The sequence below is a fragment of the Lepisma saccharinum genome, chromosome 7, assembly GCF_977018435.1.
Source record: "Lepisma saccharinum chromosome 7, izLepSacc3.1, whole genome shotgun sequence".
Taxonomy (NCBI): domain Eukaryota; kingdom Metazoa; phylum Arthropoda; class Insecta; order Zygentoma; family Lepismatidae; genus Lepisma; species Lepisma saccharinum.
Genome location: NC_139235.1, coordinates 80,008,546 through 80,080,634, shown reverse-complemented (window position 1 = coordinate 80,080,634; position 72,089 = coordinate 80,008,546). Strand labels below are relative to the sequence as shown.

At 38.1% G+C, this 72,089-nt stretch overlaps 3 protein-coding genes across 3 annotated transcripts; 2 read left to right on the top strand and 1 right to left on the bottom strand.

Annotated features, from left to right (window-relative positions):
• Nucleotides 1-15,095: 15,095 nt before the first annotated feature.
• On the top strand, nt 15,096-38,238 carry LOC145990290 (protein yellow-like). Its single transcript, XM_083125977.1, has 3 exons — nt 15,096-15,167; nt 17,829-18,107; nt 37,159-38,238. Exons 2-3 carry the CDS (start codon nt 17,840-17,842, stop codon nt 38,052-38,054), a joined length of 1,164 nt encoding a protein of 387 aa, XP_082982103.1. The 5' UTR covers nt 15,096-15,167; nt 17,829-17,839; the 3' UTR covers nt 38,055-38,238.
• Nucleotides 38,239-39,561: 1,323 nt separating this feature from the next.
• LOC145990525 (protein yellow-like) lies at nt 39,562-57,732 on the top strand. Its single transcript, XM_083126218.1, has 2 exons — nt 39,562-39,748; nt 56,650-57,732. The coding sequence occupies exon 2, from the start codon at nt 56,650-56,652 to the stop codon at nt 57,730-57,732; it is 1,083 nt and encodes a 360-aa protein (XP_082982344.1). The 5' UTR covers nt 39,562-39,748.
• A 5,237-nt stretch (nt 57,733-62,969) lies between these two features.
• On the bottom strand, nt 62,970-64,127 carry LOC145990523 (protein yellow-like). The gene has a single exon (XM_083126217.1). The coding sequence runs from the start codon at nt 64,125-64,127 to the stop codon at nt 62,970-62,972; it is 1,158 nt and encodes a 385-aa protein (XP_082982343.1).
• Between the last annotated feature and the right edge of the window lie 7,962 nt (nt 64,128-72,089).

Here is a 72,089-nt window from a genome sequence, read left to right as displayed (position 1 = left end):
TAAACTGTAGAAATTAAACGCTGCTCGTCAGATTTCGTAACGTCAGCTGGCTTCATGCCTATCGTTCTGTGTACCGTATCATTATAGGTGTCGACGAGTTCCGGCAGGATGTCGACCCATTTGTAATTTCCCCGAAGCGTGAATCGTTTCCACATGTGTGTTTTCAAGGTTCGATTGAATCTTTCCACGATGCTGGCTTTGATGTGACTGAAGGTCGAATAATGTTGAATCTTGTGTTTTTGAATAAACTTTTGGAATACGGCGTTGTAAAATTCTTTACCGTTGTCCGTTTGCAGAAACCGTGGTTGTCTGCCGCCGCTTTTGCAAAAAATTAATTTGAATGCTTCCGTGACGCATGTTCCCGTTTTCGCCTTCAAAGGTAGAGCCCATGCGAATTTCGAAAATGTGTCTATGACGGTGAGGAGGTACTTGTTGCCCTTGTTCAATTTATGTACGTTTTTCAAATTGCCGCTACTCATCTCCACGAGGTCACTTTGCCAGAGGTCGTCGATGCCCTTGGTTACCACAGCCAAACGTTCGTAGTTACGGCGTGCAGGTTTATGCAATTCTTCGACGATGGCTTGCCTAGACATTTTTTTAGAGATTACGTTTCAAGAGAAGCACAAGCATGATGGGATTCAAAGAGGGTGGCACTTCGCTCGTGTTTTGAATGATCAGCTTATCGCCGGCACTCACGTCGAAAACGGTAAGATCTTCGTCTTCGTGTATTTCATATATGTTGCGCGTTTCGTTCCAACGTGCCAAAGGAATGTTTCCTGCTTTCTGGACACCACGATTCGATATCAAAGTCATGGTGGGAACGCTAGCTTTTCTACCGTGAGACCAGTACGAAAATTCGTTTATCTGAATCGTGCCATCGAGGAGAAACTTGTAGTACGGATGATAAGGATGTAACATGTACAGTTTGTTACCTTCGACGAACGTGGAGATTCTCTGTTGATTGGGTACGCTGTTGATTTCGATGGCTTGCAGAGAATGCAGTTTAGCGAATTTAGTGTCGACGCCGAGCAGATTGCTGTGAACGTGTCCGAGTTTATTTTCGATGTGCAGCAAATGCTCGACTATGGTATCCGTTACGGCAGACAACGACGGTTTGATTTTCACTTCCACGTTCAACTGCTTGTAGTTTTAGTTGAGTTCTTGCAACTTGGCACCGAAAGAGGCCAGCGTCGATTCCTGCGTGGATTCCAGCACTCCAACTTGATCTCTGATGTTGACGACAATGTTCTGAAGGTTCTCGACTTGATTCAATTTCGAGCTCTTCTCGGTAAGATCGTTCACGATCCTTCGCATCTCTGTAAACTGCGTGTGAAGGTCGGCGACGCTCTGCGAAGTGGGCAGCGTCGATACCAGCGAACTAATTTCGTCTCGAATCTGTTCCACGTTCGCCGTTTCCGTTTCTAGTCGTTTCAGCATTCGAGATATGTTTCTTTTCAAAGCGTGCAATTCTTTGGAGGTGGGGAGATTGGCCACCCTACTCTCGAGATCGCTCAATGAACTTTTGATGTCGTTCGAATCGGATAGTGCCGTCACCGCTGTTTTCAATTTTTCCAAATCTTCGCTCGAAGGCACGCTCGTCCGTAACGATTCCAAGGCACCCTGTATGTTGTCGAGTACGTGATGAAAATGAGCGAGATTCGTTTCGACGTTCAAATTTTCTAAATATTCGATCTTCTGCTGAATTGTACTTAACGTGTCTTGAATGCTCGTCAACGCTCTTGCTTCAGCGTGAATATTTTTAATTTCTTCGTTGATCAATTCCAAGGACGCCTGAAGCGTAGCGATGGTGGTTTGAATGTGTTCGAAATCTCGATACGCCTCCAATTGAATTTTTATGTTCGCGACGCTTTTACCGATGACCTGCAGTTCGTCCGACGATGGTAGGTTCGTCATTGTATCTTCCAAAGTCTGCAACTTGGATTTAATTTCTTCCAACGTGCTGGTGAATTCTTCTTGTAATTTGGAAACAACGACATGTAAGCGTTCTGCATCTATATCGTTCACGACGGTTTGAAGTTCAGAGAAATTCTTTTCTATTGCGGAAGTTCGTTCTTCGATTTCGAGTTTCAATTTTTCCAAATCTTCATTTTTCGATTGAAATTGCTGTAATTTGGCCAAATCATTTTGAAGCGAATCCACGCTCAACTGTATATTTTGAACGTTGTCGTAAGAAGGTACGTCGACATAATTTTTTATCAGCGTCTTCAGTTCGGAATCGATTTTCAGAATGGGGTCGAGACATTGCGTTTGGAGCGTAGCGATTTCCGACTCTAAACTTTTGTTTAAGGTCTCCTGCAAAGCAATCAAATCGGTCCTCAACTTCTTAACTCGAATGTCCAACATGAGAATCTCTTCTGCGTGGTCTACACGCTTGGTGTTGCCGAAAATGTCGTTAGGCATTTTTGGTTAACGGTTATTTATAATAGGATAAACGATTCGTAATTCTACAAAGAGAGGAATGAGTTTGTCGTAATCTCCGAGAAGTTCAATGTAAAGATAATCTCCTGCAGAAACATCGTACGTAATGTTAGAAAGCATCTTGTCGTGCTTGATTCGAAAAATATTCTTGCCGGTAGAAATTTTGATTTCGCCTGCGTTTTCCGGATTCACGGTGATTTGAAGTTTCCCGTCGATCGGAATTTCGTAGAAATGTAAATTGTTATTAAAAACATAAAACATCTTGCCCACATCGTCATTCAGTTTCGTCCAAATGCTGTTGAGATGAACAATCAGTAAACCATTGAGTTTAGATAACACGGAAGGTAAGAGGTTATTGAAATTTGGCGGTGCAGTCTCCATGTTGATCTGTTTGCGGAAGCCAAAAAGATTCATTGTCCTTGTTAGTTATTTAAGAATACGGTCAAAGTTTTTTTTTTTTGTAATGACAGGTAAAGTTTTTTTTTGTTTGCTTGCGTCACAATACAGGCGCGCGCGCGCGCGCGTGTGTGTGCGACACATCGTTCCCGAAAGAGGTTTACAAAGGTCACGATATATAAACATTTGGTCCCACAGTTGGAAAATTACGATAAGATGCATTCATCCTTCAAGAATGAGAGAGTGCATTCGTCACAATACACGCGCGCGTACACTCACACATACACAAAAAGCTAAAAAAATTATACACCGTGAAAGGCTACAACGAGTTGGAAACACTGCTAGTAGGAAACACTGCTAGTAAAATTAACATACACCGTGAAAGGTTTCAAAATATCATATAGTGGAATTTTTGTAGAGTGGGTTGGCAACACCGACGAGCCTCAAATGATGATTCGAGCCTCAAATAATAATAATTGCCTCGTCAGTGTTGCCAATTCCTATTTGTAGGTTAGCTTAGCCAGTGAAAAATCATATAGTGGAATTTTCTTCGGATGGGTTGGCAAAACCCAAGCCTCAAACAAAAAACATCCAATAGAGTTGCTAAATATAAAAAGAAGACAATAGGTCCCCCTCATAAAAAGCTACAGTAAAAACCCACAGTGTTGCCAACACTAGGCCCCCAACAGTGTTGCCAAACATAAAAAATACATGGGCCCCTCAGGCCCTTTCATGAAAGTTTACAGTGAAAAACCCAGTAGGTTAACAACACTGTCAAAAAATCTACGGCAGTGTTGCCAGATGTAAACAGAGGGCAATAGACCCCCCTCATAAAAAGCTACAGTAAAAACCCACAGTCTTGCCAACTCTGTGCCCCCAACAGTATTGCCAAACATAAAAAATACATGAACCTCTCAGGTCCTTTAATAAAAATTTACAGTGAAAAACCCAGTAGGTTAACAACACTGTCAAAAAATCTACGGCAGTGTTGCCAGATGTAAACAGAGGGCAATAGACCCCCCTCATAAAAGGCTACAGTAAGAGCCCACAGTGTTGCCAACTCTGCCCTCAAAATATACATCATAAAAGGCTACGACGAGCCCCACATGATGATTCGAGCCCCAAATGAGGGCTTAGAACTCTCTTATTGTGTCTACTGTTTAACATTAGAAATGAAAATTATGCATCGATAATGCATTATTCTACGATAATTGGTCTTCTTATTGATGTCAAACTTATTTTATGATGTAAGAGAGTTTCTAATGTTTAAATTTTGATGGACATTTGAATCATGGATTTTAATATGTAAAGAAAGGATATATTTTACTATTATTTTCGATATACATATGAAAGTCCTTTATCATGTATTAGTTGAGATCTAGTCCTGTTTTTCAACATGTACCAACTGTAACTGTTTTTTATAACTGTTTTCATCTTTAGCAATGTTTGCTGCTGTAGCAGTGTAACTTTTTTTTAAAATGTGAATTGAATTAGCATTGCTTTACTATTTATATGTAGCATAATCTTATAATTTTAGATACTTATTTATAAGAATGACCTGTTCAATATCATTGTACATTTTGTACACTAGATGATCAAACGAACGGAATAAATCAAATCAAATCCTGTTAGGAGAATTTGAAAAAAAAATCATAAAACGATCGGAACCGTTACCGAAGTTCCCCTAGCCTGATTCGGTTGTTCACTGCATACTAGAACTAGTTAATTCCACTTACAGTGAATATAAAACAATATCTGCAAATTCTACTCTTCCTTGTACACTAAGTACATTATATGGTAAAACTGTCAAAGCCAGAAATCGGATTTCTTCAAATTTACAGGAGAAATTACTTACGGAATTGAGTTTCTGTGTAATTTCGGAAGGTCGTAGAAGTGTTTTCTCGCAGTTTTCAATGTATTTGGCCGCTAATTCATGTATTTTTCTATAATAATGTCCGTCCGATGCACGAAAGCTGTTGCTTGCATTTCCATCCATGTACTTGAACCGGATGTTGCGAGCATCTGATGACGGTAAGTGTTTCCAAACACACAGTTTTTTCACTATATTACCCAACCTAAAGCAACCTAACAACCTTACCGTGATGGTGCGTGGGGCTATCGTGAATGGTTTTTGGGGCTATTCGTGGATGGTTATACGATCCAAAATGGTTTTTGGGGCTATGCGTGAATGGTTTTTGCAGGAATGGTTTTTGGGGCTATTCGTGGATGGTCATACTATCCCGAATGGTTTTGGGGCTATGTGTGAATGGTTTTTGGGGCTATGTTTGAATGGTTTTGGGGGCTATGCAGGAATGGTTTTCGGGGCTATGCGGGAATTTTTCTGTTAAGAAGGTTGAAACACTGCTTTGCCGTTTGAAACACAACGCTAGTCAAGATTTGCCCGCCATTTTGCGTGTTCAGGAAGCGAGAAAAGAACGAACAATAATTACTCGATATGTCGACAATAGATACTAATTTCGTTTAAAAAAAGCAAAATTCCTTGTTAAACAATCTTTCGCAATGCAGAATAAGTAAGTACGAATGTCAACAATTACAGAATAAACGAGTTACAGCCGATTCCCGGCTTTGACAGTTTTACCCATTATTGTAGCCCTTTTTAAAAATAAGAACTGGGAATATGATTCCACAATTCAGTACAAAAAATGCGTTATCTAACGACAGTTTAATAATTTACAAATAAACATTACATTCTTTTAAGATTATTCATAGGTTTCAAATATATTTAGATCCGTACATGCTCTCCTTTGCACTCGTAACTTTGATCGTGGAAAAAATTTAATTACTACGAAAGCAATTTGAACGAAGTTTTGTTGTTGAAATTTTATCAATATGCAGAAATTACTTCATATATCGTAAAAATATATAACTTTCATTCGTCCTTTGAGGCAAAGAATTATAAACATACCATTACTATCAATGGAAAAGACTTATGAAAATCTACTTCACTCGCTTCGGAAAATCATTACAGACACATCAAAATAAATTACACAACATTTTAAGTTATTATTCTCATAAAGCTACTGACTTTTCACGTTTTTCAGGAGTAATAAAGTGTCATGTTATTCCTTTCCTTTCAATTCAATCTAAATCAATACAAATTATCTTGCCGTGAAGATTTGCATCTATATTGTTTTGATCAAGGAAACAGGAACGGGCTCACTCATGATCTTACACCAGTAATTTTACAAAGTATAATCAAAGGACAATTTGTATCTCTTATGGCATGGAAAAAATGTAAATGCATTTTCCATTAATTTATATTTCTTAGTATTAACTTAAGTTTAATTTTCAAAATATAATTCCCAACGCAGTGCCGAAGGTGGCGCGAACTAGTAGCTGTAGTGAGCACTACACCCTCGGCATCATTCGATTCGGCCTACGTCATCCAGTAACCCTTCCATATTTCATGGTACTTAATTTCCAAGGTCTTCCAAGATACCAACCCGGATCCCTCAGCACGCGAGTCTGGAAGAAATCTGTCAACCATCAGACGAGGCGACCTTCCACGACATATTCCGAAAATAGGAACCTCGTTACGCAAGACGCTGTTTTGTTTTTCTCGTTTCGTGCCTGACGCTAGGGGACTCTGATTGTCGACAAACACGCAATCTGACAAGAAACGCCGACATTGCGGATTGCTACGGTGTGCTGACTCCTTAATTGTTTTCTTCCTAAGAAAGAACCAAAATTTCGTAACAATTATGGAATGTAATGGATTCATAATTGTAAGGAGAAACAACAAAACAACGTACCAAAATAACTATTTCTGTTATTATTGTAAGCAGGTTTGTTAAAGGTACATTAATTTCAAATTATTTCAATAAAGGTCCAGAAGAGAAAATCAGCAATTGCGTAAATGGATTCTGGACCATAAGAAACCGTTTTATGTTTAAAGTATTACAATTCAGTAGGATTTTTTTTTCAGGATCAATTTAAATACGGTACAGGAACCTTTTTATGCGGTAGCTCAGTCGTTAGGGCGTCTGACTACCATGCGAGAGACCCGGGTTCGATCCCCGGCGGGGGAGAACCGGGATTTTTTCCACCTGTTCAAGCAACTCCGGCGCCCACCCAGCGTCGTATAAAGTAGGTACACCCAACGGCGAAAGAAACAGTAGGCGAACTGTCCACCACCGTTTTCATTCGACCTGAATTACACAATGTGATGACAATGCATAGAAATAAAGACGTCAATAAGCAGAGAACAATGCCTGCTTCGAACCAACATAGTTTCATTCCTTAAAACAACACAGGATGTAGAATAAAGCAGGGGCGGCGCGTGCCTTTTCAGTCAGGCAGGGCACATTTTTCTTTTGGGTGGGGAGGGGGGCAGTTAGCCTCTATATTCCTCTTTAAGGTTTTTGAGGGGAGTTCCTTGATATGGAGTAAGTAAATTGTTCGAACAATTTGGAATAAAATTAACATTCTGATCAAGATATCTCTCCAAAGAGCATTACATACTCACTACGTAGGAATACGAAAAATCAGCAACATATGGAACAAAAATACATGAATAAAAAAAAAAACCTCTAATACTAACGTCGCTTGCAGTAACTAAACTTTGGGTAGATACTGGAATGATTAGAAAAATGTTACACTGCAGTTTCTCTTCCATTGTCAATGAATTGAAAGGCGTAGATATTAAAGTTTCTACATGATTCAATGTCATATTCACCATGTATCCACTAATATCAATGACTAAGTAGGAAGATGATGCAGCGTTAAGTTCAGTTACAACACTTTACATTAACCATGTACCCCCAAAAAGTTCGTTTATACTTAAGAAGATATTCTGCATGTCAAGTTGCTGGAACACAGACACAATTACCCAAATAAATAAACACGTACAGTAACTATAAAATCGCGAAAAACTAATTATTTCATAAGCGACCAATACGCACAGACGGAACGCAACGCAAACTCACACACTAACTCAAATCCAAATCCGTATTACAATGGGAAGAAAAGAGGAAAGGAGGATCTTTTTGAAAATACGAGGGACTAGTTTGTGCAATAAAAAGTGTTGTCAACTTTTCAGGTCGCCGGAACAAGCGCGAAGAAAAGCATTCGAGGGATTTTTTTCTATCTTATTGCTGCAGGCTGGAAGAACGAATGAACTGCATACCAAGCGTTGGAAACACTGAACGAGGCAAACATGAATGGGCAGGGCACCTCGTTTACTGGCCAGAGACGGCTACGAATTTTGCGCTTTTCCATTGTGAAGGGACCGTCCCTTGACTATGCTGTAAATGTTTGGATCAGTCAGTGACGTCACGTCTCCAGGGCAGAGCCGAAATTGGACTCTCTCCAACAGGACGGAGAAATATATTAACCTCGCACAGGGTGCATGCCCTGTAAGTCTGGTTGCAGCAACGTAGGGGTTGAGGGAAAAAACAAAAAAAATATTTACGCGTATATACCGATCGTCTCTTCAGATGAACTTTTTATGTTAAAATTGTTGTGGGGCAGTGCCCTAGTTGCCCTTTATGTAGCATCGCCACTGGAATAAAGAAGTAGTGAAAATAGCGGTGGACAATTTGCCTACCTTTGCCGTCGACCGTACCTGGAGGAAACTCTGGGGGTGTAAAGGCGGTCAGGGGCGTGGTGCTGATCACACCACCGCCATCTTCGGCCGTGATCAAGGAAGTGTGGGGCCCTAATCCCTCACCCCCTATACGCCTTCATGGCGTGGTGCATAGCACAGGGGAGCCCTATACTTTTACAGGAACCTCTGTTCCCGGATCAGTTTAAATACGGACCAAGTATTGAATTGGAACAACGAGCAACTTGGACCGAATTTAATTTGTGCGAGAGAAAAGGTTGCGGTGCTTTTACGGAAGCCAGTAGAACCTATTAGAATTTATAGGTACCAGGACCTTTAACAACGTTCATTGAAACAAGCTGGTAGACTAATTGTACAATGTACGAATCTATAGTTTTATTTGCGTCTCTCTTCTGTTACTTTTTCGGGTAGTCGTGATGGTGAAGTTGAGTGATGAATAGATGAACTTGAAGGAGAGACAAACATAATTTGGTGAGATTTCACATCGAAGCGGATTACAAGCTCACTGGAGTAATGACCAAATTTCAAAAATAAATATAAGCCAGGCGAAAGTAGGTGTACGCATTGTATCAAAGGGTATATGTTAACGATTAAGGTTAAACAAAGGTTTTACTGCGTATACCGAGGTTATCTGCTGAACCAGTAGATGCATTCGTTTGAAATAAACATTTTACACTCATGGTAGGTATTGGGTAGGGATGGGAAAACATCAATTAGCATTTGTATATCTCCCAGATATTATTAGAATAATTAAATCAAGAAGACTTAGCTGGGCAGGCCGAACGGGAGAGGAAAGAGGAGTTTGCAGGATTCTTGTTTGAAAACCTGATGGTAAGAGACCTGTAGGAAGGCCAAGACGAAGATGGAGGGATAACGTTGAAATGGACCTAAAGGAAATCGGTAAGGATGGAAAAGATTGGATTGATCTGGCCCAGGATATGGACAGATGGAAGACTTGTGTTTCTGCAGCCATAAACCTTCGGGTTGAAGAATGCTAGATAGTATGTAAGTATGCGAACATGTGCAACATGTGCAACCAGCAACATACACTCAGAATAAAGTTAAATCACATACTGGCATTCGTGTTGTCACAGTGGGTTTGGATTTTAAGGATCGTGGAAACGGAAAAGGTTAGTCACGTGCCTGTGACGATCTTCTGGGAGAGACAAAGAGAGGCTACTTACGTAATCTACAATCGAGCTTTTTTCACACAAAATTAAAAGAAAAAATTAGTCATTATAAAAGGGTGTGCAGATTTCTAAGAAGGGAAATATTCTGCATTGTCTCTTGCACTTACACGTGCGACCTTTCCGAACCACTGAATATATTAATTGCTAAAATGCGTCATAATTCTTAATTGCATGTAATTAACCTGTCAACCAAATCTTAAACCCCCATTATACTTTATTTCAGCGTATAATCGTCGCAAATTTTATGCCAAATTATTTTGCAAGAAAGGTACGACCATTATGAGAAGCTTTTTTTTTTGTAACAAAAATGTGCGTATATTACCGGTACTTAAAAATAACTTATTAATAAACTAATTTTGGTGCAAGATTAGGATGTGAACATTTTCAACGAACGTCTTTCCGGTCTGAAAAAAAGTTAATGTATTAGTTGATATTGATTTGTGCATTGCAGTCGAGATATTGCACTTGAGAGCATTTACCACAATGTTGCCAAATACGGACTTGAAAAATTTAATCTTGTGTGTCTGAAGATTCTGCGCCTCTATCATTGGCTTTGTTATCGGACGCGCAGGTGGGATGATTAAGCAATGGAAGGTTATAAACCAATTTTTGGACTGAGACTGGGTGTAATGATTATGGGGTGAAATGCGGTAGCTATAAATTGTAAAACTTTACTAGTTCACTACTCCTTACTTAAATTATAATCAGTAACTATTTCATGTGGAAATATTATTTTCTAGCTGATTACCCGACGTCGCCCGGGTATTTATTTATCCCAATCTTGTATTAGACAGGAAAATAATGAATTCTAACTATAGTGTAAAATGTAACTCATTTTAATGTGATCGTGAATGTCACCAATTAGCTTAGCGACTCCGAAAATTATGGATTCGACACTAATCTAGGTCATTTGTGGCATTTTATTTTTCACCCCTCTCACCCCCCATGCCGATAGGTGATGAACTTGGAGTTGAACCGCATTGGGAGTGTCACGAAAACTATGGATTCCATTCGGAACACAGCCTGAATGTTAGACAACCCGAGAAACATTATCGTTGTGCGGATTGCAGAGAGTCACGGATGTCTGTTTGTGCGGAATTTAATATCGGTGGTTCTCGATTATTTTTACATGTCACCCGTTCTCACCCCCAACCCTAGGGGTGCCAGGGGCGTCTTATCCCCATAGTATTTATTTCCAGATTGCAAGTGATACGCGTACCAAGTTTGGTTGAAATCGCTCTAGGCGTTCGAGAGTTATGCCGGAACAAACAAATACACACCCACACACACACCTACATCCATTTCCATATACCGTGCGTCCATTTCGATCTGCAGCCGAGAGATCGGGAGAAGCGTGGCGGGCGGCGCTGACGGAGAAGCCGACATTTGCGGCCTGTAATGCCCGCTTATTTTTATAGACATATGGAGACATTTATATAAATATTGCAAAACGATCACTAACCTGTGTTATAACACGCAAAAGTTCTTCTGTAATTCATCCAAGTTCTGCTCTTATATACACAAATAAATACGCTATAGAAACGATGTTAAGAGCCACAGATAAAAAAGCATTTTAATTATGGTTTTGATCAGTAACGTCCTGCTTAAGTTTATATCCTTGAAAGAGTTTTGTGGCGATGGGAATCGTTTGGAGGTTTCGAATGTGCAACACTGTATCAGGATTACACTGCAGACGAAACCGATAAAAGTGAATGGTTTTCGTGAGCTTCCTCGCAATCCGAAATATCCGAGCTCGAGTTTTTTGTTCCTTCGCGACTAGATGAAGACAGAGTTGTAAATATAGTGGCGAGCAATGTAAACCAAGAGCGTGTTAATTTCGTACTGTGCGCAAGAGTGTTATTCTTGGTTACTTGCAGTTACTTGTTTGTGTTATTGTAGTGTGTATGTGTGACGTGTCAGTGAGACGATTGGAATGCCAGCCGCAAGATTCACGTTAGAACAAATATTTTTTATGTATGACACGTACCTACGTGAAAACAAACTCGTGTCGAGACGTGTGTAGGTAATTTGTACAGAAATTCCCATGCGTTTCAACTCCACACAGAGATACGGTTAGATATCTTGTCCTTAAATTACGAGAAACTGTATCGTTAAATTTTAAAACACCTAAGCAAAAACGACGGATTCTAACCGAAGCAAAACTCGATGATATTGGTGCAGCGTTAGAACGTTCTCCAAACAAACCTCTACGCCGTGTTTCACAAGAGGTGGGCGTGTCAAAATCATCGGCACATACAGTCACTAAGCTACTAAAATTAAAACCATACTCTTATAACACAGGTTAGTGCTCGTTTTGCAATATTTATATAAATGTCTGCATATGTCCATAAAAATAGGCGGGCATTTCAGGCCGCAAATGTCGGCATCTCCGTCAGTGCCGACCGCCACGCTTCTCCCGATCTCTCGGCTGCAAATCGAAATGGACGCACGGTATATATAGAAGAAGATTAGCTTATCTATTTATGTTACTACCATTATCCACAAAGTGCTGCTTGTTCTGAACAACCAATCCAACAAACCATTGCAATCTGTAGCACGTGCAATCCTCGTCGTAATGGTCATTGGCCCCGGAAATTACGAGCATTTCTTCGATTAGCTTTTCCACAATTTACAGGAGGAAAGCGAACCGAAAAACACATCTACCGTAGAAAGGTGTTTATTCACGTTGCTGAAAAACACTGGTGTACACAGCTGAAGGGGATATAGCCCCCACCGAAATTTTACGAAAAAAAATATTTTCCAATGAAATCACTAAACAACATAGTGGTAAATATAAACCACGCTTTTTTGCCGGCCTGCGAGGCGGAGTGGTTAGCACATCCCGGCCTGGGCATGGATGTTTGTGAGTGTCCATTCATGAATTTCATCATGTCATCACTCATCCACATCTTCGCAAATTAGCCAAAAGTGGCACAAAAAGTGAAGTAAAATAAAGCAAATCAATCAATCAATCCAACTCCGCTTTAAGCCATTGGCTTTGGACAACTTGATTAAAAGTGGCAATTGCGAAATATTTCAGAGTGCATCTCGCAGCAATGTAATACTCACCTTTACAAATTCCAGCCCGAAAAGAAATTCCTGCGTATGGTTAGTGCTCAAAAATAATAAATGGTTTTCTATCTAGTCTTTCATAAATATATATATTAAAAAGATTACATTGGTTATTGTAGTGTATCGTTTAGTCACGCATCTCGATCCTTGTATTGGATCGAGTAATCATGTCAGTTGTTATCAGTCACCGTGTAACTTTGAAGCAATATGAAAAGATAAGTTTTATATATGGACGGTAACCATAGGCGGCGATTAGGGGGAGCGAGGGGTGCAGTTTCCCCCCACTTTTTGCCACCCTTCCCACTTACTATTCTAAACCTTATCTACCAAGGGAAGTAAATTGTCCTTGCCCCCCCCCCCTAGTTTTGACACCTTGCACCCCTAGTGTTGAAACCCAATCTTCGCCACTGACGGTAACTATTTATAGCAGAAAAAGGTGTACTAGAATCCCATATTCATATTAGAACTATACTCTAAAAAAATGTGCAATTCAGTTGCCACCAAAAGTGATGGCAACAGAGCACCCCTTTTGGTGTTAACGCGAAATTGGCGTTGTTTAACACCATTTTTGGTGTCCTATTACCCCCATACGACGTCACACCACACCAAGTTTGGAGGCCTTTAATACTCGATTACGTGTGGTGCTACACCAATGAAGATGTTGCACCACTTTTGGTGGCCAACTCAGCATATTTTTTTAGAGTGGGTTTCGTCCACCTAACCGAGATGTATAACTAAAATATTGTTATCTGTTGAGGACTTTTGTTCATAATATTTTCCATGTTTCCATAAAATAGCTATCGGAAATTGTAGAAATCAAATTAGGTGAATACCAAATGGGGCTTGGACCAAACAGATCCACACTTGGCAATATATTTATATTGCGTCAAATATAATGTACATTACATTTGTAATGGTACCGGGACTTTATTAACACCCTATATTAAAAATACCATGGACATAATATCGAGCTACATAACATATTCATTGATTTTGTTCCACCGTTGGACTCATTTTCAGAAAACAGAAATTTAAATATTACATATTTAAAGAAATTTAATGCCTCAAATAAACAAATAAGATTAATAAATTTGATCTTACAAAATACCACAGCCAGAGTAAAATAAACTGTGATTTGGGTGAGAAATTCGGGATTAACATAGGAGTAAACAGGGAAACCCCTTTAGCAATATTTTAGCACAGCCATGGAAGCAATAATGCAAAAGCTGGAAGTTAGAGGCAACATTTCAAAAAGACTAATTGTAAGACAGATCTTTACATACACAGATGGCGTTGTAAGAACTAAGAACTGCAAGAACTAAGCAATCAATGGTTGACTCGTGAAACTAAAGAAACAGGCAATGATTAATAGTGAATTAATATAAGACAAAATATGTGAGATGTACAGGAAGAAAATCTAAGAACAAAAAGCAAATGTAGATACAATGCGAATAGAGCAGTTCCAGTCATTTAAACATCTCTGGTCAATAGTAAATGGAAACAATTTAATTGAAGAAGAAATTAAAGAAAATGATGAAGCTATAAACAGAGCATACCATGCAAATAAGAAGATATTCTATTCTAAATTAGTTTATGGGAAAACAAAATTAAAACTGTACCAATACATAATAAGACCTGTAGTTAATATGGCTGTGAAACCTGGGTATTGAAAGAATATATAATTCGAAAATTGATGATATTTGATAGAGATATATTAAGGAAAATATATGGCCCAACGAAACAGTCTAATGGCACATGGAGAATATAAACAAATGAAGCCTATTAAGATACATCAAAGTTCAAAGATTGAGCTGGTTGGGTCACATTGAAAGAATCTTGAAGTAAATTTACAACTGGAGACCGATTGCTACAAAATCACAAGGAAAGACGATGTTAGAAGTGACATAAGATGCATGAAAATTCAAAATTGGAAGGAAAATGTGTTGAATAGAGATGGATGGAAGAATGTAATTGAGCAGGTCAAAGCCCATAAAGAGCTGTAGAAGAAGAATATACGGCCATCTTCTCAATATCCAATAGAAAAGCAGGAGTTCGTCACCTACTGGCTACTTCGGTCCCTTCGCAGTGACGTTACGCTCTCGTGCAGCTGACATTACCGTAATTTTTTTTAACATACCTTGAGATTAGATATCAGTAATAACCACAAGGATTAGGAATAACGTATATACTTATGGAGCAAATAACAATAAAAGAAGAAGAATCGGTAGGAACCAATTAACATGACATTTATACGCACGGCGGAGGCTACCAATGCGTAGCACGGAAAGTACCTTGAAGGTCAATCCAAGACCATTCCGAAAATCCGGGAAGAACCATTAGATTCACCTCCCAAGCGAGGTTGTTATGTAAACGAAAGGGGGGGGGGAGGGGGAAGATTTCCTCTTTCTTTATGAGCTGAATTTGGTAGTCTGCAGCTGCCAGTTCCTAAGAAGAGACCGGAGGGATACTTGTCCATTATTTTGCAGGTAAAAGTCTTATCTTAGTGACGCAATAGTGACGTCACACAGAAGTATTATTCGGGCCGGATGAATATTTTAATATGGTTTCTACGCAATAATTTTTTTAGGGAGTTTCAAGCCACTGATAGTAACAATATTATCATGATTATCATTAAACTAATTTTATTACAAATTTATTATCATTATTATTATTATATTTTTTATTTTCAGAAATAATTTTCATGGGATAGCTTAAAATAGGGAAGCTAGGCTACGTTGCGCGATAAATTTAGAACACCAATGCTGTATTGTAATTCGTAATTTGTAATTGCACTTGAAGACTTCGGTGTTTTAATCCATCTTAATATAATAGGTCATATTACAAAAAAAATAAGTAGCAGAGACATAAATGTAGCACATGAAAGTTTTGGTGCATTAATTACAATTGATGGTATGGAATTTGTTTGCAAGGAAATTTCCAGCAGAATCAGGGTCGCCACTCTAGGACCATGATAAAATTCAAGTATAATTCCCGGTTTTCACGGTGAACATTCCAAAAATTCAAGGGTGCAACAGGTGTTTTCTGTTTCAACCTTACGTATTACTGCCTCTCTCCACCCACACACACGAATATATTACAAATATAAAGGGTGTGTATGATTCCAATGTATCCAAAAATTCTAATTCAATTAAATTAAACGGTATATATATGCTATTTAAAATATTCAGTTTAAGGCTCGGCTGAACCTTTAGCATGCGAATGGGCGAATTTTTTCAAATTTTCCTCTCCATTCGAAAAACGTCTTGGATATTTCAAAATATGAAACATTACATCAGCTTAGAATTCCTTCTAGAGCATTGACGTGAAATTTCGTGTAGATTTCTTTCACTGTTGTCTAGATATTATCAACAGTTTTGTGATTATATAAGTCTATTAAACTATGTGTGGAGTTTGCGTTTGCCATTTCACATACTCAGCCTCGAAATACAAATCACAAATGTTACGAAATATACAAATCTGTGAAAACTTGTTAATTGTATAAGAATTTCAAACTCAAATTTACGATAACTTATCTTTCAATAATCTTTCTGCCTGTCAGATAAATTGATCTACAAAGGGCACTAACAACGTAAACAGATTGAGAGAATTCTCGTTTATTTTCCACGCATCTTTCTTTTCTTTTCCTTCCTCGATAAAAATAAAAGATAAACTGTGAAAACCTTGTTTCCAGGCATTTGTAAATGTATGAATTCATTCGCATTAGTAAAAGTTGCAATTTTTCACGCCTACCGAGAAAAATTCACGTAGAATTCACGCATATTTCCCGGAGCCAATAATTCACGCACAATTCCCGGAATTCAAGGAATTCCCGGTGAGCAGCCACCCTGAAACTTTCCGTTACTTTTCAAGTACAATTACTTTTTAAAATGAGTAACTGTAACTTAGATACCTTTTGAACCAAATAACTAGGGAACGAACGAATTTATATGTAAATACATATTTATGTATGGAGCTGAAATTAGTTATATTTTGTATGATCATTGCGCATCGTGGCATGCAGACTCGAAAAAATTCAATTTTTATTTTCCATATTTTACATATATTATGTTTTTGCACTTTACTTATTTTTACATATTTCAGAACATTCTCAACATATACTACACATTCGCACAATAACTACATGTCCCAGTGTGACTGAAAAAGTTGGGTGAATATCTTGCGAATAACTGACAAAGTCCGAAGCTACGTTAAACAAACGAGAGTTTACCTTTTTGTACCCTCCAATTGCGTTAATTGCAAGTTTTCGTCAATGTTTTTTTTTACAGCTTCCAACTGTTTTATTTTGCTATTGTAAAACACTTGAAATTCCTGTTTATTTAAAATTGTTGTCAATAATAGAGAATGAGGGCTCAAACGCCGGCTCCTGGTTGTTACAAACATTATTTTGGAAAGGTTGGAAGAGAGTCACAAGTCGAGCAAGCAGCCCATTTGTAACTCGCTACTAGTTCCTCCCGACAGCAGTGCCAGAAGCAACGATTTTGTGGCACACGTACGGGATTGATTGATTGATTTGGTGTTTTAAGTCCACTTTATGCACAGTAAGGCTAATCGGGACTGGACCTACAGTTTAAAGTGGGATCCGAACCACTATGTGCCTCCACCGGTCATCGAACCCGGTACCCCTTGATTACAAGGCAACGACGCTACCACTGCGCCATCGGGGAGGCCCGTACGGGATTCGCTTCTGGTTTCTCTTCAAAACAGTCACGGTAATAGTTACAATGCCAAGACTGTATTTTACGTAGCTCGTGTAGTGTCTTATTATTGATATTTTCAACACCTTAATATTTTCTACTTTATTCTTATGTCTTATAGGTATAATTAAACAAGACTGTAATCATTTACCTTGGCATGTAAAATAGGAGGCAAGGTAAGTGTCAGTTTCATGATGGTGAAGTTTCTTATATTATTAAAAAGGTATTATTTTCCAATTTTAAGTCCATATTTAACTCCATCTTTCCGTCACTTTTGGCTAATCGCGAAGATGAGGATGATTGATGATATGGATGAAGAGATACTCCTCATGCCTAGGCCGGAATTCGAACCCAGATAGAAGCCAAATGTCGTTTCATAAATAAGCTAACGGTAATAAATATGTTATATTCTTACATGAAAATTCCATTCAGATACTGCAACAATGCTCATCTCCTTTCTGCTGACGGGATTGCTGTCTGTCGTTCACGGTGGCCATGTTCTGGAAGCTCCGGAAGTGGTTTTCGAGTGGAAACAGGTGGACTACGCCTACGCGTCTGACGAGGAGCGACAGGCGGCGTTAGATAGCGGGGACTTCATCCCCGAGGACAATGCCATCATGGGGATGAAGATTTACAAGGACCGAATCTTCCTAACAGTCCCTCGTTGGAGGGAAGGAGTGCCAGCGACGCTCAACTCTATTCAATTGTCAGGTGAGTTCTTTTAAGCTTCTTATCCACTCGCATAGCATTCTGCCTCCTTTCGGTGATTTAACGTTGATCTGCCTTTTTGGATTAATTTCGTTGATTGATGTGAACAGATGAAAGATCAAAGACAACAACCTATGCCATGCAATCCATAACTTTCGACTTGTCAAGTACGTATCAGAATATTCCAATTATAAGGTTAATTTTATGTAAAGATGCCTATATTCGAACCTAAGTAAGGTATGGATATGTAGGTATTTGTCACAACATCCCTTCCATGAGTTCACCATGCATCCTTGTCTTCGCGATTAACCTAGAGTCTAGAAGCATCGGTTCTCAACTATAGGTGTGCGCAGACCATCGGATTAGGGAGGACAGAAGCCATGATGAAAGTTCAGTCGGGAACAAAAAACCTCATTCTGTCTCACTGTTTTAGATTTCTTCCATCGATGCGTGCGTGTGCATGTATAAATATACATATCAGGAGCGTATATTCAAGGCTAGCTAGGCTGTCTCCGAAGCCTAAAGTCTAGAGAATAAAATTCAGGAGAAAAATCGATCAGAAGTTGTTATTCATAATAGTGAGATGATGATGCTGATTCAAGAGTTGGCAACCTGAATTCCTATGAGTTGCCTACCTGATTTCCTATGAGTTGGCAACCTGATTTCCTATGAGTTGGCAACCTGATTTCCTATGAGTTGGAAACCTGATTTGCTAGGAGTTGGAAACCTGATTTCCTATGAGTTGGCAACCTGATTTCTTAGGAGTTGGTAAATTTATTTCTATTCATAGCCTAGGACCACGTGACATAGCCCAGATATTGGACTCAGTATACGCCACTGATATATATATATATATATATGTGTGTGTGTGTGTGTGTGTGTGTGTGTGTGTGTGTGTGTGTGTGTAAACGTATTATTTAAATTCATTACATAATCAATTCATCCGCCCCATAACAAACCAACAGCTAAAATGATATAAATTTTCTCTGAAATGTGCGTGCTCCTTTTCCTCCGAACAATTGTTCACGAAATTAAAAGAAAACTGTTTAGCAGCAACAGCCTGAAGTATTTAGTTGTTATTACTTCTCTCGTTGGTAATTTACAATGCAGTATAGAAAGAAAGAAGATTTTTATATCCAATATTTTGCAAACTGAAAACAATATTGATATAATACCGTACCATAAATTTCATGGGGTGGCATTCTCTTTTACATTTTTTTTTTCATTTTGATCATTCGGCGCCCAGGGCAAACTCCCAATAAAATTTGAAATGGAGAGGGCAATTGCCCCTCTGTGACCCCCTGTACGTACTCTTGGCCGTTTGGAAGAAATAATGTAAGAAAGACGCGACAAGTAATAACATGTTGAGTATTCTGTTGTCCAGCTACTCTTAAATTCTGCTAGTCCTGCTTTCTCTTACTTCAATGCTTGTCCCCCTTGACCCCTAGAACTGATTACCGACCAAGGTTGGGGGCGGGGACAATTTACAATAAGTATTATAATGGGGTTGCAGAAATGCGATAATTTCAAATTCAAGTGGTGTTATTTGAGGGAGCAACACTATTATCGGGGTAATATGCCCGCCATGGAAAAATACCTTGTTTGTCCCTCGGTGGAAAAAAAATCTGCGAACGTCCATGATTAATGGGGGCGATTGCCCCCCTTGCCCCTCCCGCGTGCGCACGCCTATGTTATCAAACTATGGGGCGCGACCCACTGCTGGGTCCCGAAGGGGTGTTTGGTGGGGTCGCGAAGTCGGGCTCGAAATATATCTTCGAGCTCCGACATGAGACGAGTTCGGCAATGGACGCGAAACGAAATTCAATTAGATTCGAGACCCATTCTCGTATTTTGAAAGTTCAAACATGTTGTCAGTAAAAGTAAGAGAACAACCGTGTGATATCAGCTGTGATTCTGGCATTAAAACTAAATTTTTAGAGAATCAGTCTTAACAAAGTTTTGAATATCTTTAAGAGGTGAGTGTCCTGAACTTTCGGATGAGGCATTAAAGTTGCTCTTGCTCCATATTTGTGTGAGAAGGGATTTTCATCTCTGATTCAACTGAAAAGCAAGTACAGAAATACACTTGGGCACTTAGATATCAACATAGTCCAGCGTATGAGGAAAAGGCAGCCCCAACCTCACATTAGCTGGGTATTTTCTTCTTCAATTTCAGCTTGTGTAGTTTGATTATACACTAAAGAAAATTAGTATCTTACATATTTACTATTCTACGTAGAATGAAGTATGTGAATTTTTTTTAAGAAAGAGTAAAAGAGGGCTTCTTAAATTATTCGATGTTAGCAAAAATATGATTATGAACTGGGTGCACACCCCTACAAGTAATTCCGCCACTCCCATGCTTAAGGGTCCCATGAAGTGTAATATCCCTTAAGGTGGGTACTGGGTTGAAAAAGGTTGAGAACCACTGGTCTAGAGAGAGGGAAAAAAACAACTAAAGAAACCACAATAGAAATAGGCTACAGGGGGGGGGATTAAACCTAGATTTGCAATTCGGTTCCGAACCTGCATTGTGACCGCACCAAGAACTGACCTAAAAAAAAACCTGATTTTCATATTCTTAAAATTGTAAACCGCATTTTGTTACAAAGTTTGTACAACAATACTAACAATGCGTACGTGGCGGAGTTATAACGAAGCAGAAGATAACCAATAAATCATCCAGTTTGAATTAGTTGGCATGAAAACTTTCAACCTAGTTATGCTTATTATTGATGAGCACAGTTAATTCTTACGTCTAAATTCTTATTTATTAGCTTTCACTATGCACAGAATTCGTTAGTGAATATAGTGCAAGAGATGCTTGTTATGTAAGTACTACACCCCCCGAGATTTATGAAGTTACGTTATTGTAAAATCATCCCTTTTTCTGTACGGTTTACTTCCACAGTTAATTTCTTAACATGATGTCTTACTATTATTGCGTACTAACTACACGAAAGTTCGTTTTGCTTACAACAGGTGTTTGGATACGGAGAATGTAAATATTTTGGTGGGGTTTTAATTTTCCTTCAGAAATTAAGTTTCATATATTGAATCATGATAAGGCATTTAGGTAATGGTGTTAAATATTATTAATGAGGAAAGATGGTGTGTGGAGATTTCAAATTCAATAACCTTACGGTAACAATAATGAATTGTAATTAATATTTACTTAACTTTACAGAACAGGATTTATTCTGTAAGATCTTAATTTACTTTTAAAAGGTTCATGCGGAAGTCACAAGCGCCGCCAAGATGATTGTTTGTGGAAGACAATCGCCAGATTGTGGAACAATGACGCACAACTCGGAAAATGAGTTTTTGTTTTACTTTGATAGTCTTTAGTAACAATATAGTGTGGGGCTCAGTTTAGTGAAGAATTAAGTTTCTCTTTGTTGTATGTTTCCTACAATGGTCATTCACTTTTGTTAATTGACTCACCTTGTTGCACTTACAAGAATCTCTTCAGGAATGGCTGCATATATTCTGTCAATAAAGTACCGGGAATTGTTAAATAAAACGCACAATTTTCATCACTATAGTAGTATGATTTGTGGTATTATAAACCCGAGAAATGATGAGCCCCCCTCAGGCAGATTTGCCTACACTTAAAACTAGCTCAACATGCCCATATGAGCTTTTTGCTCAAGTGTGGTACTCTGTCTAATCCAAGATTTTTGTAAAAATGCCCTCGGGATTTTCCCGTGAAATGATGAGCCCCCTCAGATTGATTTGCCTACACTTACAAAAGCCACATCTGTGAGATTTTTGTCCATAATCCTGTCAAAAATATGCCCCTCTTGATATTGTATGATATCTTAAGTATAGTGACTGCTATAGTGCCCTAGCATGTATAGATTTCAAAATATTAACAATTCTGTTAATATTGCACTTTTCAGAAAATTCTATTTATAAAAATTAGGCATTTACAGCTTAAATATTGCATATATCAGGAAAATTATAGAGACAAAAAATGTAGAGAATCATGCTTAGAATATGCCTACAAACTTTTAAGTCTCCAGTACTGATAGTTTTTGAAAAAATCACAAATTCAAAAAATTATCGATTTTTTAACAAAACTTCTAAACAGCCTCTAGATTTCAAATATGCAACCCCCATGCTCCTATCTTGAAAAATAGGCAAGTTATTCAAGATCTAGAGAACGGCAAGAGATTTTTGAAAAATTATAGAGATCAAAAAGTTGCATCTCGGCATGCCCATGAGAAATCACCAAGCCCCATGTCTCTAGCATTCATGGTTCCAGAGATAATCAAAATTCAAAAAATTATCGATTTTTTCAAAATTTGAGTATGTTGCTCTGGGGGGCATGCAGAGTCACCCCCATAAATATAATTGTCCTAGGATCAAAACTAGTGAAAAATTCAGAAATAAAATTATCGATTTTTTTAAAATTTCAGTATGTTGCTCTGGGGGCCATGCAGAGTCACCCCCATAAATTTAATTGTCCTAGGATCAAAATTAGTGACAGAATGTAGAAACAAAAATTATAATAAGGCTTGGATACAGCTACCAGCCACTATATTTTTATTTTGAACACAACTCTTAAAACTAAGCCAAGATGCTCACCCACCCACACCCACCCACACCCACCCACATCCATACATATTTACTTCCGGTCCACTTCTATTGCATCATGTTGTGCAATATTATGCAATAAATTATTAGGCATGTGTTGTTTTCTGATTAATTGGTTATGACATAATGTGATGATGTGGTGTTTTCTGATTGGTTTAAATAAGCAAGGTTTCTATTGGCTCTATAAATCTATATAAGCCAGAGCACAGTGCTGTTTGTTACCATTGCTGGATCGGCAGTGGAACCCACAAGTGGGGGGCAGAATCTGAACAGGCTCTACCAGATTGTAGGAGACTTGAAGCATACAGTCTGGTGGAATAACCCAAGTAAGATCATAGAGACAGTATACACTGGTGCAGTAAAAGCCAATTTTTGGCAGGGGGCCAAAGTGGTTCCTAAATACAAAATAATTAATATCTCAAGAACTAATTGACATAGAGCTATGCAGTTTTTTTGTCTGCCATACAGTCTGGTGGAATAACCCAAGTAAGATCATAGAGACAGTATACACTGGTGCAGTAAAAGCCAATTTTTGGCAGGGGGGCCAAAGTGGTTCCTAAATACAAAATAAATATCTCAAGAACTAATTGACATAGAGCTATGCAGTTTTTTTGTCTGCACTGAACCCAACTGATATTTTTTATTAAGCATAGAATTTTGATATGAATCCCAAGAAATTTTATATAATAAACCAACAACAAAAATTACCAAGGCCAAAAATATTAACACACATAGACACACATATACACACACTACTGAACCCAATTGATATTTTTTATTAAGTATAAAGTTTTGATTTGGACCCCAGGAAATCTTATATAATAAACAACAACAAAAATGCCAAATCAAAAATATTGTAATCAATGCAATAAAAATATATCCAGCCCCAATTGGGCCAGGCACCAAAAAAATTGTAACCCAGACAAATGCAGAACTCCCACTAAAATATGCCCTAAATGCCATAGAAAATATAGCATAGAATATTTCTTATATAAACATAAAGATACTTCTTCTGCACAGTTATCAACATTGCCCCCACAACCATCTACATCTGGTCTGAAAAGGAAGCATGAAGCACCTGTTAATGCAAGAGCAGCAAAGCAGCCACGCTATGCACCACCCATCCATAGCAGTTTTAATGGCCAACTTAGGGATCACTGTTTTAAATCAGAGCCAAGATGTGGTATTAAGAATTTTTTGAACACTATAAATCCTGATGTGCAGGCAATTCTAAATGCGCAAAATGGCTCTTATAAGCTGTCCCTCAAATTGTTTACACAATATAAGAAACCAAACGGCACAAAATTTACACAGCCCCACATAACAGAAACTGTACCTATATATTCAAATGCAAATTTAGACAAAATAATAAGCAGTTTGATAGATCAATTTAATATTAAACACTCTGAATTTGCAGCAAAAGAATCAGGATGGAGCCTATGCGGATCTCCACACAAGCTCTATGTTAATATTTCTGAATTCAGCTCATTACAAGGATCTACATATCTGCCATTACCTGCCAATATTAAAAACAAAAGAGCCGTGGTTAACATAGAAAATAATGATGAGAAATGCTTTTTGTGGTGTATTTTAGCTGCTTTGTATCCAGTTTTAAGGCATCCTGAGAGAATAACTTATTATAAACAACATGAACACAATTTTGATGAAGCAATGGAGGGTTTAGAATATCCAATGTCTGTTCAGAATATTGATAAATTTAAAAAAAAAAAGGCCAGGGATATCAACGGTAAACAATTATCTATTAATGTATTTATTTGTTCTACTGGCCGTGAAAATTGCTTGATAGCACTTCTCAGAATCAGTACATTTGATGATGATTCTGCTGTTCCGATTGATCTGCTCTTAATTGAAGGGGATGATACATACCATTATACTCTGATACATAATCTTGAAGCTTTAGTCAGAAAACAACTAGACAAATCCAATACAATATTCAAGTTGTGTAGAAGATGTTTAATTGTATTTGATGGTAGAAAAATGGTGAATGGTGTTTGTGAAGAGAATGCAGAAATTGCTAAAAACAAATTAATTGAGCATCTGAAATACTGTGGCAACCATAAACCTGTTCATATGGTGATGCCTAATTCAAGTGAAAAAGCAAATTTTAAAAAAATTTGAAGCCTTGTTGGAACACCCAGCATATATAGTCTGTGATTTTGAATCAAATCTCAAACCCCTTGCATTCTGTAGCCCAGATCCTGATGAACCTTCAATTACACCATACCAGTTACATGAACCTTCTAGTTTTTATTATGTGGTTGTACAGGATGGTGTTGTTAGTAAAGAATATTTATACATGGGAGCAGATGCCATCAAAGAATTTGCACATAGAATAGAAAATGAGTGCCATGACATAGCATCTAATGTCTTATTAAAATCAAAACCCATGTTGCCTTTAACAGAGAAACAGAATGAAGATTTCAACAATGCAGAAAAATGCCCGGTATGTGATTGTGAATTTTCAGATATAAATATCAAGGTACATCACCATTCCCATACAGATGGTAAATTCTTAATGGCCCTGTGAAATAGCTGTAATATTAAGATCCAGAGACCAAAATTTGTCCCTATATTTTACCATGGTGCATCCAATTATGATTTCCATCATCTGATCAGGTACGAGGGGTTTGACAAGCAGAATTTAAATATTTTAGCAGAAAATAATGAGAAATATATTGCTATTAGCAAGATAATTAAAGTTAATGGTGTTCCTATTCACTTAGGATTTCTTGATTCCTACAGAATTCTGTCCGCTAGCCTGGCTACACTGGCCAGTCAATTATCTGATGATCAATTCAAAATCACATGTGCCTTGTTTCCAAATCAGGACCTGAAATTAATTAGGCGGAAGGGTGTATATCCATATGACTATGTTACAGATTTTTCTAAATTTGATGAGTGTTCTCTGCCACCACAACAGGAGTTTTACAGCAAACTCAGAGGATCTGGAATCACTGATGAAGATTATCACCATGCCCAATTGATGTGGAAATGCCAGACATTTGGTGATATCACAAGGCATATTTGAAACTTGATGTCACTCTCTTAGCTGATATACTGCAGGCATTCAGAAAATCTTCCATGGAAAATTATAAGCTGGATCCAATCTATTTTTACAGTGCACCAGGCCTAGCATGGTCTGCAATGTTTTTGAACACTAAAATGCAATTGGATCTGATCCAAGATCAGGATATGTATTTGTTTATGGAGCAATGTATAAGAGGGGCCATGGTTCAATGCTCTCAGAGATATGCCAGAGCTAATAACAAATATATTCCTGATTATGATCCAGCACTGCCATCAAATTATATACTCTATGTAGATGCCAACAGCCTCTATGGTTATGCTATGATGGATAAACTGCCATATGCAGGGCTTGAGTGGGTTGAAGATTTCAATATTGAATATCTTAAGGATTTTGATGACAGTAATTATGGTCTGTTCTTAGAGGTTGATCTGACAATTCCTGATAATTTACGCAACACATTTTCTGATCTGCCCCAATTCCTGAGGTTGAGTGCTCACCTGGCTCTAAACAGAAGAAATTGATGATGACACTGGAGCCAAAACAGGGTTATGTCATATATTACAAAAACCTCCAGTTCCTGATGAATCATGGTGTTCAAGTGACCAAAGTTGGAAAAGTTTTGAGGTTCAGGCACTCAAGATGGTTGAAGCCATATATTGATACAAACACAGAGCTTCGAACATCTGCAATGAGCCAATTTGATAAGACCTTGTTTAAATTGATGGTATTATTCAGTGTATGGCAAAACAATTGAAAATGTCAGAAAACATATTGATGTTAAAATAATTACTGACCCCAGCCTGAGCAAAAAATTGATTGCAAAGCCTAATTTCAATTATAGAAGAATTTATGATGAAAATATGGCACTTTTCAACATGAGAAAAACAAAGATTAAGTTTGATAAACCTATTTATGTAGGGGCTGTGATATTGGAATTGGCCAAATTACACATGCTAAAATTGTATTATGATGTGCTGAAACCTTTTTATGGTGATTGTGTAAAATTGATGTACATGGACACAGATAGTTTTGTTCTTGATATTCAAACAGAAGATGTTTATCAAGATATAACACAGCCTGAATTGTTTAAATATTTTGATACCACTGAACATTCAAAAATTAAACCCCACAACAAAAAGGTGCCTGGCAAGTTAAAAGATGAGACACTTGGTGATGTTATTGTGGCATTTGCTGGGTTAAGGGCCAAGATGTACAGTTTTGAAACATGTAGTGGTGTTGTTGCCAAAAAGGCCAAGGGCATTGGCAGAGGAACTGTGGACAAAGAGCTTCAATTTGAAGATTACAAAAATTGCCTCAAATCATGTAGCACAATCAGAACATCAGAATCCAGAATTCAGAGTGTGGATCACTTGTTGACTAGCAATATTGTAAGAAAAGTGGCTCTGGACCCACATGATGATAAGAGATGCATTTTGTCATGTGGCATACATACTCTACCATGGGGTCATTGTGATTTGAAAAATGGCAATCAATGCCCAATTACAGAGCATGATTTGAAATAAATAAACATGCCAATGAACTTATTTGGGTTCAAAAAACAGGCTATTATGGACCTGCCAACACCACAACCCTCTTCTGATATAATATCTAAACTAAGTGCTTTGTTAATTATTCATCTGAACAGCATACTTACAGATGTTGATGATGAAACAGGTAAAACATTGTACATATTTAACAATAATTTAAATCATTACCAATTACCTGTAGGTGGACAATTACAATTTATTACAACCCCCGAGGGTAATGTCAAGATTTCAATAGGCAAAAATATTTACAGAATTAAGAACTCATACATGGTTTCTGGCACTGTATATACTGTTTCTGCTGGTGACTGCTTATATATTGAGGTCCCGGGATCCTATGACAAGCTTATACCCTTTTTTATAGAATTAAGAATTAGATATTCAATAATAAATAACCGCTAAAACAAAAATGCCTAATGATATATTTGGCCATACAAGGCATGAAGATCACAGTGATGAGATTCTGATGCTTGATGTCAGAGTCAAGAAATTAAGAAGTGATTTACAAGCTTTACAAACCACACTGAATGCCAGTCTTCAACTAGAAATTACAAATTTACAATCACAATGCATGGACCCTCTTCTTAAAATTGATTCTGAACTCAAATTGCTGCTTCAAAAATATACTGACTTGGCCACATTGGATAATTTTCAAAGTTTAGAAGAAGCTGTAGCAGCTCTTCAAGCCAAATTTAAGACCCAAACCACCAACTCTGAGCAATTGAAACAACAATTGGAAGAGAAGATAAATAATGTCCAGACACAGCTCCAAACAATTGTCAAAAGCATAAAATCACAAGAAGATTCTGATCTAGTGATTTCCACTCTAAAGGAACAGATTCAGTCACTGGAGATACCTAATCTGGACCCTCTGAACAATGCCATAGCCGAGGTTAAAGAAAAAATTGAGACACTTGAAAATTTTATGAACAATTTGCCATCTTCTGATGCTTTGAGTGCAATAACTCGGAGTGTTGCAAACATCAAGCTGCAACTTGAAACATATGAAGATTTTGGAAAAATTCAAAGTACCATAACCCATCTTGAGGGTACAATAGCAGCAGTGCAAAGTGATTTGACAAATGTACAAGAATCTCTAGAATCTCATCTTCCTGGGATTGTAGATACCCTTGTCAGTGTCCAGCAACAGATCACAAAACTTGAAAACCTCAACACTGAATCTGAGCTATCTCATTTTCATCACTTGATCGATCATATTCAAACAAAGCTTGAAATTTTACAACAATCAACACCCACTCAGGCAGATATAGCCTTGCTCCAAGATGCTATGCAAAGTGTGGCTGATTCTTCTGAATTAAACAATGTGAAATTGGCACTTGAATCTTTGCAAAATACTGTATCAAATCTGCCTACATCACAGGAACTTAAAAATATTAAGAGAGCTGTGAATCGCATATTGAAATCAGAAGATATCAAGAATATCCAGACAGAGATCAAACAACTCACTCAGACAGTGGCCACTCTACCAACCAATCAACATATTAATGAACTGCATGCCCTGTTTGAGGATATCAGAAGACAGGTCCATAATCTTACTGCTCAAAATTCAAAATTGGCAGTTGTTGAAAATTTACAGCAAATTGTAGCCAATATCAAGCAACAGCTAGGGACCATGGAATCCAATCAAGCAAATGCTCTGTCTGTTTTTGCCACCGAGCTACAAGAAATTGTGCAACAATACAAGAAACTTGTTGTGGACATAAAAATCAAGCCAGGCCATGATGATGTTGTTAGGAATATCAATGAGCACCTTGAATCTGTAACAAGTAGATTGCTTACAGCAGAAAAGGAAATAACCGGCAAAATCGAGAATCCTAAACATACAGTAATTCTTGAATTGTACAGTATCCCCAACAAAGAATATGATTCTCCATTTACACCAGGTGGCAAAATATATATGCTGTCCCCTGCACAATTTTATTACCAGTTTTTTGTTGGGGGTACACTTAGACCAAATCAAGATCAAATATTGGCTACAACCACAGGCACACCACTACCCTACCTTATCAATAACAAATGCTGACAACAAAGCAAAAATCACCAGTGTAGAGTTAGAGGATTTTACAGATCCCAATACATTAGAAACATCTTATGTTGAAGATGATGGCACTCTGGAATTTCATATACAAATAGGAGACAAATTATATTTAGAAAATCCTGTAGTATCAGCTGCTGAACACCCCATAGTTGCAATATTCTTGTTTTCATATTATGTCTAGACAAATTATTGTTGATGAATTACACAGACAAGCCAGACATAATTATAAGAGACTGCCAGTAGTCACAAAAGGCATAGATGATTTATGGCAGTGCGACTTGATTGAGATGGCAAGTGGACAGCTGAAAAACTTAGACAAAATCAACAAGGGCTACAAGTATCTACTCACTGTAATAGACACATTTTCAAAATTTGCCTGGGCTGTGCCACTCAAATCCAAGACTGGAAAATGTGTTACAGAAGCCATCAGAACAATCATCAATCAGAGTGGAAGATCACCGCGCTATTTGCAAACAGATAATGGCAAAGAATTTTATAATTCTGTGTTCCAACAATTTATTAAAAGCCAGTCAATACAACATTATTCGAGTTACAGTGATCTCAAGGCCTCAATTGTAGAGAGATTCAACAAAACCCTAAAAAATCTTATGTATAAACAATTTACACTTCAAGGTAATTATAAATGGTTCAGTATTCTTCCAGAACTTCTACATAAATATAACAACTCGGTCCATTCCACAATCAACATGAAACCCTCTGAAGTAACTTCATCTGATGAGCGAAAATTGATCAGCACTGTTTATTATCCTAGATACCAGCCAACAACAAGAAAAGCCAAATACAAGGTGGGTGATCAAGTAAGAATCAGCAAATATAAGCACTTATTCAAAAGAGGCTTTACAAGAAACTAGAGCACTGAATTATTTACAGTGGTTCAAGTTAAACCTGGGACCCTTAACACATATATAATAAAAGACCACCGAGGAGAAATTCTCAAAGGCCGGTTCTATGAAGAAGAACTCAACAAAACTAAACAGCCTGACACATATCTCATAGAAAAAATCATCCGCAGAAAAGGCAACAAGTTATTTGTCAAATGGCTAGGACTTCCAGAACACAGCTGGATCGAGGCAAACAAAGTGATAATATGAGCACCTGGGATGTTATAAAAAGGCTGCCAGAACCTGAACAGCAGATTAAGAGAAATGGCAAGTTGCTGCCTGAAAATATTAGATGTCTTATTGTTGGGCCATCGGCTTGTGGTAAAACTACACTAATGATTGATAATTTTTTATTGGCACCCAACTGGTTAGACTGGAAAAATAGGCACTTGTATGTCTTCTCTAAGAGCTTGGAACAATTAAAATATCAGCAACTGATGAAGCTATATGATGGATTGGATATAGCCACTTTTGAACCAGATGTTAAGCCACTCCATGAATGTCTCGATAATTCTGTTGTTGTGTTTGATGACATTATATTGGATAATCAAAACAAGGTTAGAAATTTCTTTACACAGGGCCGACACAAAAACATTGATTGCTTCTACCTTGCACAGACTTTTTCAAAAATACCGAAGCAGCTGATCCGAGACAACAGCAATTTTATATGTGTGTTTCATCAAGATCATACCAACCTCAAACACATACATGATGAATATGTAGGTGGGGACTTGAGCTACAATGATTTTTCCAAGTTTTGCAGTAGGTGCTGGAACCAGAATAGTTATGGGTTTGTCACAATTGATATGACAAGAACACCTAATACTGGCAAATACAGAAATAAAATCAACAATTTTCTAGACATTGAAACATAAATAAATAACCATGAAAAGGCCAATTATTGATGATCTTGAATTAGGAGATTATCTTGTAAAAAGATTTAAGGGATGGAAATCAGAGAACCGAGGAATTTATGAAAAACACAAGCAAACAGAACAGCCTATTATTGATGCTATTAGTGAATTAGGTAAAAATATCAAAACTGTTACAGAGCAAAATCAAAATTTGATCACAGAGCTTGTACCTGTAGCTGCTAGGAACATATTAGATTATCCAATCACCCCACTTTCTAGTATTCATACACCTAGTCCTGTTGCTCCTCGAAGAATTGAAGCTACTCAGGATCCTATTGAATTGGGTCTTCTTGCTCAAAAATATTTAACCACACCTAAAGACAACAAAGATGAGGTTTTTGGCTTATATGCTGACACAGAGCGTGATGGTAGCATCATACATAGAATTGGCAATTTCAGAGTAACATTTATGGGAGATGATCTGATTGTATATTCAGAATCTCATCTTGGAGAGAGAGGTGGTTTTGTTAAGTATCCCGGAACACCTGGATTGTGGAAACTGATGACTAGGAAGAGACCTGGCAGCTATACAGATCAAGATTATGAGCATTACAAAGAAATATTAATAAAATCAGATGCTCTATACCAGAACAATGATCCCACACAAAAAAGAGTCAAGTCTAGCAGTGGAGCAAAATACAACAATTTAATCAAGCCCATATGGTCACAAATGAAGACTGGCAGTGGGATCAAACAATACAACACCCTGCCTAAAGAATTTGTGTGGGTTGATGATGTCAGGAAACTTGTAGATAGGTTAATGGTGATAGCTGGGGAGGAAAATGCTGGCAACCACAATTTTTACAATGAAAAGGTTGGAATTATGGACATGATAAGCAAAAAATTGTCTAATTTTATAGTGAATGACACTAAGGGGATTGGATATCTTATAAAAATTATTAATACTCTACCATCTAAATTTTGGAATATTTCTGAGGGTCGGGGGTTGGTTAATGTCATTATAAACAAGCTGCCATTTGAACTACATATTCCAGGCTATCAGTATTGGGGTCCCGGTACAAAACTGGACCATAGATTAAACAGAGGTGATCCTGGTGTTAATCCTCTAGATGCTGCTTGCAGAGACCATGACATAGCATACAACACACATTCTGATCTTGATAGGCGACATGTTGCAGACAAGAAATTAGAAGAGGCTGCATTTGGTAGATTTGTAAGCAAAGATGCTTCTTTAAGTGAAAAAATAGCAGCATTGGGGACCACCATAGCTATGAACACCAAACAAAAACTGGGGTGGGGGTTGTGAATATGTATATAATAAACCTAGGATGAAGGCCAAGGGTGTTATGTATCAGGTACCTTATGCAGGTCTTAAATCTCTTAAAACTATTGATAGCCTTTTAACCAAAAAGCAGCGCAAGAAAAAAATTCTTGTATTGCCAAGGGCCATGGTATGAAATTGTTGCTTAGCACCCCCCAATTAAAAAAATTACAGCAATCTAGAAAAAAAATCACATGTGGGTGGCTTCATATTTACTATCCCGGCCATCTTAGCAGCACCTGGGGCTGTTGGGAGCTTGGCTGGGGGATCAGCTGCCATAGCAAAAACAGTAATAGATGCCAAGAAGAATAAGGCAGAATTAGATGAATTGAAGCGCCATAACCTGACCATGGAGAAACAAGGCAAAGGTGTTAAGAGAGCCATGAATAAGTTTAAAAAAAACAAGAGCCGCTTACAAACCAAGATATTGAAGCTTTAATCAAGCCACTGGGCATCAAAAATTTTAGAGGTGTGTACATGTCTGATTCTTTACCAGAACAACCACTCAACAAAGAGTGTGGCATTGTTAATTTGGATAAGTACAAAAATTAGGGCACTCACTGGATTTGTTATCTTAAATATTTAAAAAATGAGGCATTTGTGTTTGATTCATTTGGAGGTATTCCACCTGAAAATTTAATTAAATATCTAAATTCAGCTAATCTTTATTACAATAATGCCCGTGTTCAAAACTTCAAAGATGTTAATTGTGGACATTTGTGTTTATCTGTTCTTAGATATATGTCTCAAATAAATAAACCATCAATTGAAGATTTTCAAAAAACCTTGTGGTATTTAAAACATCATGGGGGTATTCCAACTCACCAGCCAAAATTCAATATTGAAACTTAGATTACATGATGACATAGTGTATCCCAAAACAATAGATCTCAGAGCATTTTATTGCATGTACTTGATCCCTAATATTACACACCACAACAACACAATTGCAGTAGGGGATCAAAACATTGTCATCACTCCAGGGCAGTATAATCTGTCCACTCTAAATGCTCAATTACCCAGAGGTATAGTATTAACTCAAAATTCTGTCACTCACAGAGTAGAGATTGTATCTGCTACAGAAACAGTGGATCTGGGTACTATAGGAGAGCTGTTAGGCTTTGAGAACAACACAAAACTTGAACCAGCCATCAAACACACTGCTATTAATATACCTAAATTCTTAGCCATAGAGACTCTAAATATTCACTGTAATGTGGCCGAGGGTATGATCACCAAATCAAATGGCATAGGCACTCACAAACAAACTGGCATCATTGCAACTTTCAAACCTAATTCTGAATTTATGGAGCCCATCATCTACACTCCATCCCCAACATTATATTTTCCTGTGTGCCATAATAGAATAGATTACATTGAGTTGATGGTCACTAATGAAAAAGAAGAATTAGTTGATTTTGCTGGAGCCACAACAACTGCAATCATAGAGATTAATATTTAAATAAAAATACATACAAAAAAAAATGGAAAATATTGAGAGTTATGAGCTACAATCATTCCCCCCAAACAGGAGGAACTTTGCAAATTTAAATCAACCCAACACAGAGATTGAGGTTGATCTTGATGTAGGAGATGGCTTTATACACCCCCACAGAGCAGATTTATACATCAAATTTGATGTTGTAAAGCTCGATGGTACAGATTATCCGGCAAATTCAAATATAAGATTGGTGGACAATTTTGTGCCACATCTGTTCTCTGAAATTGAGATCAGAAAACATGGCTTCTTACTACAAAATAGGTGGATTTGAGGCTGGTGATAAGATATTATCTAAAAGCCACACTGTGCTGTTCCCCATGCGCCTGTTGCCAGGATTCTTCTCAGATTACAAAGATATTATGTGGAAGGGTGGTTTAAGAATCACATTTAGAAGAGCTGCCAATGATAATAATGCTTTGATGAGGTACAGTGCAATAAACTCTACAGGGGAAGCTCTGCCTAATACACTGCCTGATGAGGGCAAGTGCATTATTCAGACTATGGAGCTAAGAATCCCGGTTGTTGAATATGAAGCCAGTTATGCTCTTAAATACAAAGCAGATATCCTAAAAAATCCACAAGTATTTTTACAATTTTATACATATCAATGTGTACAGAAACCTGCCACTGGTACCTATTATGAGTTTGATGCTACAAATTCATTCTCCAGTATACAATATGACATGCCAGATTTTGTGGTGGTACTATTTCAGACTGGAAGACACAATAATCAGGAAAAAATTCAAGTAAATTTGATAGCTGCAACATCAAGAACATATATCTTAAAAATGGCAGAAATGAGGTATTTCCTAGAGAAAATTATAATTTAGACATGTCCAAGGATGATTTTCTTAAATTATATGAAGCATTTACAGCATACAAAAGGGTCACTACTGGCAATACTGACATGTATTACACTCCAGATGAATTCAAAGCACAGAGACCCATGTTTGTCATCAACACTTCAAAAAGGAAACAAGTTGTGGTTAATGACAGGACAAACATTAAAATTATCTGTGAATTCCACGAAACACTCCCTGATGACACCATATGTAGTGTTATTCTTATAGGTGAAAAATCATATGTTTATGATGTAAGAAATGAGAGAGTCACAGAGGAATTCTAGAAGAATTACATTATCTTAATACTAGATATACAAGTTGAGCCTGGTGCCCAATTGAACTTAAACCGGAAGTGGACCGGAAGTAAATATATGTGTGTGTGTGTGTGTGTGTGTGTGTGTGTGTGTGTGTGTGTGTGTGTTAATACGTTTGGCTTAGTTTTAAGTGTATCCAAAAAAAAATATCAAAAGGGGCATATTTTTGACAGGATTATGGACAAAAATCTCACAGATGTGGCTTTTGTAAGTGTAGCCAAATCAATCTGGGGGGGGCTCATCATTTCACGGGAAAATCCCGAGGGCATTTTTACAAAAATCTTGGATTAGACAGAGTACCACACTTGAGCAAAAAGCTCATATGGGCATGTTGAGCTAGTTTTAAGTGTAGGCAAATCTGCCTGAGGGGGGCTCATCATTTCTCGGGTTTATAATACCACAAATCATACTACTCACTATTTATTTTGTCGCCTTCAAAGTAGGCCCCATTTGATGTAACACACATATGCCAGCGTTTTTTTCCAGTCTTGAAAACACTTTTTATAGGCGATTTCCGGTATGGCCTTCAGCTCCTTGCACGAATTTTGCTTTATGGCTTCAATCGAGTTTAAACTGGTACCCCGGAGCGGCAATTTTAGTTTTGGAAACATAAAGAAGTCACACGGGGTCAGATCTGGTGAATACGGTGGTTGTTCGATGGTATTTATTGTGTTTTTTGGCCTTAAAATCGGTCACAACTGTCACTCTATGCGATGGCGCATTATCGTCGTGTAAAATCCACGAATTGAACTTCCACAAATCTGGCCGTTTCTGACGGATTTTCTCACGCAAACGCTTCAGTGCGGCCAAATAGTATTCTTTATTGACCGTCTGTCCCTCTGGAAGGAATTCATGATGCACCAAACCACGAATATCGAAGAAAACAATGAGCATCAACTTGACTTTTGAGCGACTTTGACGTGGTTTTTTCGGTTTCGGCTCGTCTTCTGTCCTCCATTCTGATGACCGTTGACTTGTTTGCATGCCAAACTCGTAGACCCATGTCTCGTCACCAGTTATGATGCATTCCATGAATGTGGGATCAGAATTGGCGCGATCCAGCATGTCTAAAGAGACCTGCTCACGGTACTGTTTTTGAAGAAAATTCAGCTCTTTTAGAACAAGCCGTGCGGCGACGCGTCTTATGCCCAAAATATTCACCAAAATCAAACGAACAGACTCGTGAGAGATGTTAAAGTCAGTAGCTATCTCTCTTAAGCTGGAATGGCGATTATCGAGCACAATTTTCTTCACTTTTTCGATGTTTTCATCGCTTGAAGAGGTCGAAGGTCGTGAATCTCTCGGCCCTCCTTGAACGCTTTGTACCACTCGTAAGCCCGTCTTTTTGATAAAACTGATTCACCATAAGTCTTTTCTAACATTTTTAGCGAGTCAGCACACGAAATTCCGTTCGCAACACAAAATTTAATGCAAACTCTTTGTTCAATCAATAATTTCGTTCATTGTAAAAATCGTGATGCACTACTGAAGTGGACTGATTCAACCTCCTGCTGTAAACAAACTGGTTGACAGATCGCGCTCATGTTTGGCATAGTCATTAAGTACAGAGCTACCAACTTACGGGAAAAAAATATTTTTAAAAAATCATTTGCGCGGGCCTTTTAAATTACAAATTCCCGGTACTTTTTTGACAGAAGGGTATATTATACTTGCTTTCTTGAGACAAGCTGATATAAAATTGTAATTTATTTTAGTTAATGAATGATTGAATGTAGTTATATAAAAAGGTACTTAAGAACGTATTGGAACTTTGTGTGTAAAATTAAAATATATCTCATATATTTAAAATGTATGCTGGGCGTAAACAGCCACATGTAAAGCTATAAGTCCAATACAATTTTGTTGAGTTGTGTGTGAAGAACTCTACTTGAGTCAATTTATCTCTAAAACTGGGCCATTCGGGTGTTAAAGGATCCTTAGTGTAGTAAAGATGTTATTGGCAAGTTAATGAGGCTGTATATTTTATTTTAGGGAACATGTAGCAAAATCAATAGGCTAAGTATTACAATGACCATTTTTGATTGCAGAGTCAGACAAGTCTCCAAAGCTGCAACCGTACCCATCACTGGAGTACAATAAAATTGACGACTGCGCAGTTCTGCAGAACGTTGTACGCATGGAGGTGGATTCTTACGGAAGGATGTGGGTTCTAGACTCCGGACGCACCAATATCCTTTCTGGGAAGATCCTGATGAACTGCCATCCAAAGATTGTCATCTTCGATCTCAACACGGACGAAGTCGTGCGACAGCATGAGTTCTCCGAACATGTAGCATCGCACGACAAAGCATGGTTGACCTACGTCGCTCTGGACGACCGTGGCGACCCTGAGGATGTATTTGCCTACATTTCCGATCCTTTGGAAGGGAGAGTCGTGGTCTACAGCTACAAGGACAACAAATCTTGGACCGTTCAGGATGAGTCCCTGATGCATGATCCCGAAGCCATACCGTTCAAGGCTGGTGGCGTGGATTTCGACCATCCTGTGAACGTGGTCAGTAGCGCCGTGTCTCCAGACTCAAGCACATTCTACTACTGCCCCCTGTCCAGCTACGATCTCTACTCGGTACCGACGGAAGTCTTGCGGACACCGGAAACATCAAAGGACATCTCAGCCTCGGTTACCAAAGTCGGGAAGATGTTGTCGCCGACTGACGCCATCCATATCTGCCAAGAGGGAGTCATGCTTTTTGGACTCCTGACGGAGAACGCCGTTGCCGAGTGGGACATAACGACGCCTCTTATACCGGAGAACATCGATATCGTCGCCAAGCACGACGAGAACTACCAGTTCCAGTCAGACTTCGCGGAAGATGCTGACGGTAATCTGTGGCTCGTCACCAACAGACTGGCCAAGTTCTTCACGCTTGCCATGGACTTCAACGAAGTCAACTTTCGAATCACCAAGTTCGCACACTCCTAACTGGTTCAGTGATGCTTTATTGTTTTCGACCACATTGTGCACATCCCATTTCGAAAGACATGGAGATAAAACGACGCACTGAAATTGTGCAAGTATGGTAGAGGACTGTCATAAAACAAAAACATGTAATTAAGCTTCTCATGTAATCACTATCAACGTCAATATACTTCCATTATACTAGAAATATAGTCATGAGTTTTACTTGACCAGAAATCTTCACAAGAACATTCTGTGTACAAAAGCGAGTTGTTAGAAAGACAACTAACCCACACCATTTCGGTTGACCCCCCCCCCGCTGGAATTGTTAACAACTTAACATTTCGAATTTCAATTTCTTTTAAGTCCATTTTATGCACAGATAGGCTAATTGGGACTGGAGTTCATAGTGGGATCCGAAGCAGTACGTCCACTGGGAATCGAACCCGCGATGGCTTGATTTCAAGGCGAATACGTTACCACCACGTCATCGGTAATCAATAAACTTATTACACTACTGTATGTTGATAGCCAATAACAGAAATAAAGTTCAATAAATCAGCATTCTAGCAGAATATTCAAAATAAAAAAAAATGAGTTGACCCAAAGAATTAGATACAAAATGCACGAATCAGGTCACAACTGTTTTTTTTTGTTTGAGTTTGGGTTGGTGTTTAGTCCACTTTATGCACAGGAAGGCTAATCGAGACTGAACCTACAGTTTAAAGTGGGATCCGAACCACTATGTGGCTCCAGCGGGTATCGACCCGGGACCCTTTGATTAAAAAGCAACGACGACCACTGCGCTATCGTGGAGGCTTTTCTTGCTTAGTCACCAAATGAGATGAAGAAAAACAAATTATCAATCTTCAATTTAACATAAAAATAAATCATTATTTCTACTGTTCTCCCTCCTTCCTCTCTGTGTGTGTCTTACTCTCGTTTTCTTCCTACTTTCACTCTTACTACTAGGACGTTCTCACCATTCTCTCTATTCTCACGTTGTTTTATCTCTTTTCTCTGTCTATCACATCTTTTCTCTGTCTCTGTCTATAACTCTCTTTCTCTCCTTTTTCTTGTGTTTTTTACTTCTTTTCTCCACCTATCATTTTCCATAAAATTTATCTTATGTTGTTTTATCTCCTATCTCTGTCTATGTTTTCTATCTCTCTTTATTTCGTGTTATTTTACCTCTTTTCTCCGTCTATCGCTTTCTTTCTTTTTTTCGCCCTTTGTTTCACCTCTTTCTTACCGTCCTTCCTATTTTCCTTTAACTCTGTTTCATGCTTGTTCTTTCCGCCTCACTTTGATTCTACCTTGTGCTTCTTTTGCTCTAAAATATTTCCTAAAATTTCTGGTGCAGCTTATTTGTGTGCACTCAAGCCCACCGGTGGCAACGCCCTTTCGTTCTAATAGATAAACAAAAACTGCACAGAACGCAATATGTGCCGTGGGCGTGTCAACAACAGCAGAGAGACACAACACGCACATTGTGTAAGCCCGCCATTTCCTCAAGACGCCTGAAGAATGTACACGGACAAACGGAAGTCACAACTTCAGCAGGACGAAAACAGGCCAACGCATTCCACATAACAATCCCAGCTCTTTTCTAATCCCAATGGAATCCATGTTGTTCAATACTCCATGCATTGACATTTCGTCTATTTCCTGCCGCAATGTGGATTTCTTTTTATAGCACGGACGCCATGTACTGACAGGTGAGTGCTTTGTTTATATATATTATGCACATTTGGTACTTAATGCACAGTGTCCAGGGGGGTACTGCCCCCTCCATAAAATACAGAGTGTCGCCGTACAACTTGACAAATGTTTCGAAGTGAGTAGAGGACAAGCGAATAACTTTTCTTAGCAACGCTTAATTCGTTATGGCTTCATTATCGCGGGAGATCCGGGTTCGATTCCTGCAGTGGCTGATCTAAGGTCGGAACTTTTCCAGTCTTGTCCCCGCATAATGCGGCTCTGGGGCTCACGCAGCCTCAAATCAATGGGTACCTGGGGGTAACCTAAGAGGGTAAAGGCGGCTGGAGCGTGGTGATGAACACGTCACCTCCAATATGGCCGAGATTGAGATTGTGTGGGGCCCTACCAACACATCCCCTAAATGTGCCTTCATGGTACGGTGCTACGTGCACGGGGAACTTTACCTTACCTTTTACCTTCGTTTTCGAATCTACAGGTTGGTCTCCGTGGCAGAGTGGTTAGCACAGCGCGCATCGACACCAGGATACTCGGGTTCGAATTCGGGACGGGGCATTCTTTGTCAGTGTCCCCTCATCAATTTCACCATATCATCACTCATCCTCATCTTAGCTAAAAGTGGCAAACAAAAAGGAAGTAAAATAAAACATAATCAATCAATTAATTGAAGCTACGGGTCCTCGAGAAACAGCTCTATGTATGGAACTATTGGATACAAAGGCATGGGAGTGCAATGCACTTTCTGTGGGTGCAAGGGCTGACTTTTTCAATTTGATTTGCTTTATTTTACTTCGCTTTTTGTGCCACTCTTGGCTAATTTGATGATGAAATTGATGCATGGACACTCAGGAACATCCATGCCCAGGCCAAGATTCGATCCCGGGACCAGTGATGTGCGTCTACGCGTAAATAACGATAGTCTACATTCTACACGTAGACTATTTTATACCCGTAGATTACGTAATCTATGTAAACAACATGGCGAAAGGTGATAACTTAGCAAAGGGCGCCGTGGAATTAAAAGAAAATTATAATGCGTATCAGTTGCTGATGTGTGAGGAGAACTTTTCATACTCTTTCTTCCAAATTCGAACAATTTCTCATCTAGGAAGAAACTTAATACAGGAAATATGCTAGTGTTTTATTGGAAAAAGACCACTCTTGCCTCACGACTGCCATCTGTTGTTGTTTTTTTAATACTGTTTATCTTCTTCCATAGTTGATAATAGAAGAGAAGATAAATTTTGTTGTAAATAAGATTATTTTCATTTCGTTAGGAACCAACACAGTTGAAAATGTCACTTTCCTCTCATGAAACCTTGAAAATGCACTTTAGATTGTCTACGTAGTTTATGTAAACTACAACCCAAGGTAATCTACGCGTAGATTACGTGTAGATAACGCATGTAGACGTAAACCTACACGTCACATTACTGCCCGGGACCCCTAGTGTCGTAGCGCGATGTGCTAACCACTCCGCCACAGGGGCCGGCTGACTGACTCCTGCAAGAGACATACATCAAAATATCAACCTCCCTTCCACGTAGTACACCCTGGACTGTATTGTTGCAGACTAACGAGGCTCTGGCGTGTGGACTCACAGCCAGCATAATCTTCTGTGGGGCTGTCTATTAGCGTTTGTGATTGTCCTTTCATCCTGTCATCATTCATTGTAATCTTCGCCATTAGCAAACAGTTACAAAAAATGAGTAAAATAAATAAGTCCAATCACCCAATCTGTTCCTGACAACGAATCAATCATTTGTCACCAAAAAGGTCAAGCAGGTGAAGAGTACAGCCCCTCTTTCATATTCACTCTCAGTTAAGATTGATTGATTTTGTGTTTTAAGTCCACTTTATGCACAGTAAGGCTAATCGGGACTGGACCTTACAGTTTAAAGTGGGATATGAACCACTATGTGCCTCCACCGGGTATCGAACCCGGGAACCCTTTATCACAAGGCGACGACGCTATCTCTCAGTTAAGAATCTTTATCGTAATTGGGTAGAGAAAAGTACAGTATATATAGAAAACATTGAGGAGTTGTCTCTTCCTAAATCCATTCGTTTCCTAATCTCGGTGACGTTACTCACACAAAAGGTTGATGAGAATAGAATACCGTAAGAGACAGACAATGCGAACTGAAGAAACGAGTAAACAATCATTTTCAGAAAGCCTCGTTGGGCCTTCCCAATGGCGCAGTGGTAGCGTCCTCGCCTTGTGATCAAGGGGTCCCGGGTTCGATACCCGGTGGAGGCCATAGTGGTTGTGATCCCATTTTAAACCGTAGGTCCAGTCCCAATTAACCGTACTGTGTATAAAGTGGACTTAAAACACCAATCAATCAATCAGAAAGTCTCGTTTATAAAACAGTGACTGACTGATTTGGGTTATTTCACCTCGCTTTTCTGCCACCTTTAGCTAGGCGCGAAGATGAGGATGAGTGATGATATGATGAAGGGACCCTCACAATGAATACTCATGCTTCAGGCCGAGATTCGACCAGGACAGTAGTTTTGTTGCACTCGTGTACAACTTATTGTTAGTATACGGCCATTTTTGAATTCACAGTAATATTTATCATTAAAACTTTTATTTGCCATTATTTACAGTGTGTTTAAAAAATAATGACCCTTTCTGGCAGTGACCCTCTGTTGCCGCGTTTGCCTACGAAGGAACTCGCGATCAAACAACCAATTACGCTCACCGCTTGGGCAAGAAGCGAGAACATTACAATCCTCCTCCCCGAAGCAACGAGCAGGAAAACAGGATTTTGTAAAAATAACCGTTCTGCGCTGTGATTGGACACCGGTAGTTCGCCGTCCCAACTTTAGTTAGTCCCGAGTACTGAGCAAACATTTTCTAACAAATAATTTTCACCTCGAACGCTGTACCTTTATGTACGAAACCATTTATGTGGATTCAAAAATATTTTCTGAACATATATATTAGCGACCCATCCGTTGTCTTATATGATTTATATTTATATGAGGGGCATACGGAAAGTAATGAGCAACAATTTAAAACAAATCAGAATCCATCAACACACGCACACAAAGTACATCATCGCAAAATATAGTCATTACTGAACGCGTCGAGACAGTGTGACGTCATTAGTTTTGATAATATGAGCGCGGTCAGTTTTTTTAAAAAATGGCTGACAGTGATGTTTCGTTTCGACAACGTGCTGTGATTGAATTCCTTGTTAGAGAAGGAATTCCTGATGCTGAAATTCAGAATAGAATTCAGTATATGTATAGAGATGTTTGTATGTATGCTAGCAGTGTTAGCAGATGGGTCAAACATTGTAAAGAAGGAAACACGAGTATAAAATAACAGTCCCTCACAAACGGCCTCCAATATATTATTAATAAAATTACTATTAAGAATGAAAATATAAAGCAGAGGGGTGCATTCTAGTTGAATTTCTTGAACCTGGGGTAACCATAAATGCTCGCCGTTATATCCAAATACTTCACAAGCTCCATCGTGCATTGCGGGATAAACGTCCTGGAAAGAAAAGAAACATCCTTCAACACTTCTGCCTCACCCTCCCTACAGTCCCGACACTGCACCCTCCGACTATCATCTGTTCGGTTTTGTGAAGGGACATTTACGAGGCCAACGCTACCAGACGACGGAGGACATACAGAAAGCAGTGTGTCAGGGTCTGCGAGCAGCTGGAACGGAGTTTTACCGTAAGAGTATTTTGAAGCTTCCAGAAAGGTCGAAAAAATGCGTGCAAAGAAATGGAGACTTTGTTGAACAGCAAAGAAAAGTCTGTAGATTATAATATAGCATGTTTTTCTTTAATAAAAGCAAAACTTGGTTCATGAAAACTTCTTGCTCATTACTTTCAGTATGACCTTCGTATATTAGGTGTATTAATTACTCTGCGGCGAACCCGAGAATATGGAGATATTAATATCTTCACAATATCGTCTCTTCAAGCAATTACTAAAGTACAAACACAAAGATCATGTAATTGTAAGATATTTGTTTGATCTTACACAAATGTGATTTTAATATATATATTACTTTGAAACTCATCTTTGTACTACTGCATATAATTAGCTCTTAATTTTGTAGAGCACGAATACAAAATTCTGTTATAATTAGCATGCTAAGATATGTAGTTTCTTAAGCATCACTTACTGCCCTCTATTAGCAGGAAAGTAATACTGATACGATCAAGTTTTCTATATAGCTAAACCTTAACAGATGCTATTGTTTTATAATAGAAAAACTAGGAACATGCTTGGGAGTAACATTACTGGAATCTAGGGGAACGGAATTTATTTCTAGATGTGCATACGAATTTCGTAGTAAAACATCAGCATATGCGATATCTGCATGTTACACGCACACACATTTTCTGAAACATGTCGGCTCACAGTCATTATTTTTATTATTACATAGTTTACATTTTAGGATCTCCCCGATGACGTAGTGTTAGTGTGACGTAGCTTTATCCGTCTTTAGCTTGATTTTCCTCAGCTGTTCAAGTCCTTCCGCCACTATTCAAAGCAGTGTTCGATTTTTTTTTTATCACGATACAGAAAGTTCGCACAGTTGCCACTAGAGGACAGAGCGGCTGCAAGTGCTCATAACGACATCTATTGCTACGTAATGAAAATACTTCTATGTTGCACTGTGCTGCATGAATTTGAAGTTTGGGAGTCAAGTATCGGTCTGGTTGAATACATAGGGTAGGGACTATCCAGGAGTAAATAAATGCAAATCGAATGGAGAAATCGATTATGTGTTAGCGCAGCAACTTCCGATTCGGTGCAAATGTTACCGTAGGCTTACTTGTGCCTCTATAAAAATCTATTTGTGTAGTGTGTCAGATGAAATGTATCACATAAAAGCACCCAATGATGAGAAGAAGACACATATCTTGACAAAATAGAGGGTTTTCCAGATCCATTGGATGATCGATTAAGAAGTAATGAGGGATTATTCAAGAATGACATCCGTTACTGCCCGTGCCATATTTATACATATTTAATTAAAAGTACTGGTGTCTGCACAAGACAGGAGCTTACAGCATATAAATATTTGGATGCCTACAATTGTGTTTCATATCAGGACGAGAAAGTTGTAAAGTCCTTACGTTCAAGATGAAAAAGTGGTCATTTTCCGAATAAATCGGGAAATTTTCGGTACGGGAAATATTAAAAATTTCCTACATCTCGAATTCTGCACACTATTTCCCTCTCAAGTGAATGTTTGGAATTTGTGGAATAAAAACTGCTATTTTGAAGAAATTTCAGAGACTTATAGCCAGAGGTTCATCCAGAAGTTTTCATTTTGTGGGGTGTAAGGGTAAATGTAGAGCCAAAATAACCATAAATTGGGACTTTGTGAAAACATTTAGGGGATGTCGAGGAAAATTGGAGGGTGTTAGGAGTCTGTGGATAAATCACTGCTTATAGCGCAGAAAATAATCGAAAAAAGCCGTTTTGAACACTGTCATTTTGAATTTCTCAGTTTTCTGGGTCCCCGAAATGGGAAATAATTTGCCGAAGTAGGGGATCGGAACTTCCTTTCCGGTACGGTACCAGTACCGACATTTCGAGATTCCACAGGCCCGTAGTGATTACTACAGAGAATACTGCTGTTTGTTGGCTTGCAACTTTCACGTCTGGCAGATTGACACCAATAACTTCAGGGCCCTAGATCTTGATGAAATTCATGAAGGGATATGTGTGAAATATTATTTAGCCCTGATAGCATTTTACGTCCTACTGCCACACACCTATTCATTTCTTTCGTACATGACATTGTTAAGGGATAACTCCATTTAGATACATGTTGTGAGCCTATAAACAGGAAGTTGTATACCTTGTCTTAGCTAACTGTGGATCAAGGCCGCGCATGGCGTCAGAGAAGCCACGAGTACATAAGTAGATGGAGCCCAGCAAACAACGTGCTGACGTCTTCAGCTGAACCTGCACGCTATACATCAAAACGACCGTAGCGCCATACGGTCGACACTGCAACAACGAAAAAAATTCAGCATGCAGGAGACATGTTGGGCAACTTTCCCAACCCCCCCTTTCCCTATACCTATCTTCAACGGTTTTCCCACCAAAAATTCAGAAACTCGGTATTTCGTGTAAAAATGGCAAAATTCCAAAATGGCGGCCAAACTAAATGTGGCGGAAATCGGAACTATATATCATTCAGTGCGTCCGTCCATGGTAAATGACGTCCACCTAGCGTCATTCTCCCACGACACGCAGAAGAGGGCGCTGAAGTCCCGCAAAAGTTCAAAAGCGTCACTTTTTACGTGAGGAAAATCGTCCATTTTCAAACATTTCCACACGGGAAACGGTTCGAAATTTCGAAATATCAATATCCAATGCGACTATCGGAATAAGTAATCGGCCACAACAAATTTTCCCATATTGCAGAGCGAAGCAGTAGAAGCTGCTGAGAAGGCTGGTAACTACACTCATTCCCCCCCCCCCCCACTCCACCCAATTTCGTTTCTCTTACGTGTTCATTGGTGGAGCCGTCTCGCGTCACTACTTGCGCAGAGACTTGCCTGCTCCACAGTTAGCTGGGACAGAGTATAGTGCTAAAACTGGAGTTTGAGCGAAGACACTTTCTTCCAGTGGATTGCCCTATACAGTAGTAGGCATGGATTTTTATGTGATTGATTTGGTTCATTTTACTTCGCCTTTTGTGCCACTTTTAGCTAATTTGCGAAGATGGGGATGAGTGATGGCATGATGAAATTGATGAATTGACACTCGCAAACATCCATGCCTAGGCCGAGATTCGAACCCGAGACCCCTGGAATCGTAGCGCCATGGATGCCGGCGGATTTTTATGTGGTAAAAAAAAAATATTTATTTATGTATTTATGCGCTGAAATAGTGAAAATATGCACTTAAAAATAAAAGAAATACGCGACAAAAATTTTAAAAAGAGGAAGGAAAAACTGCCTACCGTTATAAGTTTGCATTGCAAGGGGTGGTGAATATCATCCTAAGGTTGTCAGTTGTGAAAGAGTGACGATTGTCCGTGAAGGCGTGCATCACAAGTTGGCAACTTTGCGTATTTAAACGAAGCCAGTTGTTTCGCTGTGAATACCTCTGCAGATGCGTCACCGTTCAAAGCAGCAGCTACAATACGCACCGTTTGGAAACCATTCCTTCAAATAGGGAAATAGTTTTTTGTATAATTGTGTCACATCCATAGCATAGTTAATGAACTACATAGCTGAAACCTTAGAGAAACATAAAGTGCAAACACAATATATCTAGATCCTGCCAAGTCATGGAATAAGATAGACAACCAATCCTATTTTCAGTACAAAAATCCAATTACTCAAGTAAACTACATCATACGTAGTACATGAGAGGAGCAAATTAGCATCATCAGCAGTAAACCATCATGCAACTTCTACCTGCAGAAACGACTAAGTGAGTATAATTTATCAGAAAAATGCCTACATTACAGACTAATTTACCTCTACATTAATAATACTACCAGAATACTAAGGCTACAAAAGTGAGCACTAAGAATAATGTTCAGACTAAAGTATAGGGTATCTTGCAAAGGATTATTACTCCCTACATCTACAAGTCAATAACAATTATTCTAAATACTACGAACTTGAGCAAAATATAGTCAAATACACAATACAAGGAGGAAAAATAATTACAAGTAGAACAGAAGACACACAATATCTCAAAACAATCAGGTAAAAATATTCTACAACAAACTGCCTCATAACTTAAAACTGCTAAGTCCCCAAAACATATACAAATACATTAAATAAAAAACTACCTGAAAAGAGAAAACTATCTACAGTCTCACAGAGTTGATGGAAAATAACAGCAAAACTTAGAAGCATGCACAGTCAATAGTGCTCAATTTGCATACAGTTCACATGCAACTCTCATGAAAAGGCTCAAAACTAGGGTTACCAGACGTCCGGATTTTCCTGGACATGTCCTACATTTTAGCCTTATGTCCAGCGTCCGGGAGGAATTTGAAAAATATCATAAATGTCCTACATTTTGAGCGTCACATAATATTAATTAGGAAAATAGGTAACAGAAAGAAATCATGCAAGTTACAAGTCTATGGACTATGTTTCCGAATTCAATAGTGAAATTTATTTTGATTCAGTCATTGAGTCATTGCCCAAAAAGGAAAAAAAGTTTGTCCTGCTATTAAACAAACATGAAAACGGAAGCACTTAATGAACAAAGTTTTGGGACCACTTTCTGATAACGTCACTGTTCAATGCCTGAGCAGAATTTCTTGCCTTAGGGTTTATACTGATGGAAAAAGGTGTTGCCCATTCTTATTCAATATTCAATATAATTTGATTGTAAAGCAGGAGTATAGAGAACAAAATTATTCAGGGTGTCTGCCAGTCAAGAAAGTCATGGAAGTCAAGCAAAAGTAAGGAAATCAAAAAGTAGGTCAAGAAGTCAATAAAAATACAATAAATTATTCTTGTGGTCAACAATTTTTGCTATCATAATGACTGATTGGTTGATTTAGTTTATTTTACTTCACTTTTTTCTGTCCCTTTGGTTAATCGCAGGGATGAGGATGAATGGTGGTAAGATAAGATGGATGAAGGGACAATCACAAACATATAGAGACAACCGACACAAGCCCCACATAAGATTATACTGGCTGTGAGTCCAGACGTCAAAGCCTCGCTTGTCTGCTAAACACAGTTCAGGATGCATTAATACGAGAAAGCAGATCTAATTCTCTTCTTAAATTCAGCTTCAGTTTTCATCTTAACTGGCTCTTTCGTAGGGTTTTTCATTAAATAAATATTTAATTTCTTAATTACTAATTTTCAACTTTATCTAAGTAGGGGTCGAATAAATAGACATTAAGAAAAACGGAAAAAAGGTATAGAAAAGTCCAGAAAAAGGCAAGAATTCTGGTTGTGTTATTTTGGTAGACACCCTGGACACTACTCAAGATAAAAACTTCAATTACGATAACTGCTGAATATTTGTTTGCCATTACAGGTCATAATTCAAATGTTGAGAGAGTACTTTCATTACCATCAGTACAACAGACTCAGGAGAGAAATTATTTTTTCATGAAGTCTGTAAAATGTTTGTTTGGTACTGGTCCATATAATTTCAAAGTGTTTGACTGTCCACTCTAACATAAATATACATAGTTTGGCTAAACCTGAAAGTTTGATAAAAATTGTCTCCTCTGAGAAGTACTGCTTAAATCATGTAGTGAGAGGTGCATTGATTAGTATGATTGAAAGTTTTGAAATTTTGCATTTAAAAATTCATCAAGAATTCATTTTTTTTAAACTGAAACATGTCACTTTTCAACTACTTTCTAAAGTGTTCTATAGAAGTATGTATTATTTATTGAGAATGTTTTGTGTCCTACATTTTGACTTAATGTCCTACATTTTGGGACAGCATGTCCTACATTTCCCTTACAGCGATCTGGTAACCCTACTCAAAACAGTCTCCCAGCTCAGTTCTCATCTGTACTTGAAAAACAAAAACCTGCAACAAATTCTCAGAAAGCCTACCTTTCCTATCCTTGCTTGAATAGCTAAAGTGCAATCTTCATACTAAAATATTTGAAGAAAGGCATATCTATGTACGTAAAAGTGTGTACGCATATGTTTGTCTGTGTGTACTCTTACATAATTTGATAAAAATAGCAATATAGTTATAAATCAAAGACAATACTTAATAATATTAATTTGAAAATAAGCTGATAGAGAAAGATATAGTAACTACAGTATAAGCTTTTTAACATGTCATAGTAATTAGATTTGTTTGTTAATTACAAGAAATAGAAGTTAAATACATTAAATAAACTTGCTCACTTACATTGAAAGAGGAACATAAATTGAGAGTATTTGAAAATAAGATCCCTAGGAAAATATTTGGACCTAAAAGGGATGAGGAGACAGGTGAGTGGAGAAGGTTACATAATTTAGAACTACATAATTTGTATTCATGTCCAGATATTATTAGAATGATTAAATCAAGAAGACTTAGGTGGGTAGATCATGTTGTACAAATGGGAGGGGAAAGAAAAATGTACAGGATTCTTGTTGGGAAACCTGATGGTAAGAGATCAATAGGAAGACCAAAACAAAGATGAAGGGATAACGTTGAGATGGACCTAAAGGAAAATGGTAAGGATGAAAAAGATTGGATTGATCTTACCCAGGATAGGGACAGATGGAAGGCTTGTGTTGCTGCAGCCATAAACCTTCGGGTTTAAGAAGGCTAGAGAGTTAGTTAGTTAGTTATACATTAAATAAGCATAATTTTTTTGTTTGTAAGTAGTGAATATAACAAATGTACACTGCATTGTGCGAAAACTGTGTCAACTTTGCATTATAAGCAGAAAATTAAACCAATTTGCCTTAGAAATACATTAAAACTAGCACAAAATAGCATGCGTAATAGAAAATTAAGACACTTTCTGATGCATTAAAGTAGACTACTCACTAGTGCTGAAAAATTCAAGTACTATAAAATATTAGTTTCAAGTAATTTAACTGTAAATATTATCTTTTGTGTGTAAAATATAATTGTTAGTTGCACTAATAGGTACAAATATTAACATTATACACCTTCATACACTCTAAATAACAAAACTTTGGTATATAAACTAGTAACAATTCGTTAAAATTAAGTTAAACTAAAAATAAATAGCTTTATTTTCTTACATAACTATAAAGTAGTAAAAATGCTAAACAAACAATTCCTTCTTTTGTTATTTAAAGGATGTCAAACAGTGTAAACTAGTTGCTATAGTTGTTATATTACACATTTAATTAATAATTTATCAAGTATAGATCATAAGACCTGGTAAATAACATAAAAACATAAAATTTGAAGACAGTAACAATATTTTTTTTAAAAAAAATACTGTTTTTCACCTAACTTTGTGAATTAAATACTAGTACATTTTGTCAAATTATAAATAAAATATGCCTATTTCTTTGGTATTTGTACTATAGTGAAGGAAAATGTTACTAAAACTTGGTTAGTACAGTAAATCTGAGAGTTTCAGCTTTATTTGTCCGTAACTGGATATAAGTGTAACTTGTTAATATCGCCGCCAAACACAATCTTTACCTCAATTTTGAAAGCTAGCTGAACTTTAGCGTTTCGAATTACATATAGTAAAGGTCTCTATAGTGGAAAAATACACCCAGTCTGTAAAAATTTGGAAACGTTGTCTCCTTCTCTGTCGATCCAGACCAAGAGTGTTCTCAAGTGTTTCAATATATTTCTTAACATAACTAACTTTTCAAGACAAGAATACCTTGTGCCCAGATACTTAGTTGGTATAGCGTTAGGCTCTTAACCAGGCGCGGCTCGTGGATTATTTTCCTGGGGGTTCACCGAAGTCATATGACACATATTCATTTTCCGCAAATAGACTTTCTTCGGGAAACAAAGGGATGGGGGGGGGGGGGGCTTAAAAGATTGGTACATAATTTTTTCATAGAATGAGGTTTCATAGTAGAGGTGTGCATATAAATTTAGGACTAAAACTAAGTACAATAAATTGTGCATCTATGAAAGAAATTTCGGGATTTATGGGCATCATGGACGTCCTCAGGATTTGTTCCAGGGATGGGAAGCAAGATCATTTTTTTCTAGGGGGAGAAACGAGGCACATTTTCCCTTGTAATAGTACTGTTCTCTCAAAAAACACTCCTTCAGTCCCTGCAACGTCTTCATAATAATCATCATAAATTACTGTGACTGAAATGAAATTATATGTGTGTAATAAATAGTTTTAGGTTGACATTAATTTTCCGGGCGGGTGTGGCCCCTTTTCCCTTTCCGGACCTCCATGCCTGCAATTATCAAACGACTAATCACAATGGTCCTACAATTATTAAATGGAAATGGCAACCAATGGCATATGCGTACTAGAAACCTGAGAACCTTTCATTGGAATGTTACAGCTTGCTTTTTTTTCTATCTTCAAATTTGGAGTTGGTCGACCAGCACACGCTTTGTCTCTAATTTTCTTTCAACAGATGAGAGGGTATGTTTCCGTTAATTGAATGCATTTTAGCGGTCATTTCTTACCTGCGCAGACAGCAACACCTACACTGCATCAAATGACGTAACATCCTTTGGAGCATCAATACTTTGCAACAACTATCCAAGTACTTCGAAAACTTACAACCTTGAAACATTGACACCGACAGAGTTTGTCACGTCTTCCTTTCTTGTCTAAGATCGCGCCATTCTTTTACTTTCACATATCCGAAGTGTTTCCATCTTCAAGGAAAAAGTCTGAATGCATGCACGAGTTATTTTAGTAATGTATTTATTTTATTTTAATTCATCGTGTCTAATTCCAGCTCTCATTCATTTCTACTCATCCTTCTCTGCCACAATTTTGCAATTATGCCAAGAAGTTCGGTACAAAAATGATTCAACAGAGAAGATTGAATATGTAACGAATGCGCTTCAAACTTGAACCTCACAGGGCAACACTGGAAGGGAGGAACTCGCAGCGAGGACGGTGCCTTCTGGCTTCTGCTGCGGCTTCTGAGAGAGCACGAACTGCGCATGACCGTTGGTTGGAGATCGAGGTTCCTCAGTATCCCTTGCCATATATTTTGTCCATATAGCTACCCCGAGCTTCTGCCTGCCGCCCGAACCTTCCCTATGGCAAGAGCTCTCCTGTGGGGGATCAGCTGAGGGTCTACACGAGGGCGGTCGACTCGCGGTTTCTCTTTCTCATCAAAAGAATTTGCCGTGTTACGGACACAAATACATGACTACTTGTGGATAAATTTTAGCGAAAAATTGTCAAAAGGTAAAGACAATGTTTATTGTCCATTCTCAAGGTAAATGCCGTATATTACTGGGGGTTCACTGATCCTGTGCGCTATAAGGCCAACCGCGCCTGCTCTTAACCTATCTGTCCAGGGTTCGAGTCCCTGTCTGGGCAGTTACAATTTTTAAATTTTGTCATTGGATCTTTTGCAGAATGGATATAAAATATGTTTACAGTCTAACAGATTATTATTTATCTTCAAATTTTGCAAATAAGCTTTTAAGTTTCTCAAATATCAGCATCTTTAGCTAACAGTACAGCATAACCAGTATTATTATGATAGAAAAGTTCTGGTGGTAGAACCTACACCTACTGTAATATCTCTGTGGTATTAACTTATATGCAGCCCATACCTTTTGGGACTGTTTCTCCTCCGTTACATTTCCTCGCCATTTATCCTTTACGTCGCGATTAATCTCAGAAGCAAAAAGCGAAATCTTATATTTGTTCTTTTTATATCTCTGAAACCACCTATACTATAGAACTACATTTAATAAATTTTGCAGCCTTCCTGTTTGATCTGTTAAATAATCCAGTCAATAAAAATATACTTACATAGAAAAATCTGTTTTTCAGATACTTTAATCGGGTAATCTGCTTTTGCGTACTTTCTCAGAAATATAGACAATCATAGTTCTTTATAAATTTAGCACCTGATATAGAATAAATCGAAGTCTAGTTAGAGTTGGCCTATAAGTGCTTCTGGTGCATGTAGTTACTTGAAAAAGCAAATATTGGGTGTATAAAAGATAGCATTCTTGTGAAACAGTAAAAAATCAACCTCATTTCCCCGTAGAATTAGCTTTAAGTGCTTCTTGCAGGTCAACAAGGCTCTGGCGTGTGGTCCTACGTCACCTACAATTCTCTGTAAGTTTCGTGTTGTCCTATAAATTGTCGATATGCATGCTAAGTCCCTAGTTACAGCCTAAGCTTTTAGCTTCAGTAAGTGTATTTTAGTAATAAACCTCGTATAATATAACAACTGCAAATAACCCAGGTATTGACGCACAAAAAATAATTCTTCAGTCACTCAAAAAAGCCAGTAATACTTCAAAAGTACCCTGAAAAGGGATATAAGTGAACCTAGGCCCCCTAAGCCGTCTGTTAACTTCGTATTGTTATTATATTGTTAAATTGTTATATTTAAGGGGAAAAATAAACAATATTAGTAAGCATCCAGATATGGACCCCTCGGTAAAGGGGTTTCAGTCCTCATAGACAAATAATAATGTTCGGTACAGTAAACGTTTGGCCTCGTATAAAGGCAAATAGTCGAAATGTTACATTTCGTGTACTTTATCCAGTACGCCTTAGCTAAAAATACAATAACAGCGTTACAGACATAAAAATTAAGCAAGCTTTGATATTCTAGTGGCACATAATAAATATAAAATATCCTTAAAATACTCTGACAGATAGTTATGGGTTATCTGAGATCGAAATTTTCAAGCCCTCTCTCCTGCATAAATAGGCTCTAGAATATACTAAGCCTCAATAATATTGGGTACCTGAGATAAAAAGCAGATGGAGAGTGGTGCTGATCGCATCATCTCCAAAATATATAGAGCCCTACTGCATATATTTAGAAAACTTTTACCTAGTATTAGAGTAACAAAATACTCAGCAAACTCTAAAATTAACAAACTTTCCTACGTAGCAGGCATAACCTGACCTAAATAAATACATATAGAAAAACAAAACTAAAAATAGCATAGTAAAAATCAGAAAACCGTAAACTATAAAATAACTTTTAGCCAAAACTACTTTCTCTTCAGTGTTTTTGAAAAGATTTAAATAAAAAACAAAACTCTAAGTTAAAAATTAGTGAATGTGGGATACAAAAACGCAATAAATACAAAATTATACAAACACTTGTAAAATAAAAAGTAAAACTTGAGAAAACACCCTTTGTGCGTCCAAAACATAATAAAAGATCTTGCCTGAATGGGTTAAATTGTGTTATTTGAGTAAAAATAGGTATGGAATAAATAGACAAAACTTGACAAGACATACTTTGTGCGTCCAAATGTAATAAGAAACTCGTTCAAATCGTGTTATTTGAGTAAAGCGATTATTAGACCAAGGATTTTTATGTAATATCAAAGTACAAAATATTTACATAAGTATGTTACAATAACTGATAAAATATGTACCTAAATATGTATTATCAAAAGGTTATGTAGCTAAATATGTATCAAAGAATATGAGATATAAATGATAATCGAGTATCCAAGCAATTTCAAGAATTCTGGTAGATATTTATTTTATTTGAACATTTTCAACATAATTTTAAGGACATAAATTGTTCAAATTAAAATTTGTATCAAATTTATAAACTCAAAAAAACCACAACAATGTGTAGATATTTAAAAAACCAATTTTGTCAACTATTGATTACTATTCACATCGCAAATGAAATTGAAAAAAAAAAAAGAAAAGCATCTACAGAAAGAACAGTCGAATGAAAATATATTTCTTTTCAGTCTGTCTTTCGACTTAGCAGTCAATTTTAGGTGACTGTAAGCACTATGCATCTCATTGATTAGAAAATATGACAACACACGAGTTACAAATTTTCTTCATGATGTTTCAGAGATCGAAAATACAGAAAAAAGGATCAAGATAGTAAACAATTACCTAAATATATTGTTTTATGTAAAGTAAAATAGCAAATATGTAAAATATGTAATATCCTGCCAAATAAAACATATTTAACATAAAGCTTACGCAATATCATGTCAGTTATATATTTCGTTGATATTTTCCTGTTAAAGGTATGTACCTAGAAAGGAATAGAATATGTATTCACACAAATCCGGGATCTAGTAATTATATAGGGTAATTACACTTCGGACAAAGGAACGCCTGAGAGGGGAAGGGCGTTCATGGAGGAGAAAACGTAACTGCGGCTACTAGCCGTTTGCAGCAACGTGCACTGTTTCTTTGCTCCGCCTACTCGCTTCCTCCCCTTCTCTTCAGTTATGCGCTACCTTGCTCCATAGATCCCGAGACAGACTGTAGTAATAACCCCATTAGCCTCGTAGCGAGGGGTGGGCTAAGGGGGCTGAAGCCTAGAGCGCCATACTCAGAGCGCGTCATTCCAAGCATTAAAAAAAAAAGAGAAGACAACAAAGTCTGAAATTTACACTTGGCAGAGGTAAGAAGAGAAAGATCACATTCAAGGTGTTACTCGATCCTTGACCCTTGTTGACGACTTTGCTTCATTGAAAGCAAGAAAAGTTAAACTGTAATTATTTTCTTTACGAGATATCATAAATATTTTGTAATTTTTACTTAGAATAATGTGTGATTACATAGTTAGTAACGATGTTTTCCAAGCAGAGTTGAATCATTTTAAAATCACATTTTTTTCTACTGTGAACATGATGCACAGTATATTTTATATTTTAATTATTATTCTTAACCATTTTTCTTCTTTTTCTTGTAGGACTATATTCTGGTAACATGCTACTGGAATTTTAAGTTTCCCAAAGTTGTAGTGATAGTAAGGTTTCAAGATATTCTTCAGACAGTCAGATATAACTGAAATATTCCTAAATACGATAAACTGCAGCTACCCGCTTTCAGCAGCGCCCAATCGCTTTTCTCCTTCTTTGCCGTTGTACGCGATCTTTCTCTACAGCAGTGGTAACCCCCTTTGCCACAATATTCCTAAAAAAGAAAGTCAAAGCCAAGACAAGATGGTAGAATGAGGGCTGACTACTAAGAAAAAGTATACGTAGCTCCCCTTCGAAATTTCTAGGCATGCCACTGATTCACAGATTCAAGAGTCTGAGTGTAACAGTACCTGAATATAACTAACTAGCTCTCTAGTCTTCTTAAACCCGAAGGTTTATGGCTGCAGAAACACAAGCCTTCAATCTGTCCCTATTCGGGGCAAGATCAATCCAATCTTTTCCATCCTTACCGATTTCCTTTAGGTCCATCTCAACGTTATCCCTCCATCTTCGTCTTGGCCTTGCTATAGGCCTCTTACCATCACGGCAGTACTTGAATATATTTTTAAAAACATGTATTATTTCTTTCTAGATGACGATGAGACTTCGGCTGCTACTCCTATTGGTAGACTTGGCCCTGGCAGAATACTACGTCACATGGAAGGTCCCTCAGTTCTCCTGGCCAAGCAAGGAGGCCAAGGAGAGAGCGCTGAAAAGCAAGGAGTACATTCCAGAGAACAACATCGTCTGGAAGACGTCCTCCTGGAGGCTCCGGATGTTCCTCAGCATCCCTAGATGGAACAAAGGCATTCCAGCGACCCTGGCAGAGATCCAGTGGCCTCCAGAACTTTGGACTCGCTCTCCTATCCTCAACCCGTATCCTAGCTGGAATTTCCAGAAGGAAGGAAACTGCACGGTGCTGCAGTCCGTTCCCGGAACGGCCATAGACCCTCGGGGGAAGCTGTGGGTGCTGGATGCAGGCAACAAAGAGGCTGGGTGTGCCCCAAAGCTGGTGGTCTTCGACTTGAGAAGGAACACGGAGATCTTCAGGGTCGATCTAAGTGAAGTTGTCACCGAGAAGAGCACTCTGCAAGGAATCGAGCTGGATATCCTTGGCCCCAGAGGACCGCAGGCGTTTATAAGTGACTTTGGAGGAAACGGACTGATCATCTATACGTTCCGGGAAGACTTCTTGTGGAGGCTGGACCATCCTCTCATGAAAGACGCCATGTTCGACATATCCTTGGTTCCTTTCATGGGCCGTGACGACTTTCTCTACTTCACCTCCTACAAGACCCACGACCTGTTCAGCATCGAAACCAAGTTCCTCAGGTCAGCCAACGGACCTTTCGATATGGATCCCAGCGCGGTGGTTAGGATTGGCGAGAAGCTAGGCCCCTCCTCCGGTCTAGCAGCTGACGTGAAGGGAGGAGTCTACTACTTCTACCTGTGGGACCACGTCGTGGTTCGGTGGGACACTAAGGAACCGATAAAGGCAGAGACTCACTTCATCTGCCTCCAGAACGCCACCGTTCTGCCTGCCGTAAGCCAGATCGTGGTGGATAACTTCCGGCAAGTGTGGGCCATGGCCAGCACGTACCATCCTTTCTACGAGGGGTTCATGGGCGAACCAAACGGTACATTCTTTATGGTGAATGTGTACAAGATACCATGAGCTTTTGTGAAGTGTTAAGATATTATTGGCTGATAAATGTTTCAAGAAAACTGCAAACTGCCTTTACTTGAAATCAAAGATCTAAGTAATCCATTGTAAAGTTATTAATAGACCTCGGATTTTTAGGTTCTAAAAAGTGTGCTCTTAGGTTCCTAAACTAGGTTCTAAAAATTCTAAAATAGGCCCTAAAACACTAAAATAGGTTCTAAAAGTTCTAAAATAGGCCATACAAATCCTAAACTAGGTTCTAAAACCCTAAAATAGGCCATACAAATCCTAAACTAGGTTCTAAAAAATCTAAAATAGGCCCTAAAACACTAAAATAGGTTCTAAAAATCCTAAAATAGGTTCGGAAAAACCTAAAATAGGCCAAAGAAATCCTAAACTAGGTTCTAAAAATTCTAAAATAGGCCCTAAAACACTAAAATAGGTTCTAAAAATCCTAAAATAGGTTCGAAAAAACCTAAAATAGGCCAAAGAAATCCTAAACTAGGTTCTAAAAATCCTAAAATAGGCCCTAAAAATCCTAAAATAGGTTCTAAAAATCCTAAAATAGACCCTAAAAATCCTAAAATAGGTCCTAAAAATCCTAAAATAGGTCCTAAAAATCCTAAAATAGGCCCTAAAAATCCTAAACTAGGTTCTAAAAACCCTAAAATAGACCCTAAAAATCCTAAACTAGGTTCTAAAAACCCTAAAATAGGCCCCAAAAATCCTAAAATAGGTCCTAAAATCCTAAAATAGGTCCTAAAATCCTAAAATAGGCCCTAAAATCTTAAAATAGGTCCTAAAAATCTCAAGTTAGGCTCGAAAAATCCTGAAGTAGATTCAAAAAACTTAAAATAGTTCAAAATTCCTGAAAAATACTGATTAAGTAAGTCACCGCCAATGAAAATGGGACACCTATATCCTGAAACACGCACTCTCTTGCATAACGTTATGTGTGTTGCCTAACCCTACGGCGATGGCAGAACTTACCATTGGAAATTTGCTATAAAAATCCACTCTTCGCCGTATAGTTAGGCAATAATCTTTTTTCATGTTATCCACAGTCAAACTCCGCAATTTTGTCTGTGAGGATCCTCTTATATGCTGAAAATAATCTTTCAACAAAAACATAGTCAGTGGTGCAAACTTCAAGGCTGAAATGTTAGTTTGTAAGGCGTGAATTCCAGAAAGTACCGAAGTGACGCTAAAGTGAGCAAGACCACACAGATCAGACTACTTTGTATTGTACAGGTAACAGTGGCACCAGACATTTTGCTTTGTTTAGAGCTTTGAAAAATCACCATGGACTTGGAGGAAGGGGAATCGTCAGAGAGTACGTTTCAAACACATTCGTCATTGAATTTTTTCGTGACTAAACAAAACAAATGCCTCTGTGTGATATAAAAATCCTGTAAAACCTTTAAAAACCTAAAAAAAGGCTTGATTTAGGTTCATATACCTAAAATAGGTTCTAACAAGCAAAATAGGTTTTATTTATTACTATAAAAGTTCATCCAGTTGTTCAGTTTTTTAACGAAACGCTGACATAACTTATTATTTCTTACATACCTGTAAAGGAAAAAAAAAATAGGTTAAAAACCTAGAATCCGAGGTCTAGTTAACTATTATTCTCGATACCACATCACACACTGGCTTACTCAGGGGAAGAGCTGATGGCGTCCAGGGAATCTTTGGAACGAGCGAACAAAATCAAGCCTCTGCGCAAGTAGTGACTGGAGAGGGCTCGACCAATGAACGCGTGCAAAGGAACGGGATTGTGTGTTGAGGGGAAGCAACTGCAGCTACCAGCCTTTGCAGCAGCGTGTACTGCTTCGCTCCCTCCACTCGCATTCTCTTCTTCTCTACCGTTATGCGCGACCTTGCTCCAAGATTCCCGGGATAGAGTATAGATTTTTCATTTGAATTTGCTCCTTAGTCCGAAAAAGACCCTGACACAGGGTCGAAACGTTACGTTGCATAGTGTTTTTACGTAAACAAAACTGCCTTGGTGAGCGGCTTTAGTGTCTTTGTAACATTGAAACTAGGCATAATTATGTTACCATTGGGCTACAGCCAGTGATGTGCGTCTACGCGTAAACAACGATAGTATACATTCTACACGTAGACTGTTTTATACACGTATATGACGTAATCTATGTAAACAACATGGCGAAAGGGCGTCGTGGAATTAAAACAAAACTATACTGCGTATCAGTAGCTGATGTGTAAGGATAACTTTTCATCATCTTTCTTCCAAATTCGATCAATTTCTCACCTAGGGAAAAAACCTAACGTAGAAAATATTCTAGTGTTTTATGGGAAAAAATAGTAATTTTGCCTTACGACTGCCATCTGTTGTTTTCTTTGCATACTATTCATCTTCTTCCATAGTTGATGATAGAAGAGAAGAAAATTTTTGTTGTAAATAGGATTCTTTTCAGTTTGTTAGGAACCAATATAGTTGAAAATGTCACTTTCCTTTCATGAAAGCCTTGAATATTAATTTTAATGCACTGTAGATTGTCTACGTAGTCTATGTAAACTACCACCCAATGTAATCTATGCGTAGATTATGTGTAGACAACGCATGTAGACGTAAACGTATCGTGTACGGCACATTACTGGCTACAGCCTCTCCAGAAATTTTGAGAAAAATCAAAATTTGCATATGAAAGTAGTAACTAGCTCGGGAAAATAGACGTGAACAAGCAATACTTGTGCATTCCACTGAACATGCTAACTATAAAGTAACAATATATGTTATAGAAGGAAGGCACCAATGGACATGTAAAAAAACCCCTGACATCACAAAGATTCAATGCGAGCACGGTGGGTCACGCAGCAGACGTTCAGACAATCAAATGTGCCTTACAAGAGACAAAATGTCGATAGCAGTAGAAATGCGATATTGTTGGAACAAGTAATCATTGCTGTAACTCTGGCAGATATCCTGGTAATGGCACTGCCACGAGCGGCTAGCGACATCTATAGCAACTTGGAGATACTAGCACCAAACCTAAGCTGCCTAACCTACTCTTGTATACATGTAATAAAAGAAATAAACATGTGGATAGGTTAGGCAGGTAGTGTGTTTTGCACAGCAGACAATACATTTGTGACGTCTTAACAGTCGATACTGACAGCGTAGCTCCAAATTGCTATAGCTGTCGCTTACCGCTCGTCATACACAGCGTTCTTCACATGTAGCAACAGTACGTATTTCAACAGTAAGGCTAATCGGGACTGGACCTACAGTTTAAAGTGGGATCCGAACCACTTTGTGCCTCCACCGGGTATCGAACCCGGGACCCTTAAAGTTTCTGAAATAATAATATAGTTACTTTATGCTAGATACGTTAAGTTGCTTCTTTGTTCTACGTTCACTCTATGCTCGGATAGGTTAATCGGGACTGTACCTACAGTTTAAAGTGGGATTGGAAAAACTGAAAAACGAAGATCGAACACGGGACCTTTGACCACAAGGCGACAGAGTTACCACTGCCCCCTCCTTCTGTTTTTCTCTCTCCCTCCTCCCATGGGTGTAACTTGGAGCTTAAGTTTAGCGGACAGAATCGGAAAGTTTTCCATCCTCTAAATATAGCATCCGGGACAGTGTTCTTAAAGGTCCAGGAACTCATATCTAATAGGTTCAATTGGGTTCCGCTGCAGGACCGGAACCTTTTTTCTCGCACAATTTAAATTCGGTCCAAGTTGCATATTGTTACATTGAAAAAAGGTTCCTGGACCGTATTTAAGTTGATCCAGAAATAAACGTTCCAGGACCATATTTAAATTGAGCCTGAGAAAAGGTTCCGGGTTCCGAGACCGTATTTAAATTCCGGGAAAAAAGGTCCCTGGACCGTATTTAAATTGAACCGGAAAAAAGATTCCTGGACCGTATTGAAATACTTTATACATAAAAAGGTTCTTTACGGCCTAGAACCCATTTACGCTTCCTGATTTTCTCTCCTGGACCGGAATTGAAATTACTTAAAATTCCTGGACCTTTAACAACCCTGTCCAGGACTCTATTGGTAATTACTATTACATTTGAGAAATCATAAAAATTACAAAAAATATATCCTTAAAATTTAAATTTTAATAAACCTGAAAATTTTGGTGGAGAAAGTGTCTCCTTTTGCCCCCGTCAAGTTGCGCCTATGACTTCTCTCTCTCTCTCTCTCTCTCTCTCTCTCTCACATACACACACACACACACACACACACACACACACTCGCAACCTGTGAATTTAAAGGACCTCGCGCACTGAGACGCGGGGAAACGCGGGGAAACGCGGAAAAATCCGGCAAGAGAACTTCTGTCGTCTGCTTCTATTGAAATCAAATGGTGTAATGCTTACTAGAGTGAGATTACTTTCGTAACATCTCTGGGTGTTATGCATTTGCAGCTTGGGAGCGAGTCAAAAGGTTCGAAGCCTCCAATCAAGAAGCGAGCCGCTGACGTCATCTCAACCCAGCACCTATCGCTAAGTCTCCCGCTCACGCTCTACACTGTTGGTAGGCTCGCTTGCTGGACTCACACAGGAAGCTGGAGATGTTTTGAAAGTAATCGGACTATACAGGGAAACGTGCGGAACCGAAGCATGGAATTTCCGGTTAGAAGTCTGCAGTTTTTCTTGAGGGTTATGGCCCTCTGTTGCCGCATTTCCGGCGTTTCAGTGTGCGACAAGCTTAATTCTCTTTATCACTCTCTCTCTCTCTCTCTCTCTTCCCCCCCTACCTTTCACCTCCTCACTCCGTCTTTCTTTCTCTCCCTTCTTCCCTCTCTCCGACTCTTTCTCCCTCTCCCTCTTTATTTATCTCGCAATATTTTTCTCTCCCTCTTTCTCCCTGCATTCCCTATTTCCCTGTTTCTAATTCTCTCCCTCCCTATCTACCTCGCACTGTCTCTTTCTATCCCCTCTCTTTGTCTTTCCTCTAATCGCTCTTTTATTCCCTCCCTCCCTCTCTTTCTCTCCCTCCCCCCTCTCTCTCTCTGTATGTCCGTCTCTCTCTCTCTCTCTCTCACACACACACACATTGTATGTGAATATAGGGGACAAGTTGGAATATTGTTCGTTTGAGTTGGTTTTTAAGTCCACTTTATGCACAGATAGGCTAATCGGGACTTGACCTACAGTTTAAAGTGGGATCAGAACCACTGTACAATGTGCCTCCACTGTGTATCGAATCAGGGAATGAAACAAAAGAGGTTTTAATATATTTTTTATTACATTGTGCATAATTTCCTTAAAGCAAAGGCATCAATGTGTAATCTGCGCCACAAGACACCCTGTTAGAGATGTAATCGTTGATGTTGGTCAGCAGCAGGTACACCCTTGATCGACGGTAATCAGATAGCACCTGGACGGGGGACATGCATTCGGAACCATGGAAAACCAAATGGATATTCTCTTGAGACAATCTCAGGTTCGTGTCCCATCGGTAGACATCGTTGGCGCCGACGAGGCGGAAGAATACAGAAGATACTTGGTCGGTTCCTAGAGGAACTATATTTCCTGGTTTCTCGCCAACTTGAATGACTGGCGGGTTGAGGAAACCGGTTCTGATCTGATCCGCGTCTATTGCAAATATATGTTTTGAGGATAGGTACGTTACGTAGAGGTACTTTTGTCCCGTGCTCTGATAGGCTAGGAACAAGTACAGGATGTCTTTTCTGTCTCCAACGGTAGATAGCGGAAGGACGATCCGGCATGTTTTACCCATCGTGGCGGAGTGGATCAAAATGGCCATGTTGGCAGCGTCACTGATAAAGATGAAGTCTCCGGTGAGGGACGTATCGACAACCAGATGCTGGAGCCTGCTGGTGGACGTTGTGTAAGGAGACAAGTCCAAAATGTCCATGATCCTGTGTCGCCTCATGTCTATGGACACAAGTTTCGGTGGGCACACTTTGAGAGGCGAGTTCAGGGTATTCACATACCCGGTATCGAGTACCCAGAGGACATCCTGGGTACCCATTGCCATGTCGACAACGTTCTGCAGCCCGTGGCAGTCACCAATCTCCTGCGAGCTCCAGTTCGGTATGGGCGTGAACACGGGACTCAGCTGGGCTGCCTTGGGCTTCAGAGGTGTCGTTGCCAAGGTAACGGGGATGCCGTTCTTCAATCTTGAGAACGCCATGGCGATGCCATCTTTGTGGAACGCGGCTTTCGTCACCATCACGTGCTTCGGGACATATCTTCCGGTGCGCAGGTACACCGACTTCACAGCAAGCGTTGGCCACTTGAACTCGGTTCCCGACCATGACAAGTTCTTATCACAAAGAACCGGGGCGCTGTTGTGGAGTATTAACAATGGAACCAATATCCCAGCAACTCTTGCGAGTGGCATCTTCTTCTTTGCATGCAGAAAATTACCTGGAACAATAAAGATCATGTGAGACATGCTAGCAGTTTCGTTGTACAGTGACCGACAATAACAATAGGACAGTCAGATCCTGAAATGCTGGCTTCCCTGCAAAGCGTTATTCATATGAAAAGCTCATCGCCGTCGTGAAATATTCGTTTTATTTTCCCCTAAATTTCGGTGTTATTTTTTACTGCAATTCGGTGTTAATTTTGGCGGTTTAGGGCAAAATTCGGTGTCATTAATTTAAAATTCGGTGTCATTAATTTAAAATTCGGTGTTATTAATTTTAAATTCGGTGTTATTAATTTAAAATTCGGTGTCATTAATTTAAAATTCGGTGTTATTAATTTAAAATTCGGTGTCATTAATTTAAAATTCGGTGTTATTAATTTAAACTCGGTGTTATTTTTCCATGCATAGCCTATTTACTGTTCCTTTTATGCTTAATATTATCACTTTGTTTTAGTTCTGGAAAATTGAGACAAATTTTAGTTTTAATGACAAAAAATATGGCTTACCTTCGCGAGAAATGACCAAATTTATTCCATTTCGAAAACTATTTAATCTTATCAGAAACTAAATATGAAATGTTTATTGAGTGACAACACCCAAATCTTTGAACACAATCATACACATCACATTTTCCTAACAATGCCAAAAAATCCCTCTGCGACCCTCAAAATAAAGTTTTGTGTTCACACATACATGCGTGCTTCTCCCGGAAAATTTTCCAGTTCCTACGAAACTTCCCTTTTGGGAAGATCCCCCCCAGAGAATTTTATTTCAGGACGAGGTTAAACACTGTCAGTCATGTCTGCGCCAAACTGCAATAAATGAAGAGTGACAATCTCTTTTCAATCGAAATATCACCAGTTATACTACAAATGACAGATCAAATAGCACTTCAGGTAGTTCTTTTTGAATAGAAGTGTTATCCTCAGTTTATATTTCGGTTTTCGCGTTAAAGTGCAACATTCTGGGTTATTCTGAAAAATAGCATAATTCGCGATTCCGAAACACCGAAAACATTCTTCCTTAACCTACACAAATACACTTTATTTTGCTTTCCTAGACTTTTCGGTGTTTTCGTTAAAACGAAAAATTCACGTCCCTACGCATAACACATTGCAGGGAAATGAGTATTTCAGGATAAAAGTGTATTTTTCTTTTGCCGGTGACCGTACCTTGTAAATTAATATTACAAGATTTCCACTTGCTTTATTATTTTTCCAAAATAATTTTAAGCTTCTTAATACTAACGTACGCCAGTTTTCAAATTCAAATTAATTACACGTTTATTTATTTATTTATTTATTTATTTATTTACTGCCCTCAACAGAGGTAAACCTCCAATTACAGACGGCAGAAAAAAAAACAAAGAAAACAATACAATTAGCAAATATATAAACATACATCAACCGATAATACAAGTAATCAATAACATAATCAATAATGAAATTAAACAATCTGGCCCTTTCTCTTGTCTTTCACCATACAAGAACAAAGACTTGTGCAATAATTACAGACATAAAATACCTATAGATATATAATCGTAGAATACAATGGAAAATAATGGGAAAAATAGTGATACCGGAATGATTACAGTGTGTTTTTGTCATAATTCTGATTCAATCATTTTTTTATATAGTTTGAATGGCAATGATAAATCTAAGGCCCGGTTGTTCATTGAAAGCATATTATACAAATCATACATTGTAGTTAATGGGCTGCTTTTATATTTCTCAGTTTTGGGAATTTTCGGAATCAGTAAGTTTCGCCCACGTAAATTACTTTTTCTGGTATTGAATTGTAGTTGACTGAGGAAATAACTATTATCTAATATACCATTTACAGTTTTATATAAGTGATACAGAATAGTCCGCTTATTACAAAGGCTCTTTAAATTAAATTCATGCAGGAAATTTTGATATGGCACATTATATTGTACTGTTTTTTTATATTTTATATAATATAAATACCTTCGCTTACCGCGAACAATATCTAGGATTTTCCTTTCATACCACTGACACACTCGTGTATCATTACATTATGATGGCATTTTAAGTCATCAAACAACATAGATTTGTCTCCCAAAGTCAAAACAAATACACAAGTCTAAATAAGAACTATCATTCTAAGACCCAAAGAATAAATAATGCGGGACTATGGCGACATCTAACAGAAACAACCCTTCTTCACTCAAATTTGAGACAACTCCATGGCCTAACGCCCTCTAAGCATCTGCCAGAGCTGCTTTTTCATTGGGTGAGGTGGTCTAGGTTTTCAGACTAAAGCCCGCTACTTTCTTTAAAGCAGCTCTGCAATTGTCCTCACCACGCTGATTGATTGATTGATTTGCATTATTTTACTTCGCTTCTTGTGCCACTTTTGGTTAATTTGCGAAGATGGGGATGAGTGATTTCATGATGAAATTGATGAATTAACACTCACAAACACCTATGCCCAGGCCGGGATTCGAACCCGGGAACGTTAACCATTTGGCTAAATGGGAATCCAAATCTATGATAATTATTGTTATTGTTATTACTAGAATTATTACACGTTCATGATAAGCTTGAGGAATATTTTTCACAATTTATTTTTATCCTAAACTAATTCAAGCACAGACACTCATAAAGGCAGTCGGAGCGTGGTGCTGATCTCATTACCTCCAACATGGCCGAGATCGATAGAATGTATGGGGGTCCTATCGCAACTTCCCCCTATACATATATGACTCATGGCACGGTGCAAAGTGCACGGGGAACTTTACCTTATACACTATTAAAATTAAATACTTGTAGGATTTCGGGGGGTTGGATCAGACCCTGAGACCCCATGGCCACGTGCCTGGACTGTATATTCATTTAGCATAAAAGTCCAGTCACAACGAAACATTAATAATTATGTAAGGGTGTCCATAAGAATGGGAACGCCCATTTAACACAAATACGGATCGTGAAACACGAGAAAAGCATGCCGATGGGAAAGGAAAAGGGGGGGGGGGGGAAACCGGATAGGGTATGTGACCAATATGGCGGCCATCTTCAAGCCCGCCATCTTGGATTGAATTTCAGTTGTTGTTTTTTAATGGAAAAGTGGGCATGTGTCATATGAAAATGAACTAGAATTTGAAGAGAAATGCATTGTTATGTTTCATTCTTACGTAACTTTAATCCTAAAGCTGTTTAAAACCAAACATTGCACTCAACAGCCTCTGCTCAAAACCGTTCGGTTTTAAACAGCTTTAGGATTAAAGTTACACAAAAAGAAGCATGCCATCGTGATAAATTTTTGCCTATCTATCCATGTTAATCTATGGTTACAATCAGTGATGTGCGTCTACGCGTAAACAACGATAGTCTACATTCTACACGTAGACTATTTTATACACGTAGATTACGTAATCTATGTAAACAACATGGCGAAAGATGATAACTTAGCAAAGGGGGCCATGGAATTAGAACAAAATTATACTGCGTATCAGTAGCTGATGTGTAAGGATAACTTTTCATCATCTTTCTTCCAAATTCGAACAATTTCTCACCTAGGAAAAGGACCAAATATAGGAAATATTCTAGTGTTTTATGGGATTAAGACCACTCTTGGCTCACGACTGCCATCTGTTGCTGTTTTTTGCATACTATTTTTCTTCTTCCATAGTTGATGATAGAAAAGAAGAGAAAATTTGTTGTAAATAGGATTCTTTTCATTTCGTTAGGAACCAATATAGTTGAAAATGTCACTTTCCTTTCATGAAACCCTTGAAAATTAATTTTATTGCAGTTTAGATTGTCTACGTAGTCTATGTAAACTACAACCCAATGTAATCTACGCGTAGATTACGTGTAGACAACGCATGTAGACGTAAACTTATAGTCTACGGCACATCATTGGTTACAATTAATATATTTTATGCATTCACTCACCTTTTGAGGAACTTCTTGCGGCTAGAAATTGTTAGGCAACTTCCGGGCATTCTTTTCTGGTCTTCTGCAATTCAGGCAACAGAGTCATGCCTAGTCAGCTTTAAGTAGCAAGTCGTGTTGAAGCTATTCCTGCCTCCTTGACAAAGAAACCTTGTAATGCTGTAAACAATGCACTTAGATATGGCTAAGGATCTTGGCTTACAATACGAAACCAAAACAATATGCTTGAATCTCGATGAGGCATACTTTCATTATTATTTCACCAGATGGCAATGCAAAACAGGTCTGGGTAAACGTTGCATTCACTTACCTGACCTGGTTATTCAGTGGCCAATTGCTGAAATAAATTGTGCTTAAATATGCATGGAAAAGTACGATAGTTGCCTGTAGCCACTGAAAGCGGTGGGGGCTGATGGGGCTACAGCCCGCTCCTAAATTTTGAGAAAATCAATATTTTCAAATAAAAGTAGTGAAGAACTCCGGGAGGGGGGAAATCGATAAATACATACCTCCCTTGAAATGAGTGTAAAGTTTTAAAAATATGATATATCATATTGTGTATGCCGCCCCTAGAAAGCAGCTATGTACCTTCCACCTGTACTACTTCAGCCCCTCTCGAAAAGAATCCAATGCCTGTAGCAATATGCCAATATAATTGGTAAATATTTAAAGTTTATGGATGTGTTGTTTCAATAGTGCTTTGCTTGCTTGGTTTCTCGGAAAATTAATCCTACTCGAAGGAGATGAAGGTTATTCATCACACAAATCTGGCAATATAAATATGGGAACAGCGAAACACCTCAGACAAACGTAGCGAAAGCCATGAAAACAATGAGTCACATTTAGCAGGAGAGGAACATTCCCCTCCCGAAAGGGATGACTAAGTATTATAATATTGTATTAAAGACACGTACAGCAAGGACGTATTTAGGGGGACAAAGGGGATCCGGATCCCCCCCGAGAGACTTATTAAGTACTAAAATAAAATAATGAAAATGTACTTTTCAGCACAATACTATACTATAATCGATATTTTTTTATTTACTATGAACTTGGAACGCAAGGATTATTATTAAATGTATTATTATTATATTTGGATCGTACTGCTTTCAAGGACAAAGCCAAGGAATATTTATGCACACTACTACTCATTTAGTTTTCGTCAACTGGATCTCACATCCCTTTTTTTATTATTCGATAAATATTCAATTCTTTATCTATTTACATTAATTTCCTTGTTTTTATACAAATTTTGGCAATCTTAAGTACACGCAAACTACATAGATAATAAATATATGACGTTATATCTATATTCTTATACTATCTTTTTACGTATTCATGTAATAATAAAAATGCAATATTAATAAATGTACATATTTTAATTCATACTTAATTTAATTATAACTTAATCATTTTAATTTACATATTATTATTATTATTATTGAGATACTTGCTTCGGATCCCCTCCCCCAGAAATATATTTCTAGATACGTGCCCTCAGCTACAGGCAATTTCTATTAATTATGAAGACACATCAAAAAGCAGTTTTCATAGAGTCAACGGCTCAACCTGCCAGATAAACAAATTCACAAATTCAAATTTATGCAGTCTAAGAGTTCTATTCCTCTCTCTCTCTGTGTCTGATCATCACTCATCTCCTTTTGCTTATGTGTTTGGCTCGGAAGTTGAGGAAAAATCCTTTTCTTTCCTAGTGTCCGAAGACGAGGCCCAACATAATATATGTTCATTTTGGGTCATTGTAGGCCAGAAAAAGGTGGGTTTTGTTTGTCCTTTTTTGCCTTTTTCGGCGTTTTTTGGCTTATTGGTCCTTTTTTTAGCCTTTTTTTAGGTCTTAACGGCTTTTTCTTGCAACTTCACCTTCTTTCGACTACTTTTTTTACTGCCCATTCTCAATTCGAATCATCATCAGTTCATCACCTCTTAAACATCCTTTCTGTAGTAAAGAAATATATATATATATATTATTTGAACCATCCCTGAAACGAGAGAAAAACATTTTTGGACGACTGAAATAGGATCCGAAGTCCTATTTCTGTAACCCTAGTGTGGTTAGGCCAAATATGATTCTTCAAATATGATTTTTCAAATTATGTTAATCTAAAAAGTATATAATGTCTGAAAGAAGATGCATTTCATTCCTATAGTTTTTTCGAACTGTGTGTTCCATACCATCAAAATTTTTAATTTTTTTTATTCATTAAATATGTAATTAAAACTGAAGTTATTAATTAATTTGGATCACATTTATACGTCCTCTTTTCCGTTTTTAGGTCCTTTTTTTGATATTTTTAGATCTTTTTATAGGTATTTTTTTTGCCAATTTATAGGTCCTCAACTTCCAAGCCAATTCCTACTTATGTGTAATTCCTACTCTTTCTCTCTACCCTTCTGTATCTGTAATCTTTTTCCATGTCTGTACAGTCACCTCTGCTTGTTTGTCTGTATGTTCCTTCTTTACTCTGTCTGCATTACCCAAACTTTCAATTTCCCTCTTCTAAGGCCTGCAAAATCCATTATTTGTTTGAAGTCTGCTTTATGCACACGTAGGCTAATTGGGACTCGACCTACAGTTTAAAGTGGGATTCGAACCACTATATACGTACCTCCTGCGGGTATCGAACCTGGAACCACTTGATTAAAAGTCATCGCCCATTCCAATACGCTATTAGGGAAGTCCATCGTAGTCACTTTTCACTGGGTGGTCAGTAGGGCTGTGCGATATTGTGTCGAAATATCGATATCGACGTCGGTATCGATAATATCGATATGGTCAATACTGAAACTATCGATATAGAAATATCGACGTCGACATATCTACATTGATAATATTGATATCGACATGCCGACGTCAATGATAACGAACATCGATATCAAATATTGATATTGACGCTTCGATATTTTAGAAATATCGACTCGATATCGATACATCGAAATATCGCACAGCCTTAGTAGTCAGTTCATCGAACTCCACTGTTGCCATTATCGAGATTTCTAGATCGAAATCCGCTACCTCGCTTCAATTTCTGTTTACCATGCTCGGTCAACACAGGGATTTTGAGGGGATCCCAATCAGGGATTGAGCCCGGGACCGCTCTCACCAAAGGCAAGAACACCACGGCTACACGGGAGAGTGTGTGCGTACCTTGCAGTTGCACTCCTGTCTCAGGCTATACATTAATGTGTGGACCTCCGTGGCGCCAGGGGTCATGGGTTCGCGTCTCCGCTTTAAAAGGGTGTTTTTGCGAGCGTTCCTTCGTCAATTTCATTACATCATCACACGTCGAAGTGATTAGCAAAAAAATTGGTAGTAAAGCGGCGTGAAATAACAAAATATATAGAACCTCATGTGAAACTTCTGGCACACTATCTTTCTTTATTATTTCCTACTTTACCCATTTGGTCAGACTAGGGTGATGGAAACAATCATAGGCGTAGCTAGAACTTTATATATTGGGTGTGCACAAAGAAAAAAATGAGGTCTTGTACCTTTTTAATAGCATATTTTGCAACACAATCACTTGGCTCTTTAACTGCACAGATGTTTGTAAAGGAACATAAATTCACTAAATGACAGTGTTGAAAATTTCTGAATATATGTAGTAGAAAAAAATCAAATTGCATAGAAATTACACACACACAAAATGTTCATAAATGTTACAAACAAATACATCAAAATACACGTCATCTATAACAAGAGACGTCTCTCAAAAGGTACAATGTTCTTGCTTTTTCCTGTTCCACAAATAGCAAGAGCAGGGCTTCCAATCTATCCTGCTTCTGAGTTGCTCTTAATTTAGTTTTAACTTGGGTAAGCTTGGAGAAAGCTCTTCCCCACGTGCAGCTTGTGACAGGTATAGAAGAATGGCGCTGCAGTACAGAGTAGAATGCAGTAAATATCTTCCTTCTCCAATGACATCAAAAAATCGAAAAACTACAGACACTCGTTTCATCAGCGATAATGCACACGTTTGTACCAAGTAATGACATTTTGACTTCTTACAAACTGCCGTTTTTTTTCTCTCTTATTGAAATATCTTTATTGAAATGT

What these genes read in the sequence shown, in the direction of transcription:
- LOC145990525 (XM_083126218.1), top strand. Translation starts at nt 56,650, where the DNA reads ATGACGATGAGACTTCGGCTGCTACTCCTATTGGTAGACTTGGCCCTG.
- LOC145990290 (XM_083125977.1), top strand. Translation starts at nt 17,840, where the DNA reads ATGCTCATCTCCTTTCTGCTGACGGGATTGCTGTCTGTCGTTCACGGT. An exon ending in CAACTCTATTCAATTGTCAG is followed by an intron (nt 18,108 to 37,158) that starts GTGAGTTCTTTT and finishes TTTTGATTGCAG; the next exon opens with AGTCAGACAAGTCTCCAAAG.
- LOC145990523 (XM_083126217.1), bottom strand. Translation starts at nt 64,127, where the DNA reads ATGTCTCACATGATCTTTATTGTTCCAGGTAATTTTCTGCATGCAAAG.